This window comes from Miscanthus floridulus, chromosome 19 (assembly GCF_019320115.1).
Source record: "Miscanthus floridulus cultivar M001 chromosome 19, ASM1932011v1, whole genome shotgun sequence".
NCBI lineage: Eukaryota > Viridiplantae > Streptophyta > Magnoliopsida > Poales > Poaceae > Miscanthus > Miscanthus floridulus.
Window position 1 is genome coordinate 43,586,804 of NC_089598.1, and position 71,249 is coordinate 43,658,052.

A 71,249-nucleotide genomic window follows, 5' to 3' on the forward strand; every position below is an offset into this window, starting at 1 on the left:
GCACCGATAGAATGAATCCCTTCAATGAGAGGATGAGCGACCACATCACATGGACAGTGATCTTGACCATGTACAACATCCCAACATGGTTGTGTCAGAAGAGAAAGTACCTTCTCCTCACTATTCTTATTTCTGGCCCTAAATAACCAGGCATTGATATAGACGTGTTCCTCAAGCCTTTGATGCAAGAAATGGAGAGGCTATGGAGGCATGGGGAGCAGATGTATAATGCGTTCCGAAAGGAGGACTTCGTATGTAGAGCAATAATATTTGTTACTACCAATGATTACCCCGCGATGTTTGCTTTGTCTGGACAGATCAAAGGGAAGACGGGATGCTTGGTTTGCTTGGATGGTACTATATGGGTGTACCTGGATGCATCCAAGAAGATAGTTTATCTAAAGAACCGACGCTTCTTAAAGACAAGTCACAAGTACCGCAGCAAATTATTCTTTAGATTTTATGACAACGCCCCGAAGATTGAACCCCCTCCGGAGAGACGTCATAACGGAGAACACGTGTACAGAATGGTGAAAAACATACACGTCGTCTATGGAAAGAAGAATCCGGATGGGACGAACAGAGATAGAAGCACACCTCCTGTCGAAGGAGTACCTTTCAAGAAACAATCAATCTTCTTTCAGTATCTGCCTTATTAGCTAGACTTGGAGGTCCCCCATGCCATTGATGCTATGCACATGCAGAAGAATGTCTTTGAGAGTCTCATTGCTACCTTGATGGACACAGGCAAGTCAAAGGATGGTCTGAAAGCACGGAAAGACATGGTGCAGCTAAACATGATGCCACAGCTTCACCTAGTGCCTGAGGCTAATGGAAAATACACTCTGCCCGCGGCGTGCTTCAACCTAACACTAGACGAGAAGAGAGCTATATGCACTTTCCTAAGGGGGATCAAAGTCTCGACTGGGTTTTCAGCAAATGTGAAGAAGCTAGTGTCAATGAAGGACTTGTCAATAACACACTGCAAGGCTCACGATTGCCATGTGATGCTGATAGTGTTTCTACCTATTGCAATTAGGGCTATAAAGCCAGAGTTCTTGAAAATGGCCATCACTCGCATGTGCTACTTCTTTTCGAAGATCTCACAGAAGACGATTGGTAAGCAAGAGCTAAGTGACCTACATGAATTTATGGTGGAGACACAAAATCAACTGGAGATGTGTTTACCTCCTGCTTTTTTGATATAATGCCACATCTCATGATTCACATGGTTCATCAGATACAGGCGCTGGGCCCTTGCTACTTGCATGAAATATGGTCCTATGAGCGGTTCATGTCGGTTCTAAGTCGATACGTGCATAATCGAGCATACCCAGAGGGCTCCATGATAGAGGGTTACAGTACTGAAGAAGTCATCGAGTGCTGTCAAGAGTACCTAAAAGTACAAAAAGGAATTGGTAAACCCGATTCTCGTCACAAGGGTAGGCTGGCTGGGAAGGGCACCAGTGGTAGAAAAGTGTTCATCGACCATGATTACAAAGAGGTGAGTCGGGCGCATTACAGTGTCTTGCAGAGTACACAATTGATGCAATCGTACATTGATGAACACTTGGCTATCATTATGGTGGAGAGAAATAGCCATTCGGATGATTGGGTCATAAAACAACACAAGCAACGACTAACTACATGGTTGAAGGACCAAAACATACCGCCTAGAGAAACCATAGACTCTATTACCATCAGTAGGTTAACGGGGGGGCCATCGAGACAAGTGACATCTTGGAATGCTTATGACATCAATGGGTATACGTACTATACCCACGCAAAGGATAGTAAATATGTGAACCAAAACAACGGCGTTTGAATAGAGGCTGTCGATGGATTGGGGCGAAAGATCCAATACCTTGGCATCATTGAAGAGATATGGGAACTTGACTATGGAAGGGATATAACGGTGGCCCTGTTTCGATGCCGCTGGATCAAACAACACCAACTGAACGAGATCAGATTGAGAGTCCTGGACCTCGAGAATCTAGGCTACCAAGATGACCCTTGGGTGCTCGTTTCACGTGTCGCACAAGTTTTCTATATGTCTGACCCACAAAGTAACCTCCCCCCAAAGAAGAAGACAAAGCATGTGGTTGCCTCTGGAAAACAGCACATTATTGGAGTTCATGGCGTGGACGATGTTGAAGCTTACAATAACTACGATGAGATGCCATTATTCACAGACTTTCCTAAAAAGATCAGTGTTGTGGAAAAAAACCTCCACAAAGACATAATGCCATGGGAACGAAAAGGTGTCAAGGGGAAAGTCGTTACAGCGGGCTAGCTAGTTGTTGAACGTGTAGTGTTTGTGTAAGTGTGTGTTTGTAAGACTTCATTTATGCATGCGTGTGAGACTATATATTTATGTACGTGTTTGACTACACATTTTTATATGTGTATAAGACTACATTTTATGCATGTGTGTGAGACTACCCTTTGCAACATCCAGATGACTTTATTTGAACATCCACTCAATTACTACTAAAACTTTATGAAATCACTTAACACTTTATGAAATGAAGAAATGATCAAAATAAAAGTAGAAGATCTTGATGAGTTATACAACTTTTATATTCATCACCTTTACAGCTGAAATCATTTAGTGTTTGAAAATCAGGTTTGAAGCTGTCATTTTCTGAAATTTAAAATTTGAATTATTCAAAATTAGTGACAAAGATAGATGACTAGACTAAAATGATAGAGCATGATTTTAGAAAATTTTAGCGAAAAACCATCATATTTGGAGTTAGTATGAGGAAGAAAAACTAGTTACAAGTTTCAGCCATAGATTAAAAAGAGAAATCACACTTGTTCATCAATGATCATCATAAACAGCTGTAATTTTCTTTTTAATCTCTGGTTAAAATTTGTAACTAGTCTTTCTCCCTCATACTAACTCCAAATGTGATGATTTTTTTCCTAAAATTTTCTAAAATCTTGCCCTATTAAGTTAGTGTGTTGATTTGGTCATTCTTTTTATTTGACAAAGTTTGAGCACTTCCAATTTTTAAATTTAAAAAAATGATAAGTTCGAACGAGATTTTCAACTATTAAATGATTTCAGCTGAAAAAGTGATGAATACCAAAGTTGTATAACTCATCAAGATCTACAACTTTTTATTTTGATCATTTCTTCATCTAACAAAATGATAGTAAACATTGTTCACAAATCAACATGTTTCTCGTATAGTTCATGAAACTATGAGTCATATGTGAATTTATGAATAATGATTACTAATACTTTGTCAAATGAAGAAGTGACCAAAATAAAAGTTGTAGATAGTGAGGATTTCAACAACTTTTATGTTCATAACTTTTATTGTTGAAATCATTTAAGGTTTCAAAATCTTGTTTGAAGTTATCATTTAGTGAAATTCAAAATTTCAACTGTTCAAATTTGGTCAAATAAAAATATGATCAAAATAAAAGTTGTACATATTGATGAGTTCTACAACTTTGATATTCATGAGTTTTTCATCTGAAATCATTTACTCTTTCAAAATATTGTTTCAAGTTAAAATTGTTTGAATTTCAAAATTTAAATCGTTCAAACAAAGTCACATGACAAGATGACCAAAATAAAAGTTGTACATGTTGATGAGTTATACAACTTTTATGTTTACAACATTTTCATTTTATTTCATTTAATATCATAAAATTATAGTCGAAGTTTTAAAATTCATATTTTTAATTTTTGTTTTTTTTTTGTTTTCTATATTGTTTTGACTACAATTGTTTATATATATATTTCTTCATATATAGAATAATACAAAATATTATATTTGTGCATATACATAATTTTTTATATTACTTTGTGTTTTTATGATATCAAAAATATAGAATTTATAATTTAAAAAACAGAAAATATTTGTGGGGACGGCTGGATCAGGAACCGTCCCTACAAATGTATTTGTAGGGGCGGCTGGATCAGGAACCGCCCCTACAAATAGTACCGAGTATAAATAGAAAGAAGCGCACGGGAGTCATCGTTTGGGCGCTGTCTTCTTCCTCCGACACCGTCAGGCTGCCCGCGCCTAGGGTTTCCGCCGCTGGTCCCATGCCTGCCCACACCAGCCCCCGGCGCTCGGCGTCCCGCACCCGGCCCCCGGCGCCCGCCCCCGCGCGCCGACCCCCGGCATCCCGCCCCCACACGCCCTCGGCACCCGCGCCCGGCCCCCGGCGCCCGCCCCCGCACGCCAGTGCACATCGTCCATCTAGACCGGTAAGTGTCAAATCTCTGCTTGCTGATGTGTAGCTGAATAATGGAGGCATGGGCTGATAGATAGCTCTTGCTGATGTGTCTGCACTTGACCTAATTTTTTTATGGATGCATCTAATTTTTTGTGCTGCTTTTGGATAATCCCAGCCTGATAACAATATACCTGACACCCTGACCCAGTGGCCCATGCTTGAAGCATTTTTATTTTTGATGTATAGAAATGAAACAGAAGAAAATAGATGCTTTTATAAGTTGACTTGATTGATTGCATGGCTTACATAGGATGTTCTCCTCTTATGCTGATGTCGTTCATATACAGGAAGAAATAGCACTTACAGTGTTACCACTAGTACTTAATGCAGTTATTTGTGAGGCCACCTTCCCTGATTCCAAAGCTCTATCAATTTGTTTTGGTTCTTATCTGGTAATTTTTAGTTGATACATGCTAATATGAAGATGATGAATATTACGTGCTATGCATTGATGTTTCTTTTAGTCACTACTAAACTTCATTATGTGCTTATTATTGTTTATTCTGACTTCATTGAAGAGTTTGCATGCTTCTCAATGTTCTTTGCAACCACAAATCATTTCTCGTGCCATTGGTTGATTGAGGTGTGGCTTGTCTATATTTTTTTAACGCAGTGGCTTGTCTATATTCCTGCTTGCATTACGCTGTTACCAAGACATCCAGTTTTATTCCTCACTTTTTAGAAACTTCAGTTCCCAACAAATTGTCACTTGCCCCATGCCACAAGTCCCAGTTTTTGTTGTCACCAGTCTTGGCCAGGATAGCTTAAGCCATTTTTAACGGCTTGTTGTCTTCAATCCACTTGCACCAGCAGAGGGGCCTTCTCATCTCGCCTCCTCGCGTCCGATCGATCCCCATTTTCCATTGCGTGTTGGAGCCCGGCCGGCCTCCTCCGCTTTCTTTGGTGGTGTCATCCATGTCTCCTCCTCCTCTCCTCCTAGCTGCACACTGATTGAGCTCTCCATTCTTCTCTCTCTGTCCTACTGTTAGCTGCTACCTAGGGTTTGCTATGGCCATCTCCTTTTTTGAGCCATCACCTTTTGCTCTCTCTCATGACCCATGACACATCCATCCAGCCATCCCCACTAGTAGCTCTCTCTCTCTAGCTATCTCTCATGTCCTACATTTTGTTACGCTGTCGCTTGTTGTCCAGCTTTATGCAAGTAGGAGCTATGCACTGTTTGCATTTATATTATTCTTCTTACATTGTCATTTGTCAGTATTATGATGATCCTCAAGTTTTAGTAAAAAATAAAAATACACTACTACTACCACTCTACTGCTACACTTACTCTACTCTACTACTTTCTACTTACTACTACTACTTGCTACTCCTAAGTGGCTGCTGCTCTTACTCTACTACTACCACTCCTTCTCTGTTTTTATTTTGCTTATATATTACTGGTGTCTAGTGGCTGCTACTACTATTACTACTCCTACCACTACTACTACTACTACTCCTACTACTACTCCTCCTCTTACTACTCCTACTACTACTCCTCTTACTACTCCTACTACTCCTCTTACTACTCGCTACTCCTAAGTGGCTGTTGTTGGCTGCTGTTCTTACTCTACTACTACCACTCCTCTATTTTTATTTTGCTTATATACTACTGGTGTGTAGTGGCTGCTGCGGCTCTTACTCTACTACTACCACTCCTCTGTTTTTATTTTGCTTATATATTGCTGGTGTGTAGTGGTTGTTGCTACTACTACTACTACTACTACTCCTACTCCTACCACTACTCCTACTAGTACTCCTCCTGCTCCTACTACTACTCCTTCTCTATTTTTTTTGCTTATATACTGCTGGTGTGTAGTGGCTGTTGTTGCTACTGCTACTACTACTACTCCTCCTCCTACCACTCCTACTACTACTCCTCCTACTACTCCTCCTCTTACTACTCTTACTACTACTCCTCTTACTACTCCTATTACTCCTCCCTGTACTTGCTACTCCTACTGCTGCTCTTCTTTCAGTGATGCTCCTACTACTACTCCTAAGTGGCTGCTGCTCTTACTCTACTACTACCACTCTACTGCTACACTTACTCTACTCAACTACTTTCTACTTACTACTCCTAAGTGGCTACTTCTAGCTACTAACTATTGGCTGCTGTTGCTTTTTTTGCCAAATCTCCCAGGACTCACCCAGGACTTGTTGTCCTACCTTTTGCCATCAGCTGCTGCACTTTGTTTGCTAAGCAGCTGTTGGTTTTTTTGCCAAATCTCCCATTTCCTCTCCTCTCCTTTGTTTTGCCGATGATGAAATTGTCCAAGTCCATACATTATATGGAATATGAGCTGATGATCAAGAACTTGTGAGGAACTTGGCATCATTAGCAGCTGCCCCTACATTACCTTCTCCTCTCTTCTCTGTTATGATGCCTTGATGCTCAGATGATGATTGACATGTTTCTGAGGCCTCTACCACTGCTACTACTCTTTTTTTGATATATTGTTGTTTTATAGGACTACTTTGGTTTATAGCCCTTTTTGATTTCTTATACCTTCTCACGTACCTAAAGCACACTTTCTTGCATCTATTAGAACAAAGCATGAAATAATGTCGCGGACACCAGACAGTGCAGCCCGATGCCCCGAGCATGATGAGCACCCAACCAATGAGGAGCAAGCACTAGAGGACCAGCTAACTCAGGAGCAGTTCGATAATGAGTTAGAAAAGGATCTAGAAGTGATGCTTACTCAGGAGCAGTGTGACGAGGAGGAAGGGGGAGCAGAAGGAAGAGCACAAGAGGCTGCTGAAGGCGAAGAAGAAGAGGATGATGATGATGATGACTCAGAAGAGGGATATGAAAGTCCCGAGGATCCTTTCCCACGTGAAGCCAGAAGGAGGCCAACGGAGAAAGATTTGAACAAGGATTTTGACCCGAACGAGGAGGTAGGGAAAAAGCCTTAGCTTGTAAATTTTGCTAAAGCTTTGGCTGTGTTACCTCTGCTAACACTTTGACCTATCGTATATACAGGTCCCTCCTAAAACTTAGAAAAGACGACATCGATGTCCGCAACATCTCACTAGACAAGATGGAGTAGAGGAAAGGAGAGCAGAGGCAACAACCACAGAGACGGATCACGATGTCTCTGCTCCACAAACTCAAGACACAACCACAACTACCAAGCCTAAGAGGAAACGAGGGGATAGAAAAGGAAATCTATATCCAGATAAGGCATGCTATGTGATAACGGAGGTCGGGCCAGCAGGGGAGATCCTTGAGCCGAAGGAATTAACAGGAAAATTCCATAATGCGATCGGGGCCCTAGTAAGAGATAAATTGAACCCAGCAATCCCTAACTAGAAAGAGGTACCAGAGAATACAAAGAATGCACTATGGGATAGGCAGTTGAAGGTCAATTTTAGATTTCCAGAGGGTAAGCACGAATTGGTAAAAAAATGCTATTAGGATGATGGGAGAGTCATTCCAACGTTGGAGGTCGGAGCTCAACACGAAGTATATCCAAAAGGGGTTAACTCCCTTCAACGAGTTTGACAAAATAACTCCTAGTCAATGGGAGGAGCTCGTGGCTCAGAAGACTTCACCAGAGGCATTGGAGCTCAGTGCCCGTAACACCGAGCTGGCGAAGAGGAACAAACACCACCATCATCTAGGCCCCGGTGGCTACTATGCCAAGGAAGAACAATTTAAGAAGATGGATGAAGAGGCCGCAGCTGCTGGGAATATCGATGTGATGAATTTGAAGGTACACTCAAGGAACTGGATATATGCGAGGAGTATAGAATCATCCGGCAGTAATCTTAAGTTTGATAAGCCAGAGACCTAAGAGGCGGTATCAAGGATACTGAAATATGTTGCAAACTAGGAGAAGGGCTCATTCAATCCTTCCGAGGAGAGGGACAAGCTTAGCCTTGGCTTGGGAAATAAGGAGCACACAGGCCGCACCAGGGGGCTAGGGAAAAGGATGACCTAGAAGCAAGGATTCGAAGAGGACAGGCACATGTACAAGAAACATGGCCAAGGCCGGGAGACTAGTCTTGAGCTCCAAGTGAATGCTCTAGTTGTGAAGGCGCTGGAGGAGCAAGGACTGTCTATGGAGCCACGGATATTAGAGACGCCGCTAGGAGAACTGGCATTAGTTGGCAGCCCTCCGAAAGTTCCTAGCAGCCAAGGTTTCACTACAGCCACAACCCTAGTCGATCGCATACGGGAACCAACTAGTTGCACCTTGGTGTTTCTCAGCGGCCGGTAGAACACTATGATGGAGGTGGCGACGGGTGTGGCACATCCTCCCGGTGGCTTACACCACAATAATAAGATATCTCCAGACTACACTAGGGTCAAGGTGCATACAGTGAAGCCCAAGTTCATACAGTGGAGGATAGACTATGCAACTCCCGAGGGGCTGGTGTTACTCGGAGACGTTATGGGGCAGTTCATCCTCAGGCACAAATAGGACATTATATTGACTGCTTCTTCGCCGCCTCTCCCTCTCCCAAATTTGGAGCGAGTTGTTGAGGTCGGGGAGATATTTTCACCGTCTCGTGACCCCCACATTCCTGAGATGCCACATTCTTCCCCACCTCCTAGCGAGCATGTGCCTGATGAGATGCCACAACCTTCTCCAGCTCGTACCGAGCAAGTGCATCATGAGATACCACAGTCTTCTCAACCAGCACAGCCGATATATGAACAACGAGTGCCTCCTGAAGAAGCTATAGCATAAGAAGATGAGGACGTTCCTGAATAGGAACTTCGAAAGAAGCATCCAATCACCATAAGGCCAGTTTATGTTCCGATCAAAGACGTCTCATCGGTGTCCAAGTGGTATTCCCATGACTAGTTCAAGCCTGAGAACCAAGTTAAAAAAGTCCCATCACGGGGTTCTGAGGAGGCCGTCACTAGCAAACTCTACCAAATTGCAAAGTAGTATCCAAATGTTGATGCCATCAAATGGTCAAAGGATTGCCCAAAAAATATTAAAGAGGCAAGACCTTCCTACCAAACCGGGACATCCAGCGTCTACCACTTAGAATGAGAAGGTTCTATGATTGGTACTTGCATGTTCTCCCAACAAGCATAAATATCATACAAGCATGCTTTCCCACTGGCACATTTGGAAGCCCAGCCGAGAAAATTGTCTTTGACTTCAATGACATGCAAACATGCTTTCACCTGGGAGAAATGGAGATGAATCTAATTCGTACGTGGTGCCTGTAAGTCCTTGTCATCTTGATATGATATGAATGTAATCTTTGAATTTTGTTGTAACTAACCCACGCCGTGATTTGTAGAATGCAAGTGCACATTGTCAAACAAATGCCAAGTGTAAAAGTCAGGTATGTGGACCCTCAAGCTATAGCCCAAATAAATTTCAATTACCCTAAACGGTGGACACTTGATGCCAAAGAGCTAGCTGCTTCAAAGACTCTTCGGGAGAAAAAGCACATCCGTACGACGAAACTAAGGGAAGAGTCCCTTAAGGTTACAGCATACATTGCCCTGGCTTTTAAAAATCTCCAACAACACTCTACTATATGGCTACCATACAACTTCGAGTAAGCTCAACTCTATACTTAAAGCTTTGTTCGATATATTTTATTCGATGCAAAAGAGCTTATCTAGTTCTATGATTAAATCCATGCAGCAACCACTAGATTTGTATAGCCGTCGATGTCGAGAGGAGCATGGCATGGGTCTTTGATTCATTAGATAAGGACCCGGCGACATACAAAGACTTCATATCGATTCTCAAGACGTATACATATCGACAATCCATATTAGCTTATATGTTTGTATACATACTTGTAACGTTTACTTTTGGATACTAACAAGTTGTATTTGCTAAAATAATTCGAACAGGGCATTTAGGTTCTATGTCACTAATCATCATGGAAGGCATGATCCAGCAAGGAAGGAAAAGTTGGCTATAAAAATACTATGTGCGGTAAGTGTAACTTACTTCTTCAGTACTCCATTACATGGCTGTCAAAAGCATTGCTTAACATTTTCATATGCAAAACACACAGTACCCTAAGCAGAAGCCTGGGAGTGTACATTGTGGATACTATATATGTTCTATAATGAATAACACCGGTGCCTACAGGAGACACTCCTTAAGGGTAAGTTTGAACCTCTTCACCCGTAGTATAAAAACTTCGTAAATGGTATGAAATACTAAACCGAAACTTGTTCTCTTATAGTGGAGAGAAGAGAAAAGAATGAAAAGAGACCCATACAAGGATGATCAACTCTTAGAGCTCGTTGGCGACCTTTGCAACTTCATATTGGACCAGATTGTACACGTCAGAGGCGCCTACCATGACCGAGAGTCTGAGTTAGGTACAAATCCTCAGTACCAACACCTTCGTGAGACTGAAAGACTAGCTCTAGGACGTTGATAACAATGTGCATGGAATTTATATATTTAATGATGGATTGTATATATTCTTGTGAATTGGACTTGTAATTGTAGTTTATAGAATACTCTTGTGCTTGTAGTCGCGGTCGCGGGGCGTTCGGCAATGCGAACACTGGTCGCGGGGCGTTCGGCAACGCGAACACGGTTCGGAATGTTGGTCGCGGGGCGTTCGGCAACGCGAACGCGGTTCCGAATATTGGTCGTGGGACGTTCGGCAACACGATTTTGAATTATAAATTTGAATTTTTTTTTGCGGGAAAACATACTGTAGGTGCGGTTCTAGATTGAACCGCCCCTACAAATATCTGTTTGTAGGGGCGGCTGGTAATACGAGCCACCCCTACAAATCGATTTGTAGGGGCAGCTGGAAACACCAGCCGTCCCTACAAATCGATTTGTAGGGACAGCTTGGGAACCGCCCCTACAAATGTATGATTTGTAGATACCCTTGCGTAGCGGTGGCTGGGCAAACCGCCCCTACAAATGGTCTACAACCGCTCCTAAAAACCTTTTTTGACATATTGTTTAATACTCCATTTGCCAATAAATAAAATCCATCGGCAATTCCTTAACTAATAAGTATTTATATTTAAAAATATTTATACAAATAGTAAATGTATTTGTGATTAGGGTCGTTTATTCTTTTACTAGCAAAACATGTTGTGGGTTGCAACGAGAGACAACTACCATGCCAAACGACTATGAGAATGTAGTATGTCTATTTACATTTTATACTTTCTATAAAATTTAAATCTAATTTATTTTATGGTGATCATGACATCCATATATCTATCCTACTAAAACATTATCTTTTTCTATGCTAAGTCTACCCAAAAAAACACCTCCACTGAGATGGCCCTTTGCCACACATCCCATAAAGTGTACCTAGAAAAACAACATCGAACAAATGAACCATTCAGTTCTCTCATTACTTACTCAAATCTGATGGTCAAGATTGCGTGTATGGTACTCCTCAGCCCCTTGCCCTCCTCTCCGCAAGACGAAAATTCATGGGCGGTCCTTCAAGTTGGCAACATGTGTCATTTAGGCCCCCTACTATTTAATGCTATCCGTGGGTCATGAACTTGCTTCTGGTGTCATTTAGGTCCAAACGGTCTTAACCCGCTCTGCATACTAACGTGGCTGCTGACTCTGCATCTAACATGTGGGGGCTGTGGTCCACCTCATCTTCTTCCTGGCGCCGCCACCCATGAACTGCCCATAGGGCTTCCCAATGCTGTAAATCTCCTCCACGTACTTTTGCCTCGCGAAGAGCCCCATGAAGAGGACGCCCCAGGCGCGCACCCACCGTGCAAGAGTTTGTCGCCTCCAGCGGGTCGTCGAACTTGAGGCGCGCGGCGAGCTTATTTGCGCCGGTGAACACCCACGCGGACACGAACCCACAGATGACGGCCGCCTACGGCTCGACCATGCTGCACCCGGCCGTGATGGCCGCGAACCTGCCGAGGAGGTCGTTGCAGACCTTCCACCACGTTCCAGTGGCCCATCTAGAGCCACTTCCCTAACAGCTTGGTGAGCGCGGCGACACCGCCGACGACGGTGGTTGTGACGGCGTTGAACCCGTACGAGCCGAACCACAGCAGGAAGGTGCCGAGCACCACGAGCGACGCTCTGTGGCCATTGAGCGCCACGGAGCGGCCGGCGTGGTCGAAGCACCCGATGCGGGGGCCCTCGATGAGCGTGCCCAAGAGCCCACGATGCCGCCGACCATGTGGACGACGCGGGAGCCCGTGAAGTCGATGACGCCGGACCCAAAGAGCAGCGGGCCAGACTTGCGGCTGGCGGCGGCCCAGCCGTTGGCGGACCAGAACCAGTGGGACGCCACTAGGTAGACGAACCCTGTGAGGAACGCGGAGTAGATGAGGTAGGCGGCGAACTGGGTCCTCTCGGCGATGGAGCCCGACGTGATGCCCGCGGCGGCGATGGGCCCACTGGTACAGGAAGAAGTCATAAGCGAAGCCGGTCTTGGGGAGGTGCTGGCACCCGAAGACATGGGCGGATCTATATACACTCTACAGGGTGCCGACGCACCTACAAGAATATAAAAAAAACAGTGAATATGATCAATTTTTTATCATATTCGCATCCATACGGTAAAATTCTATGCACCCACTGGACAAGCGCACCCCCCTCATATTTACTCTAGCTCCACCACTACCCAAAGAACTACTTGCTGATGAAGCCATTGGAGGGCATGCCAAAGGCGAAGGCGAAGCCGAAGCCGAAGATGTAGTAGAAGAGCGCTCCGGCGGTGGCGGCGAGCACGTTGGTAAGCATGATGTACATAGTGTTCTTGGCACGGACGGAGCCGGCGCAGAGCATGGTGAAGACGAGTTAGGCCGAGAAGTGCGGGAACATGGCGTCCACCGTGTCCGCGAACTGGCCGCAGAGGTAGCTGTGGCGTTCGCCGCCGGCGAGCCAGGCAGTGGCACCAAGGAGAAGAGGTGGACCACACCCCCACACGTCAGATGTAGAGTCAACAGCCACGTCAACCTACGGAGCGGGTTAGAACCCATTCAGACTAGATGACACTCGAAGTAAAGTTCGTGGATCATTTCGATGGCAGAGGTCGCCCTGGGCAAATTTAACCGAAAACCGAAAACCGAACCGAAAGAACTGGAACCGAAACCGAAAAATTCGGTTCCTACTCTCGATTAACCGAATTACATGAATTATACTTCACTTACTTATATTTGTAAGATTATGTTTGGTTTATGTGTATTGTTTTATATTTGAACTGCTATATATTTGTGTTACTGTATTGCTATTGTTTTTTATGCATTATTATTATGAAAAATGAACATAGTGTTGCATAAATTTGCCTTACAACAGGTATATTTATTGTTGTTCTGAGATCTTCTGAAAAAATTCGGTTAGTTCGGTTAGAACCAGAACCGAACCAAAATAATCAAGAATCGAAATGCTCGGTTCCTAAAAAATTTTGAAACCCAATGGTTTCCATTTTTCAAAAACCAAATTTCATCAATAACCGAGAGAACCGAACCAAAACCGAACCGAGAACCGAACGACGACCCTTAGAGATAGGGATCTATATTGCCAACTTGTTGGACAGCCTATGAATTTTTCGCTCCCCGCAACCCCACGCGCGCGGCATCCACGTCCCCAGACGCGACGGACATGGTTCGATCCCTGATCCCTATACGACAAAAAAAACGAAAAAAAAAACTGGCCACGCCGTGTCGCCCGCGCTGTGGCTTCCCCGGCCGCTCCGATTGGCCGCCGGGGGCGTTGCCTGCCGACACCATGGCCGCATCTAACGGCGGCGGCAACGGGCGGGGTCGCGAGGCTGCGACACTGGCGCCAGCAGTGGGGCCAGGTCGCGAGGCCCCGACGCCTGCGCATCGGGTCGGAGCGGGTCGCGCGGCGGTGCATCGGAGCAGGGTGGGGTCGGCGGCTTGAGGCGGCTGACGAGGACGAGAAGGGACGTGCCCGACGAGGCGTTCGCGGACAAGATGCATTTGTGTTTTGTTCCTAATGCCTTTGATCTAAACCACCGAAGAGGGAGATGAACCGTGTCTCCAAGCAAATGAATGAATTGGTGCGTACCTTGTGTCACCATCTGTAGCAGTATTCTGTATTTCTGTGTTGAGCTGTGCATTTTTTATATATATTTGAATTTATATTGAGATGAGGTCTGATCTGCTAAACTGGTGTTGTTGACAAACTCTTTTTTGTCGACTAATGGGAATTGTTTTTAGCTAACTCGTATGATCAGCAAGTGTTGATTCCTTGTAATCTTGTTTGCAGAAAAATGAATGCACCGAGCTGATAAAGGACAGAACAAAGGAAGATCTTCAAATCAAAGCTAAAGAAGCGGAGAATTCAAAATCTGAAAAAAGCTAATGTGTAAGTACAACTGGTTTCAGCAACTCATTATTTCAATCACCATGATGCTCACTGTGAGTTAACATACTTGTCATCTATCTGTATCTGAGGAATTTGAACATGTCTAGCTCATTCTGAAAGAAGCAGCATTTTTGGGGGTGGGTTTTTTGAAATATTACTTGATTCACATATGTTGCTTTCTGTATCAGTTCCAAGACTGTTGACACTGGTTTCCCCTTTCTCATGTGCTAATTTGCTTACCAAGGTAGATAGCCTCTTTTAATTTGCTTTTTCTGCTTCTTTTGTTCAGACGCATTCAAATCAAGGCATGTGAGGTGTATAGTCAGCAGTTATGAGAATTCTTTTATGCATAATACTATAGGCTTCTTTTTTCAATAGTCTGTTCTTGCAAAGAATTTTCCAATATACATTAGTGTTACTCCTACTATTGTTAGTGAGCCAATATGTATCCAGGAGATGAGGTCCGGAAGCTACTTTTTTTTCTGGAGCCCAAGTAGTTCCAGAGTTCAGACATTGAGCCCTGAAAGTGGCATGATCTCAATTGCCTTTTCCAAATTTAATCACTGCCAACACATTAGAAAGCTACATTCTTTCTTAAATAGTAGCCGTCATAGGTTATATTTCATTTTTTTCAGGATTTGCCGGCATGCTTTCTTATGTGTCCTTTTTTATTTAAGAAAAAAAGTAATCTAGGTGAAATGGGATACTTGATGGGATGGGCTAATTAGCGTTGAGCAGAATTATAAGCTTGATGTTAGCTCTCTTTCCGTTGCATGTTTATGAATCTACATCTCAGGCTAGATTTATAGCAAAAGTCCCTAATCAAGGGGATATGTTGATCTTACCTTTTTTTTTGTCTTGGCAAGACTTATGAATCTGCAGCATTACTTACAGTCATTTGCTTTGTCTTCTCAGATACATATTTCATCTGGCTGGGACATCATGCAAGCCTGTGGGCTATTGCCAAGCAATTGCCGCTTCTGGTATGTGTTCCCTATGTCAATGATAATGCAAGCAATTAAATCATGTTGTGTTTTTTAATGGATCTCTTATTGTTTTCAAGCACTGCATGGAAGAAGAAACTATTCACCATTTCTTTGCTTGTGTTGTAGCTAAACAAATGTTGAGTTACCTGTGTTGTTCGGGTGGCATTACATAGATATTTTTTAGGCCATAGCAAAGTTTCATATTTATGAGAAAAAACATATTGTTTTCAATGCTTTAAGTTTTACTGCTCTATGGAGTTTGCGGTAACTTTAAAACCATTGGCATGTGGCAAGGTTTTCTTCAGCTTCACCGGCCCATGCTGTCCAAAATCTAGAATTGGGAGCAACTATGCCATATCAGATATCTGCAGCGGTAGAGAAGATGGTGCTTGACGTTTGAAGCTCTAATACCAAGGGTAGAGAGGATCTCGCTAACTGGTGCATATTGAGTCCACTAGATATCCAAATAAAGCACCAGCTAATTGGAAGCTCTAAGGGCACCTTCTGAAGATAGTGGAGCTTGAAGATCTGAAGCCATCTTGCTGCCTAGGCATGTGCTCCAGCAGGAGATGTATTTCTCTGTGCTCCAGCAGGAGATGTATTTCTCTGTGCTCCAGCAGGAGATGTATTTCTCTGTGCATATCTTTCTGGCTGTTGGTTTGCTGTTGAAGGTGCACTACTGAAGTAGTTTTGTTTTGGCTGTCAGCTTTCTATTGTTGGGCGCAATACTGGAGTGGTTTTGTTTTGGCTGCCGGCTTGTTGTTGCAGGCAGGTGTACTAAAGTAGTTAATTGGGTTTGGTAAGTAAAATTGTCGCCCGGACTTGCAATATCTTCATTGGGCCTTCTGTTTATAACTACACTGCAAGATTGCAGAGCTGCCTCTGTGACTGGGTGAAAGCAAGGCTTGCTTATGTGTTGTTTGCTGGAAAGTTTTAAATTGCTTTTTGCATGAATTATAAATATTTTCTCTTTCTCAATCTATGCTTGATTACTAAAAGATATTCGTTGGTTGGTTGTTGCATTGATAGATGCCACGCTACGGGCAATATACTAGTCAAAATAAAATCTTGATAGATTTTTTTCTCACGCTGCAAAGCATAAAAATATTTAGACATTAACATATCATAACTTTAATTTTCATAGTATGCATGTGGTGCTACACTTAAATATCAAGCTCTATGACTTTCTTTCAGAACCCATAAAAATATGTAAATTCTCATATCTGAATAAAATTGGCAAGAAGTTAAATGCGGAATGTCAAGGATTAGTCTGTTTGCCCACGATTATAACGGGAGATCTCTCTCGATTTTTGACATGGCAGCTCTTATCGAACATTGTAAAAATACATTTATTTAAACTAAATTAAACAAATTGTTCAAGATCTCCCCATTCACGGTTTGATTAGTTTGATCATCAACTATTCTAGATTTCAATAAGAATATAGGTTTTGTGTCCAATCAAAACTACATCAACCACTTGATGGTGAAAATCTTTATTTCTTGGAGATAGGGATAAAATAAATAAAATGTTCCCTAGCCAAATTTTGTCCTATGCAAAATAATAGCATTCGCTGAACTTTCTAAGATTTGATGATCTGTATATATGGTTGCCATCAGGATCATCTCCCTTTTAAATGAGTATCTAACCCAATAGTCTTCCATTGACTACTAAGTTAGATAATTCACTGGTCATCACGGTGCACCCCCATAAGATGTACTATGTCCGACCGTCGTCTAGGATCACGCAGGGGAATACATCAAACATCACAGTTAGGTCACATTACATTACCAAGTACTTAAGTTTACAAACCATTTTTCCACTTAGTTCATAACACATGAAGTTCAGTCAAGCAACTACAGCATCAGAATTACTAGCGGAAGTCTTTCATCAACATGGTTTTGGAAATAAACAAATGTATGGATGTGCCACGTCCACACATCTACGAGACTTGGTCTCTCTACCAATCATGGTCAGACATAGTACATCTTATGCAGGGTGTACCAGGATGACCAATTAAATAGTATGCCTCATGAAAGTTTTAGGCCTTGTCTTGGAGTTCCTGAATATGTATTTATTCACTATCATTGCTTTTGTATATTTAAAGAAACAAAAAAAAATTAAGAAACCCTACCGCTGTTAGCTAAAAATAGTGGTTGATGTTTTGCTTTGCACAATGGGTTGGAGTGTAGCGGTGCTTTACTTCTTGTTCATATATGCTTGTGTGGATGTTTGAACTGAGATCATATTGCTAAACAGGTGGCAATGCTCTGAAGTGTGCCTAGTGCTAAGCCTCATGGAGTATGCTTGTTTTTTTGGAAGATGCTTAAAGTGATTTGCTCAAAGCCATAGATGCTTTATAGTTTTCTTTGGTGTGTATTTGTTTTCATAGCCTTAAAGGCTTTCTTCTTGTATATTAAGTGGCTTTGGAGTTTGATAAATATAGTGCTTAATGGGTTTTAGAGGTAGTAGTTGTGTTAAGGTATTCTAGCACAATGCTCTTAGAGTGACACATTTCATAACGGCAATGCATCTTGTCATCTTGTGGGTGCATAAGAATGAAGCGTGTTGGGCTAAGTTAGGATGGTTGGTGGCGGTTTTTTGTGCTCATTTGCTGAGCTATCATATCCTAAACATGTTTGTTTGGAGATTGGTTCAAGACGTAGCCTGGTGCTCATTTGCTGAGCTGCTCCAAGTCCATGGTTGTGACAAAGGTTAATTAAACTAGGGAGTGTAATGTAGGTTGTTTCTATAGATTGGGTTGCTCTTCTTTATAATTGGCATGTTTACAGTTTTTTTTCTTGCCTCCTTGCAATGGGGATTTCCTTATTGATACCTTGAATTTCTGTTCAAGGTTCGATTGTTCACGGAATAGCTGGATTTGCATCTTGAGCCATTGAGCATAGATAGACGTTCTTCATGTTTGTCTTATGGTAAAATAGTGTAATTGTGCAGTCTTGGCATATCTGAGTTAGCAGAAAGCATGTTGCATTCTTTGGTTAACATTTCTTCGTGTTGTATTCTGTGCTGCTCTCCTAGGCTAATAAATACCTAGATTTATGCCTCTACATTTATCTTTTCGTTAATGTTTTTAAAGCGGCTGAATTCGAGGACGAATTCTTTTAAGGGTGGAAGAATGTAACATCCTAATTTATGTGTTTTTTGAGTTTTCTGGAAACCATTATTACGAAAGGCAGACATTTTAACACTTTTGTCTTTCTAAATGGTTTAATGACAAAGAGGTGTTCCTTATAGTTCGAAAATAGAGCGTCACTTGAGTGATTGATTTAATGACGAAGTCGTGTTCATTACGGTTCTAGAGCATCATATCATGTAGTGTTCAATGACAATATTTGTGATGATATCATAGTTTGTCATAAATAGCCAGCGTCCAAGGTCCATCACTGCCATGACCCAAAGTCGTTCTAACTAAAACCTTTCTCGTGATCCTCTTTTGATTACATTGCATAGTCCCTCAAGCACCCTAGAATTACCTTATCATTCTCTTTGAAGGATTCCTAGTGCTATCTACTAGGACAAGGACTCCAAATTCGTCAATCAACTTTATCAATTCTCTCAAGCCAACCGAAGACAACCTAGAGTCAACTATGGTCAAACTATGGTCAACTTTGAAAAGATACCTTGAGAAGGATACTAATCAACATCTCTAACCTCTCTACAAGTGATTACCAACCGTTAGGACATGATTATTGGCCCCGATGCCAAACCCCTCTCCCTAAATCAATTTTTCAAAATCAGTGTGTTGGTGGAACGTTCTGCGGCATCGGCATACCATCCGTCAATTCATTTATTCAGCAGAATCAGAATTTGGATGAGTTGTCCATCTCTCTCTCATGGGACCCACATGTCAGCACAAGTTAGGAATGAAGATCAACCTTCACTCTCTCTCTCTCTCTCACTCATTTCCATTCCCCTCCCTCTCTCTCTACAAAGGATGAACAAAGGAAGAATTAGAGAAAGTGAAGGAGAAGAAGAGAAGGAAGAGAAAGAAAAGAAAATAAAGGAAAGATCAACACCCATTTCATGCACCAAGAGCATCTCCATTTTCATCTCTATCCATGGTTAGCTCAAGAGCTCTCTCATTCCATTTCTTGAAATCATCTCTCTCAAACCCTAACTCTTGATTTCACTATGCATGGATGCAATGTGAAGCTTGGTAGTTGCTCCATCATCTCAAGAGTAAGCTCAAGATCATCCCTTCAATCATCTCATGGATCTCTTGGATTTCTCTCTAATGCATTTTGATCGATTTTTGCAAGAAAACTCATGAATGGCCAAATCCATCTCTTTTGCTTGGAAACAAGGTTGAGGAAGACTCCATCTCTGATCTTGGTGGCCTAGGGGTCACCCAATCTCAAAGATAAGTTGCAATGCCCAAATTTATGATGTAGTCTCTCATTTTCTCATGAATGAATTGATTTCCAAATCACTAGATGCACTTACTAACTAGAGCTCAAAACCTAGCAATCACTAGCCCAACATGTCACCTAAACCATCCTAGAGAGCCCTTGCACATGCATGGTAAACATCATCCACAATCTAGGCTTGCATCAGAAATGAGCACTATGAACACCGAAGAACATAGGTTATGTCGACTCATTGACGGAGCATCCATCACATCCACGTATCATCCATCAGCACAAACACTTAACCAAAATCATAGCCAACACTTAGTCTTCACTGTTAATGTTTTTCACGGATCATCTGTGAGAGATCCACGGATCGTCCATTAAGGACAAATATTAAATTTCTAGAGAATCCGGGAGCACCCCTTTCACCATGGAGCATCCAACAATTTCACGGATCATCCATGAACACAATCACCAAAATGGCTAAGTCCTTGCACCCATGGATCGTTCTGGGTAACGTTCTGTCATCACCATGGATCGTTCGACAATTCACCGGTACATTCCATCAACTCACTCAGAGCCCAAACCTAACTTTCCAACCTAAGGAGTTCACTCACAGATCATCCGTTAAATCCACGAGCCGTCCTTAGAATTAAATAAAATATCTCATGATTAACCCTTAACCCTAGGACTCAACCACCCTATTCTATAATCAAATAAACATCAATGAACCTCTAATCTATCAATGGTTGATCGTCTCTCATACACCACAAGTGTACCACTTTATCTCCCACTTTTCCCATTTTTCGATCTCCAACTCTTGCAATGCGCTAATTCTGCAGGTCTATATAATATGTGAGGAACCTGTGTGAGTAGTCATGGTCACCCTTGGTCATCGGGACTTCATGACAGATAGGCACCATTACTACTACCCCTATTTTGGATGCTTACATATTCATTCATTATGAGTTTGCATTTCATTTAAATGATGAACTATTTAACCATGTTTCACTAAGTTAGACCACTCACTTGAGTTAATCATAGCCTTGACATAAACAACAGGCTAGGATTGCTTAATTGCTTAGTTGGCTAGCTCCATTAGAAGTCAAGCATGAGCGGGCACTCACTCTCACGTGTGTAGGAGCTACACCGGGATAAGTAACTACATAAAACTTGCAAGGGTGTCAACTTGACTCAATTCGCTTAATGTGACTAAGGACTCACCTTTAACTTGAATTAGTAAGTGATGATCAATTTCGTAATCTCTACTCAAGTGAGGGGTAAGGTCACTATGAGTGTTGGACCTCAAGTGATGTCTCATGGAGTAGCTAATAAGCACCGTTCATGGGATAGCGAGTTTGAGTAACCACCTGTACTGACCACATATCGCTTATGGGGGCGGTAAGCCAAGTAATTGGTGGTGAGTCGCTTATCACGTGGATTCAGCGTGAGGGGTGACGTGTGGTTTAGACGAGATGTCGTTACATCGGTACCCCATCAAACTGTTTGTCAATCTGAGAGCCACATTGAGGAAAGGTCGGACCCATGAGGCAACCCTTATCCATGCATGGTATGGTGGTTCATCCTTGGTGTCCATGTGGGTACAGTTGTACACCTCTATAGAGATCTTTTCGTAAGCCTGAAGTCTTCGGACGGACTTATTGGTTGTTCTCTCTTCTAGACTCAGTAGTGCTAATGATGGAACTTGATGATGAGATGATTATAATATTGATCACTTAACTATGTTTCACCATTACTACTTGTTAATACAACTATACTAGTTACAAATTGAATTATGAATCATGAGCATATCATTCTCTAATAAACGCCATGCTTTTTATGCAAAAGTTACACATGCCTATTAATCCCTACATCCACCAAATACGTATGTTGGAATAAGCCTTCTGAGTACACGCAATGTACTCATGGTGCTGCTGATAAGTTGTTTTGCAAGTACTTTCGACTTGATGACCAAGCTCAATGAAGTCAAAGTGTAGCAGACTTCGAGACAGCGTCCCCCCAAATGAGTTGTAGTTATTCTGACAGTAGTAGAGAAGAGATTGAGAGTAAAACTTAGTTAGAACATGGGTTAATTAATGAACCATCTAGATGTCATATTTAAGATTGCACCTCACTTGTATTTTCTTTTATGATTAATGATGTAATTTGATAAATTATTCAATGTATGATGATTGTGATATGTGAGTGGCTTGATGATTGGTTCGTGTTGTGTAACTCAACCATAAAAGATCTTGAAGAGGAGGTGTGGATGGCACTCTCTTGGGATCCTTGGTGTCGTTTTAGGCTAAAGCGGGTCGGTGAAGGAGATGACACCTGGTTTAGTTAAATTGACGCATTGGAACCCCATAATCACCAATGATCCATGGTGAAACAAAAATGTATCATAATTATGCACTAGCCTATGGCATGATTTTGATTTGTCACTAAATTCGTCATAGATATGCGCATTTCTACTGTGATAAGTGTGCTTCCTTCTGATGAACCAAGGCTAGTATACCTTGAGTCTAAAGTAGTTTGGTTTTTTTGTTAAGCTGAGGAAACTTTTATGAATAAGTAGTTTTATGTGTCATATAGACACTAATTAAGAACATTCACATTTCAATCTATATATGCTATATTTAAGAATATCATTGCATGGACATATTCCTTTCAAAGATGAACATAACTATTCCACTTATTGTATTTCTACTATTGGTTTGTGAGCTCGTTGAACCCAAGGTGAAATGAAATTGCAAATATATGAGGATAAAATGGTTTTTGAATATTTAAGATACTAAGTTACTGAGGTTAACTCTAATTCTTGCTCTTTTGTGTCAACTAATTATTATGAGCACTTATAGCCTTTGATAGAAAGACTACTAGTGGTTTGCGACTGATCAACAAAGAGTCATGTGTGACGCAATCAAAAACATTTGTTACCAAATTGGTTAGTGAAATCCACCCTGCATGCATACATAAATCATGAAGGTATGAAGAAAACATGCAATTCATATCTTCTTGGATCATTCGAAATAACTTCTCAAGAAAACAGGTAAGACCAAACTAACCACACACTGACCTAGTTGTATACTCCCAATTAACAAAATTACTTACACTAACATTCATTTGGTAGATCTGTACCAAATAAAACTATTATGTACCATATCACAAGAAAAGATATGCAAATATTACAAGATTCAAAATGTTCATGATCATTTATGTTGTAGTAGCTCATCAAGATATTTGAATAGATAAATATTTATCACATGTGTGAGATGAAGCATTGCAATCATTAAACTTCCCCATTGACGATGTAGTCAACTAATAGTAGCTAAACCAGATGCTGGTATCATTCTATCTTGTGTGCCTAGGAATGACTTTTGTGGCGGTATGGCCATGCATGACCACACATGTCACCTGTCAATGGCAACATACATGGGCGCACATGGGTCTGCCTTGAAACCTCACCTCCACAACCAAACTAGACTGCACTAGTGTTTCTCTACCTTTTCTACTCTCAAGTTTGTGCTCTGCATAGGAAAACTGTTGGCGTTGGCAAGTTGACAATGTGTATATGGAGCTTATAGCAAACTTCTATCACTAAATATTAATGCATTTAAGAAAAATAGTCGCACAAGTAGAGATATACTATTTTGACTTTGTTATCGAAATCTCAATTTTTCCTTCATATCGAAGTCAATTGTCCAATTAATCAAAATTAGGACAAAAAGATTCACATGAGGCCTATAAATACCAGCCTTGGTGTTTGCCAATCTCGACAACCCAGCAACCCTCGTTCTTAGCCAAACTACCAATTGTTGCGTAGTACTCAACCACATGGATCCCAAGTTCAAGGGAGAGTGGAGTGCCTCTGAGATCAAGATGGTGAAATCTCTCATTGCAAGGGACAACGCCAACAACAATGGTGCTAGTGATATGAACAAGAAGCACAATCAAATTGTGGATGAGCTCTAGGTGATGTTCCATAGCAAGGAGAAGCATCAGGTAACCAACTTGTACATTGATGTCTTTTTTTTGCGAATCAACTTGTACGTTGATGTCATGGTAGAGATGATGCAAACATTACAGAGTGGCAACCAACATGTGGAAGCAAGTAGCAACCTCATTAATCAACCCTTTGGGGTGTTTGTGGGGGATCCATCCATGGGCAACAAGGAAGCATTTAATTGTTATCAACAAGTGGAGATGTTCGGCGTGAAGAATGTGAAGGATACTCCATGGAGGAAGCCCACTCCTCGGAAGGAGAGCCAACACACTAGGAGGTTTTGGACCACAGACGAGCATAGGTTAGTTATTTGCTAGATATCCTTAAACCATCTCATATAGATTTTTAATGCTATTCACATGAAGTTTTAGTGCCCTTATTAAGCATAGGTTGTGAGGTATTACTATGATGAGGTGTTTATATATTATTTTTCTTTTACTAATCTTGAATATGTATGGACATGGAATCTAAATTTCTATCTAATTAGTTTACTTCAAACTCTACCTCATTGTAGGCAATTCCTCCGTGGTCTACATGTGTACGGTCGTGGAAATTGGAAGAACATCTCCAGGCACTTTGTTACCACCAAGACCCCAGTGCAAGTTTCCAGCCATGCTCAAAAGTACTTCCTTAGGAAAGAAAATGGCACCAAGAAGCAACGTCATAGCATCAATGACGTTGGACTTTATGATTTTGAGCCCTTGTCGCAGACAAATGCTTCTACCTGGGAGGGGCCCACCTTTGGTGGAGGTGTCTACAAAACAAATCACTATAGCTTTGGTGGACATCCTACTTCCATGAACAATGCCCAGGCTTGGTCACCATTCCTATACCACACTGACCATGGAAGTAGCAGCAATAGCCAGATGGCCACCTTGGTTATTGGCCAGCAACAAGAGCAGATGGGAGCTAGTAATTCTTTAGTGGCTCCGACAATGGAGGCGGATGGGGGCCACTTGGACTGGACTAGTGATAAGATGGGAGATCTTCTTGATACTCGTGGATGATGAATGTGGGCATAAATTAGGTTTTATACACCATCTAGTATGCCAAGTTGCATGGTGGCCTATTAGTTCATCCTATATATGTGGGTTCAGCATCATAGTATTCTCTTATGCTAGAGTGTGAGCAACTTTGTTGTCATGAAATATTGTGTGGTACTTTCAAATGTATGTGTCTTGTTTCATTATTGCATTTTACTTAGTTTGGTGTATCGGCTGTGTTAGAATCAACATTGCATTGAGCTTATTTATTTATTCTCATTTATGCCCTGAATTTTATTACTTACCCAATTTTATATTATTTCATTATTTAATGGTTGGTTGGGGACTTTTACTCCTATACATATTGATCACTTATTCATTACACAAATTAGAGAAGTAGAAGATGGAAAATTTCATAGGCAGATATCTATCAGTAAGGAAACGTAAGACTCTCATGTACAAACTGATCCTAAACTATGCACACATGTATGCAACTTGTTCCTCTAGAGGGTGGCATGCCACACATTACATTGTTGTACTATTTCACTTTGAAGTATCCAATGGTTTTGGGATTTTCACATGGAATCAATTGAGATTAGGACATTAAATTTCAAGTATCTAAACATTACTAGCTAATCCAAACAAGGGATAAATTCATAACAAGATGAAACATGGAGGATACAAATAAATAATCAACACCGCAAAAGATATATTAATAGTAGAAATGGCGAGGAGGAACAAATCGAGTTTTAGGAATCCGCCGGGTTTGGTGGCAGGGTAGACTATCACTTGAATCGGTGTCCAAGGCTATTTCAGGTTTTGAGTTTAAGTTTCGGGTTTGGGTCCGCAGAGGTTCCACCCAACCCGAATTCGCCCCGTTGCCATACCTAGTCTAGTTGTGGTTAATGTGGAAGTTAGCAGAGGATCTGGCTATGTGTGTGTGTGTGTGGGGGGGGGGGGGAGTGAATGGCTGTCCAAACATTTTGGAAAAGATCATAAAAAAGCCATATTGACCCCAAAAGTTTTCAAATTTGAAGTAGAGATGAGCCTTGGCGGGTCCCTCTTGTTGAAGAGCACAGATGAGCAATGGTCAGATAATACCTCGGAAAACACTTGTACGACATGTATGCGAGGGGAAAGCTATATCCCTCTCTGTCTGTTGAGGTGGGCAGTGTCGGTTTTTCTTTTTTATTGCTCCAGGTGAAACTTATAATTTGGAGATGTAATTCTTTTAGTCGGTTGTAATTGAACACCGGTGATTGACCTTGTTGTTGTTCTTATTTTGGAGCAATAGACGAGGCTAAAATCTCCTAGGATGAGCCATTTTACTCCATGTAGAGGTCACAGCTACTTAAATTCTCCTATAAAATCCGCTTCTTGGCCATCGTCGGGAGGGCCACAGATAGTGCTAAGCAAGAAAGAGGTACTGCATTCTAGCATATTTTTAAAATTTTTACCCTTTTTAAATTTTTATTTTGAAAACAGCCGTGCTTGTTTTTAATTTTTATTTTTGACCTTTTTGTCGCGCCAACACACCTGGCGTGACAAAATCACGCTGTCGTGTTATATGCATGGGCACGGCAAGATATTTCGATGGCGACTTCTACGTAGTAACCCTTGTCACAACACTCCTGTTGACGCGACAGTAGTGTTTTGTCGCAACAATAAAGTGGCGTGATAAGGCTTAGCCTTACAAAAATTATATTTTTTTTCCATACCACATTGGATATGAATACGATTTTTATATGAAAATTGTAGAGTTTGATTAGATCTACAACTTTCTAGTTTTGAGTTTTTTCACTTAAGGTCGTTAAGATGCTCGAGAAAATAATATAAAGTTTCAGCAGCATAATAATCACATGAGGGCTTGTCGTCTTAGAAATAATATATTTCTTGTATGATATAAAATGAAGATATTTTTTTTAAAAAAATAAAGTAATATCTCTCAATGGGATATGCAAGAGTTTTTATATTTGAGGTTGTTAAGATACTAAAAAGTAATATAAAGTTTTATCAGCATATTAATGGCGCACTAAAATTATCTCTTTTCTTGTACGGTGTCAAATAAAAATAGTTTTTATATTAAAGTTATAGTTATTGAGAAGATCTACAAATTTTAAAATTTCAAAATTTGTATTTAAGATAGTTAAGATGCTCAAAAGATAATCTAAGTGGGTTTTTTTTAAATGAGAAATCGCCAAATCGCCGTGCCCCTCATGTTGTCAGGACGAGAGCAAATTGCATAGAAGTTGTTCTGGTGCGGGTGCGGCTGAAATCCCAGCATGTCAAGCCGCACAAACATAGAAACATTGGCGGATCCAGGGGGGGGCTGGGGGGGGGCTGCAGCCCCCCCGGGAGAGTGATTTTGCATTGATATTACTGTAGAATTACTGTAGAAAAATGTGATTTCATCATTAATCTTCGACATTTGTTCTAAATCTCTATTGATTAGCCCCCCTGAGATGCTCATCCTGGATCCGCCACTGCATAGAAACATATATATAACTCATTCAAAACGGGAACATGATGCTACCTTTTATTCGGAAAGCCTTGTAGTAGGGCCTCGTTTAGATTGCCTCAAAATTTCAAGTTTTTTCACTCTCTCTCCATCACATCAATTTTTGGACATATGTATGAAACATTAAATGTAGGTAAAAAAAATAACTAATTGCATAGTTTGGTTGTAAATCACGAGACGAATCTTTTGAGCCTAGTTAGTCCATGATCGAACAAAGTTTGTCAAATACAAACGAAACGTGCTACAGTGTCCAGATTGCAAAAATTTGCAATCTAAACCAGGCCTAGCTTGCAAAAAGTTACACAGGGATGACAGCGGTCGGGCTGTTCAATGCACGTGAGACTAAATCTAGGGCGCGTTTAGTTCCCCTCAAAGTTGGCGCCGCTAAAATTCCAAAGGCATTGTAGTGCAGTGTAGCATTTCGTTTGTATTTGGTAATAATTGTCTAATTGTTGACTAATTAGGCTCAAAACGTTCGTCTCGCAAAATACAACCAAACAGTGCAATTAGTTTTTGATTTCGTCAACATTTAGTACTCCATACATGTACCGCAAGTTTGATGTAATAGGGAATCTTCTTTTTGCATAGTGACAAAGTTTGGATTCTGGAGTAACTAAACAAGGGCCAAATCTAATGACATGCTGGGATATTCCCTCTGTCTGCTCCAACCAGTTACACGTGAGACCCACAAACACACAAACACATATTCCCTCTGTCTGCTCCAACCAGTTCACACGCCGCCGCCGCCGCCGCCGCCGCGTGCTCGCCGGAACCCTAGGACCCTGCGACCGTGGCGGGAGGCGCTGCCGCGGCCATGACAGGCTGCGCTCCCATCTCCGATTCGACCATCTTCTCTCGTCCCGCCGCGTTTCTCCGTAGGAAGGAACGTCATCTGTTTATGTCGGAAAAAGGGAGCGCCTTGGGCTGCGGGGGGCTACGGAGGATGCATCCTTTTGGCATTTGTGTTGGGGGAATTGATATCCGTTATCAGTCGGTGCTAATCTTTTGCAGTATGGGGTGGTTTGGGGGAATGCACGATTCCACTGGGCGCAGCAGTTGTGCTACAGTCAAAACTCAAAACAGATGACTTTGGTTGGGGGATCCTATGTGCGTTATTTTCTTTCACTGGTTTTGATCAAAAGGAGACGTCTTTTCATGTTATAAAGGTGTTAGGATCGCCATCCTTGTCAAAGATTTGTCGTGTTGGGGCTCGATTTGGTGAGTAAACAGTGTTGCGCCCTTCAGTTCAGCTGGATGGATGTGGCGACGACTTTTTTTTTTTGCAGTTGACGGCAGTCCTGGACAAATGATGAGGTTTCTTTACTTTGGTTTTAGTGATAAGGATGTGTTCTGCAGTACAAATGAAGTATACGTATATGTTCTATTACAGTTATAGTATGTCCACTTCTTCTGTTTGTAAGAGTGCAGTTATCACTCAAAGGGATATATGTTTGAATGTTTGTTTAAACAGTAGACTATGGCTACTAGCTTGATTTTTCTGGATTTTTGTCTTTAGTTCAAACTTAGGTTCCCTGATCGACCATCATTGATAGCTTGGGTATGGGCAACTTGGTAGCCCCCTTTGCAAGATAGTGAAGTCACTGGTTGACTCGTTTTCTTAAAGAAACCACTTCTCTCTTGGTAATATAGTGGGGAAAAGCCAGCTTGTTTATGTTCTGTACTGCTGTGATCAGCAGATCATGCAAACTGGACATGAACTGTTCGTGTTTGCTAGATTTGACTTCTACGGATGTCATGGACCCTTGTTTCATGGGTCAACAATATTGTTTTAGTTGGAAGTTTGGCTAGAATAGCTATACGTTCTGAACTTATCTTTAGGCATCTAGGCAATGGTAGTCAGTGGAGGCAAGTGTGGTTTTCAATGTTTGAAATAGGATGTTTGATCAATATTATTATGACAACAATTTTGAGGAACTGCAAGTTAATTTTGCTCCTAGCAATTGAATTGTTGTCTGTGCCAAAAAAGTAGCTCCACCTCCGTTGATTAGGTACATTTAATGTGTGGCCTTAATTTTTGTCTTTTTTATTGGTTAATGATCAATGACTATTTGTTAACAAATGACTGAAATTCTAGCGTTGCTGTTTGTGTTCTGCAGCAACCCCGCTTCATTTTTTTTCTTTCAATATTTTCTACAGGACAACTTGGATAATTGACAGCCAAAGATTTGCCACCAAAATAAAAAATGCTTCTGGGTCTTCAGATCCCAGTAAACAGAAATGGATCAGCAACCCAAGTAAAGAGTGTCCAAAGTGCAGCCATGTCATCGATAACAGTGATGTAAGAGTTGTGCAATGCTTTTATGTTGAAGTAGAATTGGGCTAGCTACAATATTTCCACTCCTCCATTAGATATGTCATTTCCATTTCGCTGTAATCAAGCATGGTTAGGAGTAAATAAAAATAATGATATATGAGCAATTGACAAAGATTAACAATTTCCATATCTTAAGGAGTTGGTCAACTTGTTTATAAAACTGGAATAAATATATATGGTTATAATTGTAATTGACACTTTAACTGCCTTTCTTTTGAGCCAGCTCATGACCAACTTATATGTTTAGTAGACCTATTATTTCTGAAATGCTTTGACTTTTGCATATACAGTATGAGGCTTTAGCTGTGAATATTCCTTTTACTACAAATCAGCATTAAGAAACAATGTCTGAAAGGTTCTATTAAAGTGTGATCAGCTCATGACTGTGTTCTTGCTGCAGGTTGTTCACCAGTGGCCCGGTTTGCCTAAAGGTGTAAAATTTAATCCGTCTGACCAGGAATTAATCTGGCACTTACGGGCAAAACATGGAAAATCTGGTATAAAACCTCATCCGTTCATTGATGAATTTATTCCAACAGTTGAGGAAGATGAAGGCATCTGCTACACTCATCCACAGAAACTTCCAGGTACTTCTTCTTTCTGAAAGATTATGGGATTTTCATGATTAAGGTTCTTAAAAACTTTTACTTTTACTTTCAGATAAGATCAAATGTGAAAATCTGCAGTTTACAGCTACTGTCAAATGCTTATCTTTGTTATTAATTTGTTGTCCTGTGGGACTCTTTTTTGTTGATCACACCCTATGCCCTGCATTTAGCCTAGGAAAACTGCAGATAGGGAAAAAAAGGCTTATTTTACTTTTCACTTAGTTTTTCACCTTGTCGCTATGCGACAATTAACAACCTGTACAACTCTTGAATTGTTACTGCCTTCTTTCAAACAGACATTTCACATTCTGGTTGGAACACTCTTGCTTTGATACTCCACTTGTTTTTCAACACTCAAAAGTCATCTATGTCCATTTCAGGTGTTAAGCAAAATGGAAGTAAATCACATTTCTTCCATAGAACATTTAAGGCCTACAACACTGGGACTAGGAAGCGTCGAAAGATAAACACTGATGATGCTGATGTCCGTTGGCACAAGACTGGCAAGACAAAGCCAGTATTAGTTGATGGAAAACAGCTTGGCTGTAAGAAAATAATGGTGCTTTATATGAGCCTGGCAAAGGGTGGGAAGGCTGAGAAGACCAATTGGGTGATGCACCAGTACCACCTAGGCACTGGAGAGGATGAGAGAGATGGTGAATATGTCGTCTCCAAATTATTTTTTCAGCAACAGTTTAAACCTGGGGACAAGAATGCTCAAGAGCTAACCACATCGGATGATCTGGAATCAATGGCTGCTGAAGCAGATCTCCCTGATTTTACTACTTTGCCCGCTGACAAACATGTTGGTACAATCCAAGTTGTCCATAATTCTGAGCATAATCTTGACCAGGTAACCACATCAGATGATCTGGAATCAATGGCTGCTGAAGCAGATCTCCCTGATTTTACTACATTGCCCGCTGACAAACATGTTGGTACAATCCAAGTTGTCCATAATTCTGAGCAGAATCTTTACCAGGTAACTGAATATTCTTGTGTACATTATCTATATTTTCTATGTCGCGCACATTTGTGGGTGATAGGTATGTTCAACCAGAAAATAGAACATATACTGCTAACTTGTTTTTTGATAATTGAAAATACATTTTTTCTGCCTAATGTGCAGGTTAACAGAAACTGTGAAATAAACATTGAAGAGACTGTTGTCCTCCCATCCTCTGAAAAAGCAGAGGATGGAGATAATCCCCAATCGCAAGATCCGAAGTTGTGTGAAGGTGATTCCCAATTTGAACCCATACCGTTCAATGCCTCGATCGTGCCCACACTGATATGCTCCCTTATTTTGTTCGTGCTTTTTCTCTGCTTTTTTCCTATTTCTTTGATGTTGGTTCATTCGTTCCGTAGGGGCTTGGGAGGTACTAGTCCCGGTCGCACCTTCCCAAGGGACCGGAGGGCCGGGCCCGGCAGGCCGCCTAGAAGGAGGTGGCAGACGCCCGGAAGAAGAAAAGAACCAAGGAGGTTCAGCGGAAGGAAGAGAAGGAGGTTACTCGGCGCGTGAGGGCCGGGGAACGTAGGAGCGACGTCGAGTCGGAACTCGCGTCGGATGATCCTACGGATTTGGACGACATGGTCTTCTTCGACGAGGAGAGTCGGGAGGTCGATGTGACCTCGGCGGAGCGCCGCGACCCTATGGCGACGTCCGCTGGTGAGGAGCAGGAGACCGCGCGGCGTGCGGAGGTTCCCGCGTCGAGGAAGCGTGCGGTAAGCGCGGACGCCGTTGGCGAGCGAGCGGCGAAGCGGACGCGGTCACCGCGCCACCAACAGCGTCGCTGGTTTCGTCCCTGCCCGTTGTGGACGTGGCGGAACAGGGCGAGCGGTCCGAGGAGCGGACTGGCACCCATTCGTCGCCGGGGTCGGTGACGGTGCGCGACTTGCAGCCAGGGACGGCCCTGCCCGCCGTGGACGCAGTCGAGCAAGCCGGTCGGTCCGAGGAGCAGACTGGTGCCCGTGCGCCGCGTGACTTGCAGTCGGCGAACGTTCTGCCTGTTGCTTCGGTCGGGGGTCGTGGCGACCCGCAGGTTGGGCAGGAGCCGATAGGAACGACTCTGCCCTCGGCTGAAGTAAGGGAGCGTGGGTCGCAGTCTGGGAGCGGTCCTCTCCGTACAGGCCCATCGGCGTCGGGGTCTGCCTTCAGAGTTGTGCCGCTCGCCTCCCGGTGCGTCTTCATTTCCTTTTGGTCTTTTGCTAGCTGAGTTTTTGTTGGAGTGTGACTTACCTGTGATTTCCGTCAGCGGCCGAGGGATGCTGGGGTTGAGCATCGCCCCGACCCCCGTGCAGGAGGTTTGGAGGCCCACCCTGCAGCGTGTTGCGGTGAGCGAAGGGGGCAGCAGGGTGGCGGCGATGGGCCCCCTGGGGCGGCTGCTGATAACGTGACAGCGGCGGCGACGTTGTTGGCGGCGATCCCGGTGTCGATGGCGGGGGTTGCGTCGGAGGTAACTCTCGCGGCCCCTCCTCCATCGGCCGCTGTGGAAGAGACGAGGGAGGGCGAGCTCCCTACCTTGCCGGGTGGAGGGCTGCACGACCTATCCTTGTCGTCGGAGCTGAAGGCGTCAGAGGGAAGTGTGGGCGGGACGGAGTTGGGACGCCCAGCGGCGTTCCACGCGAATGAGGTGGTGGAGATCCCGTCTGACGATGAGGCGGATACCGTGGCGGAGCCGTCGGTGTCGTCGCGGGAGCTGGCGGTGGTCCAATCGGAGGCTGGGCCCTCCGGCGGTTCGTCGGAGGGTGATCTAGAGTGGCCCTGCCCTGAAGACCCATCGAAGGTGCGGTTCGTCCTCCGGGATTCCCAGGAGCGTCAGCTCTGGGACATTTTTGGGGGGGCAAGGGTATGCCGCGGTGTCCGAGCTCACCAAGCTGTCCGCGAAGCTTAAGAACGCCTGGAAGCAGGCTCAGTTTGCTCAGCAGCTAGTTGAGGTCGACCTGTAGCTCGCCGCGGAGGTGAGTTTTTGGTACTTATCCTTGCCCTTTGAATCTTTCGTCGGTTGTTTTTAGCATGCTTGTTTTTCACAGGAAATAAGGAAGGTGTCGTCCCGCAAGTCTTACTTCCTCCGGATGGAACACGCCCAGATGGCTGAGCTTGAGCGTCGGGTGGAGTCCGCTTGCCGTGAGTCCTAGGTCCGGGCGGCCGAGGCGGCCACGGCGTGGGCGGAGGGGCAGCGTGCGGCGGAGCGGGCGACTGTTGCCGAGCAAGGGCTTGAGGCGGCGAAGGTCCGCCAGGAGGAGACCGAGACGGGGTTGCGGGCTTCCCTGGTGAACACCGAGGCGGCGCTTCAAGAGGCCTTGGCGGCCCTTGAGCCAGAGCGGGCCGCCCTGGAGTCGGCACAGAAGGCCCTGGAGGTGGAGCAGAGGGCCCGGTTGGAGGCGGATCAGGAGGTGCTCGCGCTTCGGGGCCGGGTGATGGGGACGGAGGACGCGAGTGCCCGGCTGCGCGAGCAGGTGGCTCGGCAGGCAGAGGATCTCTCCACCCTTGAGGCCTCTCGCATCGGTGTGTACCTTTTTTGTTTTCTCGTGGTGTTGATTTTTTCCTCAGCCTATTTCTGAGCTTGTCGCCCTTCTTCCAGAGCTGGGTGAAAAGGTGAAGGCACTGGAGCGAGACCTGGAGATGACCAAGGCGAACTTCAGTCGGAATGCCGAGGAGCTGGCCAAGTCCCGTGAAGAGCGACGTGCTCTTGAAGGGGATCTTGACTAGATCCGCAGCGTTGCCTGGCTCGTCGTCTCGGAAATCTTCGGGTCGGCGCCAAGTACTAGTGCGCCCGCGGTCCAGCTGGCGGAGGTCCTGGACGCGGTCAAGGACCTTATCAGGAGTGGGCTGTTTTATGGAGCGTCGGGGGTGCTGACCTCGGTGGCGACTGTTGACATCGTTTTTTGCACGTGTCAAAATAATCGGAGTGGACTAATCGGCAAGGGGAAAGTTATTGAATACTTTGATAGCCGATGAAAGCCAGCTTGTAAAGATGGTTGCCGATAGCTGGTGATGGTCGATGGAAAGGTTGATTTGGACTCGGGCGTTGCCGATGAGGTTGGAGGTGTTGTTGCCGATGAAACATGGAGTATGCCGATGAAGGGAGGCTTGAAGACTACTGCCGATGAAACAGGGAGTATGCCGATGAAGGAAGGCTTGAAGACTACTGCCGATGAAACATGGAGTATGCCGATGAAGGGAGGCTTGAAGACTACTGCCGATGAAACAGGGAGTATGCCGATGAAGGAAGACTTGAAGACTACTGCCGATGAAATAGGGAGTATGCCGATGGGAAGGAGGACGGTGAGATTTCCATCGTAATTGAGGCGGACAGGGAAATAGATAGGAGTTGATTTCCTTTTCTATATTAGTTAGAGTATGATTCATGTAAGAGTTACGTGTTTCCTTAGATATGGGATTGGTGTCCTAGTTGTGTTTGGTTGTATCTCTTTAGATCAGGGTATAAATATGGAGTAAGGGGCAATGTAATAGATATATCAATCAATATAAAAACCAATTTTTACTCCTATTTGCATCTACTTACTTTTCGGCGACTTCGTCAATTTGCATAATTTTTCCTTTTTTACGAGTTCTCATTGATTCGGCGAGCTGCATCGTTTCAGTACGACCTTCGGCGATTCTCGAGTTCCGCGTGAACACCTCTTGGCCGTGACTTCCGGGCGTATCGCTGTTGTCAGGACCAAAGTGTTCGTATCTTCATCCTTGTCGATTAGCAGGTCAAATCGACTGGCACGCTTTGGATATCGATTCGGGTATTAGCCCTTTGTGTTTGCAGATCCACTTTTGCATCAACACATCTTTTGGCACGCTCGGTGGGACCAATCAATCAATATGTTCAATCCCGAGATCGATTCAGGGAACATTATCGCAGTATCAGAAGAAGATCTCAAGGAAGAACAGAGGCAGGCTATGGAAAAGGCTGTAGAAGAATACAAGCAGCTTTGTCTGAGATCGTTTAGCTTGAACAAGAGTGGACAAGTCATCCAGAAGCAAGATTTGCCGTTGCCTCGGCAGGTTACCTTTGACTCCAATCCTGGTAAACTTCAAGAGATGGTTAATTCTGCAGTAAATCATGCTTTGATTAATCATTCCAATGTGCTGTCTAATACTGTTCATAATGCTATGGTTCGAACTCTCAAAGAAGGACAAGCGGCACCACATTACGTTGGGCCTGCCTATCATCAACCAGAGCCGGCATCTGTCAAAACTCCATCGGCTCCTTCGGCCGTTGTGGGTACAGAAGTTACTTCCCCTCCAGTATTGGCAGGCTCACCTAATATTCAATCTACACCGATACAATCAGATCAGGTACTACCAGGAGGGCGAGTTCAGCTTAATACAGATCTATCGGCATCAGCTATGTCAGGCCCTGTGTCTCAGAATAGCCAGATTCCTACTAATTGGTGGGGATATGGCATGCCTCCGGAGTCATCTGCTTTCAATCCTAGATTACCTCAAGGGTTTGATGCAGTAGGAAGAGCGCCTATACCATCGGCCGTTTCGCCGATGGCTCAAGTGCCTCAATATGCCGCAACTACTTCTGTGCAACCAACTCCAGGAGGTTTCCAGATGCCTATGGTTCAAACATTCAATTCAAGTCCATCGGCGAGCTTACTGCCGATGCAGCAGAAAGCCCCTGCTATGAGTCAAACTGGGGTTCAGTTCATGCCTCAAACCGGTTTTAATTATCCGACAATATCAGCAAATTACCAGCCATCGGTAAGTTTTGTACCGATGAGTTCTAATAATGATTGGTCAGGACAGTTACCTGTTCAACATACAGTTCAGCGAAATCAGCAGGTTGCAGGGATTCAACAAGGTCATATGCAAGCTGGTTTCCAGAATCAAGCATCGGCAGCCCAGCCGATGAATCCTTTCCAACAGGCTAATGGACCACAAGTAACGGCAAATATGCCGATTGCTGGAGATCGTGGGCCACAAAGATATGTGGAGGGATGTCAGCAGGCACCTCCTGTAGAAATTCAACCAGTTCGTCAGCAGGAGGCTGATGCTTTTTGGGCCGACAAGATAGCAGAAATTATGAAGGATCAGTTTGGGATAAAGCCCAAGGTCAATACTTATTCTTATCGGACTCCATACCCTCCTGCATACGATTTAATTCCTCTCCCAAATCGGTACAAGGTACCAGATTTCACTAAATTCTCTGGGCAAGATGATACATCAACAATGGAACATGTCAATCGCTTCATTATTCAATGTGGAGAAGCAGCTAACAGAGATGAATTAAGAGTTCGATTATTTTCATCATCTTTGTCTGGATCAGCATTTACATGGTTCATTTCATTACCACCAAATTCTATTATTACTTGGGTTGATCTAGAAAAACAATTCCATAAGTATTTCTTTGCTGGAATCCATGAAAAGAAGCTTACCGATTTAGTAAAATTGAGACAGCGTAATGATGAATCGGTAGAGAGCTTTGTACAAAGGCTACGAGATGTAAAAAATAAGTGCTACAGCCTGGTGCTGGATGATCGGCAGCTTGCCGATCTGGCTTTCCAAGGGTTATTGCCACATCTTAAAGACAGATATGCTTCTCAGGAGTTTGAAAGCCTCAGTCATCTTGTGCAAAGGATCTCTGATCAAGATACTAGGGTTTTTGAACCTAAAAAGAATTGGAGTAAAAAGGTATCATTTGTTGAAGTAGGAGATTCTGACTCTGATGAAGAACCAGTTATCGGCTTAGCTGAGTGGGTTAAGAATAAAAAGCCGATAGCATGTCCCTTTGGTCAAAAAGAGCCAGAAAAGTTTACCTTTGATATCACCAAGGCCGATAAAATATTTGATCTTCTGCTTCAAGAGGGCCAAATTAAGCTGTCACCTAATCATGTGATCCCATCGGCAGAAGAGTTGAAGAAGATCTTGTACTGCAAATGGCACAATGCAACTTCACACAGTACAAATGAGTGCAAGGTATTCAGGCAACAGTTACAATTGGCTATTGAATCTGGGAGAATTAAGTTTGGTACTTCCAAGACCCAGAAGCCGATGAAAATTGATCAACACCCTTTTCCAGCAAATATGTTGGATGCCAAAGGAAAGACCAAGGTATTGACGTCAGAGGCTGCTGAGAAAAACGCGTCAGTGGACCCCCAACATCGGATAACTACCGATGATGCAAAAAGTAAGGGTTTGCTAGGAGAAAGCAGTAGTTCCAAAAATCCTCCTCGACCTGGCATTGTGATTACTCATCGAAGGCAGCAGGAGGGTTGGCGTCAACGTAATGACCGATATCGACAACAGCAAGAAGTGAGACGTTAGGAAGAATGGAATCGACATAAAGATCATTGGAAATGTCCGTTTTTCATCCATTGCTGGGAAGAAGGTATTAAATTGCCAACTGTTGAAAATTGCCCTGAGTGTAATGGTTATTACGGGGTCAATCGCTCAGAAAGGAGGTTTCAACTTGGTAATCAGGGTTTGTCTATCAATGAGCCGATCAGAGGCAGAGCATCAGTGCATGATCGGCTGGGGGGCAGACTTAGTGTACATGAGAGGCTTGGTAAACGCGCTGGATATTTTCCAAGGAATCAAGAGGAGCTTGAGGAGATGGCAAACGCAAGAGTTCCCGATGAGAAAATATTCTACAGGGACCCTAATATACGTCGTGTAGAAACAACTAGGACTTGTTATCAGCCGGTTTGGAAAACCAAGTTTCCTCGATGGTGCCCAGAGGGTCTGACAAAGACGCAGAGAAGGAGGATGCAACGTGAGCGTCAGGAGGATTTATACCAAGAGGAAAATTCCTCCAATGAAAGGCCTGGTCATCAGCAATGGCGGGTAAAACACAAAAATAAGGGTCCATCGGCAGATGTTAATATGGTATTCATGTTGCCGATGGAGTTTTTGGCACTATCTGATAATGAGGAAGAAGTTGTTCTCTCTGATCAAGTAGCTCAGTTAACACTAGATCCAATGATGGCTGTTTTTGAGAAACCTACCGATGACGAGAGACAGCATCTTAAGGCTTTATTTGTGAAGGGCAGAGTTGATGGGCAGCCTGTGTCTAAGGTACTTATTGATGGAGGGGCTGCGATTAATATTATGCCTTACGTGATGTATCGGAAACTTGGTAAGGGAGATCAAGACTTGACCAAAACCGATATGATGTTGAAAGATTTTGAAGGCAATGTGTCACCGGCTAAAGAGGCAGTGTGCGTTGAATTGACCATCGGCAGCAAAACCTTGCCAACGACGTTCTTTGTTATCAACGGCAAGGGTGCATATAATCTGCTTCTAGGGAGGGATTGGATTCATGCTAATTGTTGTGTTCCTTCTACAATGCATCAATGCCTCGTACAGTGGATTGGGGATAAGATTGAGGTCGTCCCTGGTGATTCTTCTTATATCATTGCATCAGCAGAATCAGATACTTATGAGCGAACTAAATGCATATCAGGAGAAGCTTGGGAAAAAGAGTTCCTTAGAGTTGCTGATTATGAAATTCCACCGATCCAAGCAGTCGGTTCTGAAGAGGAGTTTTAATGGATAGGTTTGCCGATGATGGAAAATTAGGTCAAGGGTTCACATCGGCAGATGATTTAGTAGAAGTAGATATTGGTGATGGTGATAGGTCAAGACCTACTTTTATTAGTGCTAAGTTAGATTCCAAGTGTAAGCAGCGAATAACAGATTTGTTAAAAGAATATAAAGATTGTTTTGCTTGGGATTATACTGAGATGCCTGGATTAGACCGATCGATAGTTGAACATCGGTTACCTATCAAATCTGGATTTCGGCCACATCAGCAGCCAGCGCGCTGATGCAACCCTAATGTACTTCCTGACATTAAGGCCGAAATAACTAAATTAATTGAAGCAAAGTTTATTCGGCAATGTCGATACGCAGAGTGGATCTCTAATGTGGTTCCTGTTTATAAGAAAAATGGAAAACTTCGTGTCTGTATTGATTTCAGGAATCTCAACAAAGCCACACCGATGGATGGCTATCCAATGCCGATTGCTGATTTGTTGATTGATGCTGTGGCTGGACATCAAATTATCAGCTTCATGGATGGTAATGCAGGTTACAATCAAATATTCATGGCTGAGGAAGATATTCCCAAGACTGCTTTCAGATGTCCAGGTCATGTGGGGTTGTTCGAGTGGATAGTCATGACGTTTGGTTTAAAAAATGCCGGTGCTACTTATCAAAGAGCTATGAACTTTATTTTTCATGAATACATCGGCACATTAGTGGAGATCTACATTGATGATGTAGTGATTAAGTCTGGAGATATCACAGCACATTTAGCCGATCTGCGAAAGATACTGGAGTGCACAAGGAAGCATGGATTAAAGATGAATCCTAATAAATGTGCATTTGGTGTATCGGCAGGACAATTCTTGGGTTTTATGGTGCATCAGCGGGGCATTGAAATCAGTAGGAAGTCTATTGATGCAATTAACAAGGTGATTGCTCCTGCCAATAAGACTGAATTGCAATCTTTGGTCGGTAAGATTAATTTCATTAGAAGATTCATATCTAATCTGTCGGGTAAGATCAAGGCTTTCAGCCCACTACTTAAATTGAAAGCTGATCAGGAATTTGTATGGGGAGTTGAACAGCAATTAGCCCTTGATGAAATTAAGAAATATTTATCAAATCCTCCAGTGCTAGTTCCACCTCAACATGGGAAGCCTTTCAGGTTATATTTGTCAACTGATGATACAGTTATCGGTTCAGCTCTTATTCAAGAATTTGAAGGGAAAGAACGTGTTATTTATTATTTGAGCAGAAGATTAGTGGATGCTGAGACGAGGTATTCGGTCATCGAAAAATTGTGTCTGTGTTTATACTTTTCTTGTGTCAAATTAAGGCATTATTTGTTATCTACCGAATGTACGGTCATATGCAAAGACGATGTGGTCAAGTATATGTTGTCGATGCCGATATTAAGTGGTAGAATCGGCAAATGGATTTTAGCATTATCAGAATTTGAACTACGTTACGAATCAACTAAGGCAGTTAAAGGGCAAGTGATGGCTGATTTTGTCACTTAGCATTGTAATACAGTGGACTCTCTGGGGATTGCTCCCTGGACACTTTTCTTCGATGGGTCCACATGTGGTGAAGGAGCAGGTATCGGCATTGTGTTAATTTCACCTCAAGGAAGGAAGTATGAGTTTTCATTGCCGATTGTTGCTACAGCGACAAACAATCAAGCTGAATACCAAGCCTTGATAAAAGGGTTAGAATTGCTGAAGGAGATACGTGCCGATGTTGTTGAAATCTTTGGTGATTCTATGCTAGTTATAAATCAATTGGCTGGAATTTATGAATGCCGAAGTGAAGCTTTGATTTCGTATTATGAGAGATGTTTGCAATTGTTGAAAGGATTTAGAGGTTTTCGTCTTGAACATATCTCTCGATTGCATAATGAGGAAGCTAATCGACTAGCTCAGCATGCTTCAGGGTATCAGCCTATTCAGGAAGTGCTAACATCGGCAGTTGATACCGATGACTGGAGGAAAGAGATTGTCGATTATTTAAAGGATCCATATAGAAAGGTTGAGAGACGTATAAGGTTCCAAGCTACCAAATATGTGCTCCTCGATGATGAATTATATTATCGAACTATAGATGGAGTTTTACTTAGATGTGTTAGCAATGATGAATCAAAAAGCTTGATGGGTGAAATTCATGAAGGAGTATGTGGGGCACATCAATCGGCTTTCAAGATGAAATGGATGATCAGAAGGAATGGGTACTATTGGCCGACTATTCTTGAAGATTGTTTTAAATATTTTAAAGGATGCCAGGGGTGTCAAAAGTTTGGTAATATTCAAAGAGTGCCTGCATCGGCTATGAATCCTATAATCAAACCATGGCCGTTCCGGGGATGGGCTATTGATCTCATTGGTCAGATTTATCCGCCATCGAGTAAAGGACATAAATTTATTCTGGTTGCTACCGATTATTTCACAAAGTGGGTTGAGGCAATTCCTTTAAAAAAGGTGACATCGGTCAATATGATTGATTTTGTGAAAGAGCATATTGTTTACCGATTTGGTATTCCTCAGACTATCACTACCGATCAGGGCACTATGTTTACATCAGGAGAATTTGATGAGTTTGCTGTAGGTATGGGAATTAAAATTTTAAATTCTTCTCCATATTATGCTCAAGCTAATGGTCAAGCTGAGGCTTCTAACAAAGGGATCATCAAACTCATTAAGCGCAAAATTGAAGAAAATCCTAGGAGGTGGCATACGGTATTAAATGAAGCCTTGTGGTCATATCGAATGTCATGTCATGGTGCAACCAAAGTAACGCCTTATCAGTTAGTATATGGACACGATGCAGTATTGCCTTGGGAAATTAAGGTTGGCTCTAGACGAATACGTTCTCAAAATCAGCTGACAGCCGATGATTATAATACTCTTATGAAGGATGAGTTGGAAGATGTGGCGGGTCATCGGTTAAGGGCTTTAGTTAGTATCGAAGAAAATAAGAAAAGAGTAGCTAGATGGTATGACAAGAAGGTGAAAGTAAAAGAGTTTGCCGATGGAGATCTGGTCTGGAAATTGATTTTACCGATTGGGACTAAAAGTTCAAAGTTTGGAAAGTGGTCTCCTAATTGGGAAGGTCCATATCGGATAAATCAGTCTGTTCCTGGTAATGCATATATTTTAGAAACCCTCGAAGGGGTTGTGTTTCCCAGAGCGTTAAATGGAAAATATTTAAAGAAATATTACCCTAGTATCTGGATAGATGCATAAAAGTATAAGTGCCGATAACAGTACTATCGGCTAGAATTATGCAAGGATGTCAATGTCTCATAAAGTGCCGATACAATAAATAAGATTACACGTTCAACAAGGATTGGATAGCTAATATCGCACGCAGGCGAATCTGGTCAGCTTCCTCCATTTCTTTGATATCGTCATCGGCAGCACCCTCCACAGGCTTGAGTTTTTTCTTCATGGCCAAGGCTTTGTGAGCCTGGATGTCTCTTTCTTGCTGAAGGACCTTGATGGCATCGGGTAGCTGGCTTTCTTCTTGTTGGGCATGAGTTAAGGCTACCTCGACTTCTTTCAATTCAGCCAATAGAGCCATCTTCCTTGCTGATAAATCTAAGATTTTCTGCTTAAGTTCAGCGCCCGAAGTCTGCAAGTTGCCGATGCCCTTGTGCTTCTCATCGGCAATCTGTTTCAGTTGTAGCATTTCTTCTTTGAGTTGAGCCTGAGCTGCTCTATCGGCAATGCGCTGAGCAGCCCGTTGATATTGCAGTTGGCGGCTTTCTAAGTGAGCTGCTGGGAAAAGTACTTCTTCAACATCGGCAGGGACCTGGCCACGAATTGTTTTGAAAATTGCCTTTGCGGGGTCCGAGTCATCTACCAGTTGGGCGGTACCTTGTTGTAGCAAGTTCAGGAGGGTTTCCAACTTGGATTTAGTCTCTGCCGATATTGTTCCCAGTGCAAGGGAAGAACTTGTCTCCTCTCCATCGTCGTCAGAAATGTCAATGGCAAAGGAAAATAGGCTGTTCGGGGAATCTTGTTCCTGAGAGAGAGAAAAGGAGATCAGTTAGGGGTAAGTATGAGTATTGTAAATCAGCTAGGTTGATCGGTTTACCTGTTTCAAGGCAATTTCCTGTGCTTGACTGGAGGAAGCAACCTGGAGTATGTCATGTGGAGGATCGGCTGAGCTTGTCGATGGGATATCCTCTGTGACTTCATCGGTGGTGGGCTCTTGAGGTATGATGGCCAATGACATTGGGGCGGATGTAGGGATCGGCATAGACCTTTGTCGTTTTGGCTATGCTTCAGTATATGTTAAAGCTTTGCGCTTTGCTTGGGCATCGGCAACGATTGGCTGGGGGGCATCGACACTTGTTGGTTGTGAAGCTTGGACATCTGGTACGTTTACCGATGTACCCAATTGTTGCTGCAAAACAAGTGTAAGAGATGATATTTAACCGATAAAATGTAAAGTCAAGAAGCTACCTCTGAAGGTTCATCGAAAGAAGTGGTGCTTGATATCGGCGGAATTGCCGATGACGATCCAGTAGCAGCTCTTACCCCCTGATGATTAAGGTTAATACAGTTTGTGATCGGCATAAGTAAAAATAAACAAGATTGTTACCTTAAATGCTTTGACCAAGGTTGTAGCAGCAGCCGATGGAGTAGCCCTGGATGTAGCCAATTTGGACTTGGAAGTGATGGTCTTGGTACGAATCTTCTGGTGGGTCAAAGCGGCTAAGGTGGGAGCGTTGTAGCCGATCGGCGATGTTGGGGAAACAGGCCGGAGATTGAAGGGTTTCCCACTTTTGCTCACCGATGGTGCTGGGTTGTTAACCTGTTACAAGAAAATCAGTTACTGATATATGAAGGGAAAAGCAGAAGGGAGTTAAAGGAAACTTACCGCGTCGTCAGGGATGGCATATTCAGGGTCGATCATGTGCCGATATGTGTGAGCAGAAGTTGCGAACAGTTGTTCTTTCCACTCTCGCCACCATTGCTTATATGACTCGGTGATGAAAGATATTGGTGTCCAGGTGGATATATCAACATCTGTAGTATCGGCATCGGGGGAGAGTTGTACTACCTTGTTTCAATCTGTTCCGCAGGTTATTGTTTCCCTGGGTTTGATCACATCGGCAAAGCAGAGTTTGATTGGCAGTTGCCCAAAGGCCAATTGGCGGGATACTGCCGATGGGTTGTAAAATTCATACGTAATGTTGGTGTTTTTCCCGCTGCCGAATGTGTTTACTGGAATTGCCCTGGGAGTGATGATAGCCATCATGAGCTCATTATCTTGATTCAGAGTGTCATCGGCAAAGTTGAAAAGAAGGGGGAATCTGTTTTCTTCGTCAATATAAGGCACCCAGGCCCTATGATCACGAGAAAGACCATTGTAGAAGCTTTGAAAGAATCTGCCGATTTGGTCTTCGTTGGCTTCTGTTCCAGGAAGGACAATTATGGCTTCACCAAAATTGAGGGGTGAGCGTGTTGCCGATTCATCATCCCCAAGCACATAGTCTTCAGCAATTTCTCGTGGGAATTGTTGAGCAAAAAAGTCCCATTGCAAACGTTTGTGCATATGGGCATTCAGCCACATGTTGATAAACCACCACGGGCCTCCCAGGTTGCCGATGGGTTCGCCAAGCAAAAGTTTCTGAGACACTTGATGAAGAAGATGATAAGTGGAGCTCAGAAGGTATCGGCCAAGAGGAAACCTTACGCCATTAGCCAAAAGTTCAGCTGCAGGGAGGAAGGCGTTGGTTGGTCCTACTGATCGACCACAGAAGATAAATTTTTCTAACCACATATTCAGGAAAGTGGCATGTTCCCTCTGGTTAAGTGTCCCGGTCTTCTGGTATTCTTGAATATATCCTGTCCAACCGCCGATGTTGCGGGTATTCACCCTATATTCAGACTTTCTACCATAAATGGGGCCTTCATCGGCAGTTGAGATGTCCAAGCCAGTAAGCATGTGGATATCGGCAAGGGTAGGGGTAGCTGGGCCATGTCCAAACATAAAAGTGTTGGTCGTGTCTGACCAGAAATAAGCAGCTGCAATTATCATTGATTCATTTTTCTGCATATCGGCAATAGAGAGCCTAATGCATTGGTCTAACCTTCGTTCTGCCCAGTATACTTGCATCGATCTATTAACCCTCAAGTACCAATCTTTCCACCCTTTGGTGGTTTTGGGCCAAGATCGGAATGTGTCTTTCCACAAATTCAGAGAGAAATTTTGGGCTCTAAAGGGGATTCTGTTAACCTCTGCATTGATCAGATCGGTTGGATCTGGGTTGCCCATTGGTCCAAGGCATTGGACGTGCGGCTGATCGGTTGGGATAACTAATTTGTTGCGCAGTTCCTAAGGTTATAGAATCCAGAGAACAGAAGAAAGGAAAAATCACCAACTGAATGAATTTGCGAAAAGATCAAAGTAAAGGGTAATGGAAGTGGAGCGAACCGCGGGGACATCGAAGTTGATGGCCATTGTCTTGAGGAAGGTGGAGGTACGAGCCGGAAACTTGAAGTTAGCGCCGGAGAAGGGTTCTTGTTGGTTGGGGTCGCGCGGTTGTTCGTCGGAGTCGCCGCCGGAGAGAGAGAATGCCAAGGATTGGAGGCTGAAGGTAGAAAATGAGGGTTCCGGAGAAATCTATTTATAAGCCGCCCGGAATAAGGGTATTTTGGACTTATCTCTATGTCGCGCGCATATAGGTCAAGGCGGTTCAGAGGGATATGGTAACTGTTCGCGCGATAATCAGGGGATTGTACAGATGAGTTGATGACAAGTAATCATGACTTGGAAGGGATATCGATACAGGATATTTTAATTCTGAAAATGGCAGCATTATCATGTTAAGATCTTGCCGATGGGTTATTGTTTCGGTATTTTAACCATAATCAAGGCAAGAGTGGTTGGCGATTGTGTGATATTTACTGAAGTGCGTGAATCAAGATTAGATTTGATTGGATTTGATAACAAATCAAGTTTTGGCTTGGAGAATGAGTTACGGTAATCGGGCGAAGGCAAGCGTTATCTGGAGTAAATTTTGGAGCATTAATGGTTTTATACTCCGAAATTGGAGGGCATGTGTTGACACCGTTTTTTGCACGTGTCAAAATAATCGGAGTGGACTAATCGGCAAGGGGAAAGTTATTGAATACTTTGATAGCCGATGAAAGCCAGCTTGTAAAGATGGTTGCCGATAGCTGGTGATGGTCGATGGAAAGGTTGATTTGGACTCGGGCGTTGCCGATGAGGTTGGAGGTGTTGTTGCCGATGAAACATGGAGTATGCCGATGAAGGGAGGCTTGAAGACTACTGCCGATGAAACAGGGAGTATGCCGATGAAGGAAGGCTTGAAGACTACTGCCGATGAAACATGGAGTATGCCGATGAAGGGAGGCTTGAAGACTACTGCCGATGAAACAGGGAGTATGCCGATGAAGGAAGACTTGAAGACTACTGCCGATGAAATAGGGAGTATGCCGATGGGAAGGAGGACGGTGAGATTTCCATCGTAATTGAGGCGGACAGGGAAATAGATAGGAGTTGATTTCCTTTTCTATATTAGTTAGAGTATGATTCATGTAAGAGTTACGTGTTTCCTTAGATATGGGATTGGTGTCCTAGTTGTGTTTGGTTGTGTCTCTTTAGATCAGGGTATAAATATGGAGTAAGGGGCAATGTAATAGATATATCAATCAATATAAAAACCAATTTTTACTCCTATTTGCATCTACTTACTTTTCGGCGACTTCGTCAATTTGCATAATTTTTCCTTTTTTACGAGTTCTCATTGATTCGGCGAGCTGCATCGTTTCAGTACGACCTTCGGCGATTCTCGAGTTCCGCGTGAACACCTCTTGGCCGTGACTTCCGGGCGTATCGCTGTTGTCAGGACCAAAGTGTTCGTATCTTCATCCTTGTCGATTAGCAGGTCAAATCGACTGGCACGCTTTGGATATCGATTCGGGTATTAGCCCTTTGTGTTTGCAGATCCACTTTTGCATCAACAGCGACGTACCACCCGAATCTGGACTTCGCCACTATCTGCAGCGGGTATGCTGAAGGCCTGAGCATGGGGGACATCCAATCGATCGGGGAGAGCTTGCTGCCGCACGCACGGTCGGTGTCAGAGCAAGTCTCCGCCGAGTGGGTGATGGATGTTCGCCGTGAGGACATGGCCCGAAGCATGCGTGGGGATGACGCTTCCGAGCCTGCGGATAGCACGGAGCCTGGTTCGGGGGGGGGGGGGGACATTGCCCTGGCTCCGGTCGAGCCGAACGTCGTGCCGCCGGGGAGTGAGCAGCCTACGTCTTCGTCGGTCGTGCTGCCAGCAGATGCCGCCGGGCCAGTTTAATAGCTTGCAGAATGTAAGTAGTTTAGTAAACGTAAAGAGTTTAAGTTCATGGGGGAGCCTCTGTGTAAAACGTTCGTGTGTGTGTTTTAATGACTGCAATCGGTTTTTGTTTTTGCGATGGAGTTGCTCCATTTGGGGAAGCTTGTTCCCTTTCGTTCCTTAGTTTTCCCTTAGCATAATTTTGTTTTTTATTCCTTACTTTTTCGTACTTGCTCGTTTGTCCCGTCGATTGCAACCTTGTGAGCCCGGGGCGTGGCCCGCGAGGCTCGGCCGCTCGTAACTGTAGAAAAAGACGGGGTGCGATCAGTCAGAATGTTTTAAAGCAAAGCTGTGTAAGGCAAATTAAAGGAACGATTTGCCCTTTCGTTCGGGTAGGAAGGAGTTTCTCCATATGAAAGTAAAAGACAAAAACAGAGGGGTAATAGTGCCCCCTAGTGGAGCCGCCGAGCGCCCCGAGCCGAAAAGTGTTCAGGTCGGGGTGCTTTTATAGGAGCGTTCGCTAAGTAAACAATGGTAAAACTGAAAACTTAGGGAAAGGAGAAAAGGACATAGCTGTTCCAAGCGTTTGGAGAGAACGTCGTCGTCGTTGTCTTTCAGTCGGTGGGCGTCCGGTCGGATCACTTTAGCCTTCAGTCGTCTAGATCCTCGCCCGCTGTGCCCCATTCTTCTGTTGCTGCTTCTTCGCCTTTTTCTTTCCTTGGCCTGCCAGTCTACCTCAGCAGGCGCTTGAGGAGCTAGCAGTCCTTGTAGAGATGGTTGACGGGATAGTTGTGGTTGGTGCACGGGCTCTCCATGAGCTCGTGGAAGTGTCCCGATCGGTCCTGCTGGGGCTGTGTGCCCAGGTGATCGACCGCGGCGACCGACGCGGAGTTGGCTGGTTGGTGACGATCCTCTCTGTTATTTTCCCCTCTGCGTGGAGGGGCCCTCGTCTTGATCCTCGCGCTTGGCCTTACCTTTGCCGTGGCCTCCGTTGAAGCGTGGTGAGAACGGCGCTTGCTAGGGGAGTTGGGCAAAGGTCGGTGATCCTAGGCCGTCAGTGCTGGGACTCTGGTCGACGCTGTATGTGCCTCGCTTTGGTCCAAGCCGCGCGTAGATAGGCGGTTGGTACGGAGTGGTCGTCAGGTCAAGATGAGGTGTCGTTGTAGCCTCATGTGCCGCACTCAGCGGTTGTTGTGGTGACAGGGTGTAGTGCCCCATCTGTTGCATCCCTGTTCCCTAGAAGGGGAGCGAGGTCGCGGGTCGGCGTCGCGATACGGAGCACTCCGCTTGCTGAACGGTGGCGGTCTCCACCAGTGCCCGGAGGTTTCGGTGGGTCGCCCGTTCGCGAGGGTCGTTCAGCTCGGATAGGCCGCGTAGGAGCATTGCCGCGGCGGCAATGTTCTGACTGGCCCGAGCGAACTACGGGGGATAGGTCCCCTTATCCGGGGTGTTGCGCTGGACCTGACGGGCGTGACCCCGAGCGCCGTTCGCCGGTCCACGCGCATGGGGCGCGCTGGCGCAGTCGGTGGCTGATGGGGCCACTGTCATCATAGTTCCTCCCCATGCTCACGTGTGAGCTCGGGGGTCTTCGTATGAGGGCCCGGAGGGGCGTGAGTCCATGAGGACTCCGTTGCCCCTGGCGGCTGTTCCGAAGCGTTCGTCATAGCACACTCTCAGGACGGACGGTGGCTGGGTGCCACGTCGTCGATGCTGGAGCTGTCACTCCCGATGTCGTCGTCCATGATGTCGAGGAAACAGGTGGGAACGTAGCTCGCCATCCCCATGAACTTAGACGTGAGAGGAGGTGGCGCCATAATCTTTTGGAGCCCCCGGGCGTAGGCGTCCACGGGAGACACGAGGCCGTAGGGGAACCGGTCGTATGGTGGCCGTGACGGGGACAACGGCAGCCCTCCGGGTATTCGACGGAAGATAGAATGTAGTAAGTAAAGAACGGCATGTATATTACTCACAGCGGGGTTTGAGCAGAGAGTTTGCTCGGAACAAAGCGCAGATGCCGCGCCACTGAGGTCGCGCATCCCAGAGTCGATGGAGGACGTCTCTCCGACGGGTGCCGGGTCGCGAGTCTCCTCGCAGAGGTGGAGTATGCCGAGCCGGTTGGCGACGAAGTCTAGGCTTTCAAAGAGGAAGGCCTGGGATGGCTTGAGAACGGGTGGAACCCGCATCCCCACAGGCGAGAGTGCGGGATACTCCAGCAAGCCGAAGTGAATCGTGTCGCCCGAGCCCGCCACGGCGGGGGTGGTGGAAAATGGGTCATCCGTTGACCAAAAAGTGTTGAATGTACAATGTCCTCCCCACGGACGGCGCCAATTGTCGGTACAGAAAGTGACCAACTAGTGAATATTTGTAGTTTTGCTGTACGTTGTGATCAGAGGTGGTATAGCACTCAATGACATATGATTTATACTGGTTTAGGCAACGTGCCCTACGTCTAGTTTGGGTCGGTCGGTGACTTTATTCCTGAGCATAGGTGCTTGAAGTCTGTGGTGGGGTTACAAACGAGAATGAGAAAGGTGGGGTGTACGAGAGGCCCGGTCGGGTCCGACCGGAAGGGACGAGGGCGACCAGATCTCCGCTATGAGCTAGGTGTTCAAGCGTGTGCTTGAGGGGCTGTGAGCTATCGATCTAGTGAATCTCAACTTGAAGGAAGTCGACCTCCTCCGTTGGAGGGAGCACATCCCCTTTTATAGATAAAGGGGATGGCTTTACAGGTGAGAGGGAGAGAGTACGGATGTTTCTAAGCCTTGTTGCCCACGCCGACGAGGATAGCGATGATGGTAGGCGCCCACAATACTGTTGATGTCACTGTAGAATGTCAGGTGCACATGGGAGATTGCGTTGGCTTCTTCAGGAAGGGTGGATGTTGGTACCTGCAAAATACTGTTGGTATGTGAGGAGCCCTACCACGTGTACCAGGTATGGTGAATCCTGGCGCCCACAGTACTATCGGTGCCTAGTGGCATGTGGGGGGCTTTTTGCCGTACGGGAGTCCAACGGCGCCTACAATACTGTAGATACAAATGTCGGCGCCTACAATACTGTTTGTGTCAGGGCGGTTGTGGAGCATTGTTCCCGCAGGCGTACAGGGTATGGTCCCTGGTATCGTGGTTTGACTTGTGCGCTGCTTTCTCCGTTTGCCCCTGGTCCCTTCCGAGCAGGCGTCCCCGGTCGGATGGCTCTAGTCGGCCCTGGCCGCGCCAGTCGGAGAAGAACGGTAAGCAGGCTTCCTATGGGGTCCCCGGTTGGAGACACGGGGTCAGAGTAGGAAGCAGCGTTTTGGGCCAGGCCTTCCAATCAGAGAGACCGCCCGGAGGCGGCTGGTGCCCGAAGCGAGTGCTCCGGTCGGAGAGGTGGGCTGAAGAAGTTGACGAGCAGGCGCTCGTTCTTTTGGGTAGACCTTCCGGTCGGCGACCGGACTGTCCTTTCGGCCCGTTGTGTTTTAGACTCTTAGGTCGGCCCATGAACTACATGCCATTTTCTTGGGCCGAGCCCTGGCGTGGAAGCCGGTCCCCGAGGGACCCCGGGTTTATGAACCCGACAGATCACTTAACTATGTTTCACCATTACTACTTGTTAGTGCAACTATACTAGTTACGAATTGAATTATGAATCATGAGCATATCATTCTCTAATAAATGTCATCCTTTTTATGCGAAAGTTACACATGCCTATTAATCCCTACATCCACCAAATACATATGTTGGAATAAGCCTTCTGAGTACACGCAATGTACTCATGGTGCTGCTGATAAGTTGTTTTGCAAGTACTTTTGACTTGATGACCAAGCTCAATGAAGTCGAAGTGTAGCAGACTTCGAGACAGTGTCCCCCCAAATGAGCTATAGTTATTCTGACAGTAGTAGAGAAGAGATTGAGAGTAAAACTTAGTTAGAACATGGGTTAATTAATGAACCATCTAGATGTCATGTTTAAGATTGCACCTCACTTGTATTTTCTTTTATGATTAATGATGTAATTTGATAAATTATTCAATGTATGATGATTGTGATATGTGAGTGGCTTGATGATTGGTTCGTGTTGTGTAACTCAACCATAAAAGATCCTGAAGAGGAGGTGCGGATGGCACTCTCCTGGGATCCTTGGTGTCAGTTTAGGCTAAAGCGGGTCGGTCAAGGAGATGACACCTGGTTTAGTTAAATTGACGCGTCGGAACCCCATAATCACCAATGATCCGTGGTGAAACAAAAATGTATCATAATTATGCACTAGCCTATGGCATGATTTTGATTTGTCACTAAATTCGTCATAGATATGCGCATTTCTACTGTGATAAGTGTGCTTCCTTCTAATAAACCAAGGCTAGTATACCTTGAGTCTAAAGTAGTTTGGTTTTTTTGTTAAGCTGAGGAAACTATTATGAATAAGTAGTTTTATGTGTCATATAGGCACTAATTAAGAATATTCACATTTTAATCTATATTTAAGAATATCATTGCATGGACATATTCCTTTCGAAGATGAACATAACTATTCCACTTATTGTATTTCTACTATTGGTTTGTGAGCTCGTTGAACCCAAGGTGAAATGAAAGTGCAAATATATGAGGATAAAATGGTTTTTGAATATTTAAGATACTAAGTTACTGAGGTTAACTCTAATTCTTGCTCTTTTGTGTCAACTAATTATTATGAGCACTTATAGCCTTTGATAGAAAGACCACTAGTGGTTTGTGACTGATCAACAAAGAGTCATGTGTGACGCAAACAAAAACATTTGTTACCAAATTGGTTAGTGAAATCCACCTTGCATGCATACATAAATCATGAAGGTATGAAGAAAACATGCAATTCATATCTTCTCGGATCATTCGAAATAACACTTGTACGACATGTATGCGAGGGGAAAGGTATATCCCTCTCTGTCTGTTGAGGTGGGCTAGTGTTGGTTTTTCTTTTTTATTGCTCCAGGTGAAACTTATAATTTGGCGATGTAATTCTTTTAGTCAGTTGTAATTGAGCACCGGTGATTGACCTTATTGTTGTTCTTGTCCTTGGAGAAATAGACGAGGCTAAAATCTCCTAGGATGAGCCATTTTACTCCATGTAGAGGTCACAGCTACTTAAATTCTCCTATAAAATCCGCTTCTTGGCCATCGTGGGGAGGGCCACAGATAGTGCTAAGCAAGAAAGAGGTACTGCATTCTAGCAATTTTTTTTAAAAATTTTACCCTTTTTAAATTTTTATTTTGAAAACAGCCGTGCTTGTTTTTAATTTTTATTTTTGACCTTTTTGTCACGCCAACACACCTGGGGTGACAAAATCACGCTGTCGCGTTATATGCATTGGCACGGCAAGATATTTCACGTTGGATGGCGACTTCTACGTAGTAAACCTTGTCACGACACTCATTCATGTTGGCGCGACAGTAGTGTTTTGCCGCAGCAACAAAGTGGCGTGACAAAGCTTAGCCTTACAAAAATTATATTTTTTTTCCATGCGACATTGGATATGAATATGATTTTTATATGAAAATTGTAGAGTTCGATTACGGGACGGCGACAGACGGACGCCGTGGGGCTGGACAGGGTGACAAGGTCGAGTAGGGGTGGCGTGGTCGAAGCAACCGCCGGCGATGAAGAAGACCGTCGACGCTGGGCGGCAGGAAGATCGGCGGCGGCCTCTGTGCGGGCGGTTCGCTAGCGCAGCGATGGGTGCACGGTGAAAACAACCGAAGAGAATTTTTGGATAGTCTATCGGTTGGCCCAACCAGGGCACTGACAATCTAGACCCCTCGTCATTCTCAACACTCTACCTAGTTAAGCTATTGTTGGCGGTCACTAACGATCAAATCCGACCGCCAAATAAAGTCCAAAATAGGAGAAATAAACAATCTTTTGACACATATACCTTTACTATTGTCATAGTTCTACTTGTATTGGAGAAAACATGTTTTGCAGGACACACATTCGAATACAAGTGGAAAAACCAAGCAAAAGGCGCAAGAAAGAAATCGTAAAGCAGAAATTCGCAACGAGAGAAATGGAGAAGCCCACCTTCACGCAACGACCTGGGCCGAGCACCACCGGGGGAAGGGTCCAGGCCTACCTAGGCCCCCCACCGCCGCCTCTCGGGGCCCACGCTCCTCCGGCGGTTGCATGCCTCCATGCATCCGCGGTTTTGGCCGGTTTTCTATTTTGTTGGCGCCAAACCGACCACACTCCACTATAAAAAAAGGGTGGAGCTACAACTTTCTATTTTTGAGTTTTTTTCACTTAAGGTCGTTAAGATGCTCGAGAAAATAATATAAAGTTTCAGCAGCATAATAATCACACGAGGGCTTGTCGTCTTAGAAATAATATATTTCTTGTATGATATAAAATGAAGATACTTTTTAAAAATAAAGTAATATCTCTCAATGGGATATGCAAGAGTTTTTACATTTGAGGTTGTTAAGATACTTAAAAAGTAATATAAAGCTTTATCAGCATATTAACGGCGCACTAAAATTATATCTTTTTGTACGGTGTCAAATAAAAATAGTTTTTATATTAAAGTTATAGTTATTGATAAGATCTACAAATTTTAAATTTTGAAATTTTGTATTTGAGATAGTTAAGAGGCTCAAAAGATAATCTAAGTGGTTTTTTTAAACGAGAAATCACCAAATCGCCGTGCCCCTCATGTTGTCAGGACGAGAGCAAATTGCATAGAAGTTGTTCTGGTGCGGGTGCGGCTGAAATCTCAGCACGTCAAGCCGCACAAACATAGAAACATATATATAGCTCATTCAAAACGGGAACATGCTGCTACCTTTTATTCGGAAAGCCATGTACTAGCTTGCAAAAAGTTACACGGGGATGACAGCGGTCGGGCTGTTCAATGCACGTGAGACTAAATCTAATCTAATGACATGCATGCGCGCGACTAGGAACCTGCGTACATGGACGAGACGTGAGACGAGTTCCTTTTCCCTAATCCACGCTGGTTGTGATCACACTGTCTGTCAAACGGGAGGGCTCATGGGCGGATGGCACTCCTTCTTGCACATGGCTTCAGTGTCCCAGCACATCGTCGGCGTGTACTGGCTCCAGCAGCAGAAGTCGCAGCGCCCGTTGCCACACGCCTTGTAGCAAAAGGGTCGCGGCAACGTCAACTCCTCCGCCCCGCGCTCTCCGCCGGTGACATCTCTAGGCACTCGACCACCTATATATATGGATCACAGCATTGCATTGCATCAGAATATACATAGACATCCGGGATCTGGCCTGAGAAATCACTCTCTTGGTATATATATACTTACAATGCACGGAGGTTGCAAGACATCCGAGAAGGACGGCGATCAGGATCGTCGTCGCCGCTGCATTACCGTTCGTCGTCATTTTGAAGATTGACGTAAGCACGCTGCCTTTCTCGGGTCCGGGCTTTGTTTCTTATTTCTTATCGTGGCTACGGCGGAGGCCATCCGTTGATTTTATACTCCTATCTGGAGCACGAGTTATGGAATAAAATTTTCCCCCAGCCTAATTTTCTCTTTTTTAGAAAATAGCCTGCATTAGACTTTCTAAGATTTGATCATCTGCATATATGGCAGCGTTGCTTAAAATAATGGAAATTGTGCTTCGAGATTTGTCTCTCCTTACAAAGCATGACCGGATATATAGTATGTACAAACTAGCATATCTGGATATGCCGTATGTACATCCCAGTGCATATCTAATTATTATTTCCATATACTCATTTAATACTCCATTTGCCAACAAATAAAATCCATCGCCAGCATTTCCTTAATTAATAATAAGGCCGATTAAAGAAGGCCCGGCCATATTTCACACTACTATAGAAAAGGAAAGCCCACCCCACGCCAGGCCCATCTTTTATCAATCCTAGCCCAATCTGCAGCTTCGACGCTCTAATGGCCTAGCACGTTCATAGCTGCGCCCATGGATTACAAAACTGCACGATGACCCCACATGGCACAGGGAGAGGCGGTCAAATCATCGAGAGGCAAATCACCTGGGCCCACTTCACAATATTGATGAATCATGACCGACCATTATCCATCCGACGGCTAAGAATTGTCTGATCGTGTCAACCCGTGATTCGGCGAGGGCGCGCACTAGACTCACCCAGTCGGTGACGGTGTCTCCACTAGTCAAGTCAACCCGCGTTCAAAAAAACAAAGACAGTCTGACCCCCCCTCCCACACACACACACAAACACATATTCCCTCTGTCTGCTCCAACCAGTTCACACGCCGCCGCCGCCGCCGCGTGCTCGCCGGAACCCTAGGACCCTGCGACCGTGGCGGGAGGCGCTGCCGCAGCCATGACAGGGTGCGCCCCCATCTCCGATTCGACCATCTTCTCTCGTCCCGCCGCGTTTCTCCATAGGAAGGAACGTCATCTGTTTATGTTGGAAAAAGGGAGCGCCTTGGGCTGCGGGGGGCTACGGAGGATGCATCCTTTTGGCATTTGTGTTGGGGGAATTGATATCCGTTATCAGTCGGTGCTAATCTTTTGCAGTATGGGGTGGTTTGGGGGAATGCACGATTCCACTGGGCGCAGCAGTTGTGCTACAGTCAAAACTCAAAACAGATGATTTTGGTTGGGGGATCCTATGTGCGTTGTTTTCTTTCATTGGTTTTGATCAAAAGGAGACGTCTTTTCATGTTATAAAGGTGTTAGGATCGCCATTCTTGTCAAAGATTTGTCGTGTTGGGGCTCGATTTGGTGAGTAAACAGTGTTGCGCCCTTCAGTTCAGCTGGATGGATGCGGCGACGATTTTTTTTTTTTTTTTTTTTTTTTTTTGCAGTTGACGGCAGTCCTGGACAAATGATGAGGTTTCTTTACTTTGGTTTTAGTGATAAGGATGTGTTCTGCAGTACAAATGAAGTATATGTATCTGTTCTATTACAGTTACAGTATGTCCACTTCTGTTTGTAAGAGTGCAGTTATCACTCAAAGGGATATATGTTTGAATGTTTGTTTCAACAGTAGACTATGGCTACTAGCTTGATTTTTCTGGATTTTTGTCTTTAGTTCAAACTTAGGTTCCCTGATCGACCATCATTGATAGCTTGGGTATGGGCAACTTGGTAGCCCCCTTTGCAAGATAGTGAAGTCACTGGTTGACTCGTTTTCTTAAAGAAACCACTTCTCTCTTGGTAATATAGTGGGGAAAAACCAGCTTGTTTATGTTCTGTACTGCTGTGATCAGCAGATCATGCAAACTGGACATGAACTGTTCGTGTTTGCTAGGTTTGACTTCTACGGATGTCATGGACCCTTGTTTCATGGGTCAACAATATTGTTTTAGTTGGAAGTTTGGCTAGAATAGCTATACGTTCTGAACTTATCTTTAGGCATCTAGGCAATGGTAGTCAGTGGAGGCAAGTGTGGTTTTCAATGTTTGAAATAGGATGTTTGATCAATATTATTATGACAACAATTTTGAGGAACTGCAAGTTAATTTTGCTCCTAGCAATTGAATTGTTGTCTGTGCCAAAAAAGTAGCTCCACCTCCGTTGCTTAGGTACATTTAATGTGTGGCCTTGATTTTTGTCTTTTTTATTGGTTAATGATCAATGACTATTTGTTAACAAATGACTGAAATTCTAGCGTTGCTGTTTGTGTTCTGCAGCAACCCCGCTTCATTTTTTTTTCTTTCAATATTTTCTACAGGACAACTTGGATAATTGACAGCCAAAGATTTGCCACCAAAATAAAAAATGCTTCTGGGTCTTCAGATCCCAGTAAACAGAAATGGATCAGCAACCCAAGTAAAGAGTGCCCAAAGTGCAGCCATGTCATTGATAACAGTGATGTAAGAGTTGTGCAATGCTATTATGTTGAAGTAGAATTGGGCTAGCTACAATATTTCCACTCCTCCATTAGATATGCCATTTCCATTTCGCTGTAATCAAGCATGGTTAGGAGTAAATAAAAATAATGATATATGAGCAATTGACAAAGATTAACAATTTCCATATCTTAAGGAATTGGTCAACTTGTTTATAAAACTGGAATAATTATATATGGTTATAATTGTATTTGACACTTTAACTGCCTTTTTTTTGAGCCAGCTCATGACCAACTTATATCTTTAGTAGACCTATTATTTCTGAAATGCTTTGACTTTTGCATATACAGTATGAGGCTTTAGCTGTGAATATTCCCTTTACTACAAATCAACATTAAGAAACAATGTCTGAAAGGTTCTATTAAAGTGTGATCAGCTCATGACTGTGTTCTTGCTGCAGGTTGTTCACCAGTGGCCCGGTTTGCCTAAAGGTGTAAAATTTGATCCGTCTGACCAGGAATTAATCTGGCACTTACGGGCAAAACATGGAAAATCTGGTATAAAACCTCATCCGTTCATTGACGAATTTATTCCAACAGTTGAGGAAGATGAAGGCATCTGCTACACTCATCCACAGAAACTTCCAGGTACTTCTTTCTGAAAGATTATGGGATTTTCATGATTAAGGTTCTTAAAAACTTTTACTTTTACTTTCAGATAAGATCAAATGTGAAAATCTGCAGTTTATAGCTACTGTCAAATGCTTATCTTTGTTATTAATTTGTTGTCCTGTGGGACTCTTTTTTGTTGATCACACCCTATGGCCTGCATTTAGCCTAGGAAAACTGCAGATAGGGAAAAAAGGCTTATTTTACTTTTCATTTAGTTTTTCACCATGTCGCTATGCGACAATTAACAACCTGTACAACTCTTGAATTGTTACTGCCTTCTTTCAAACAGACATTTCACATTCTGGTTGGAACAATACTCCACTTGTTTTTCAACACTCAAAAGTCATCTCTGTCCATTTCAGGTGTTAAGCAAAATGGACGTAAATCACATTTCTTCCACAGAACATTTAAGGCCTACAACACTGGGACTAGGAAGCGTCGAAAGATAAACACTGATGATGCTGATGTCCGTTGGCACAAGACAGGCAAGACAAAGCCAGTATTAGTTGATGGAAAACAGCTTGGCTGTAAGAAAATAATGGTGCTTTATATGAGCCTGGCAAAGGGTGGGAAGGCTGAGAAGACCAATTGGGTGATGCACCAGTACCACCTAGGCACTGGAGAGGATGAGAGAGATGGTGAATATGTCGTCTCCAAATTATTTTTTCAGCAACAGTTTAAACCTGGGGACAAGAATGCTCAAGAGCTAACCACATCGGATGATCTGGAATCAATGGCTGCTGAAGCAGATCTCCCTGATTTTACTACTTTGCCCGCTGACAAACATGTTGGTACAATCCAAGTTGTCCATAATTCTGAGCATAATCTTGACCAGGTAACCACATCGGATGATCTGGAATCAATGGCTGCTGAAGCAGATCTCCCTGATTTTACTACATTGCCCGCTGACAAACATGTTGGTACAATCCAAGTTGTCCATAATTCTGAGCAGAATCTTTACCAGGTAACTGAATATTCTTGTGTACATTATCTATATTTTATATGTCGCGCACATTTGTGGGTGATAGGTATGTTCAACCAGAAAATAGAACATATACTGCTAACTTGTTTTTTGATAATTGAAAATACATTTTTTCTGCCTAATGTGCAGGTTAACCGAAACTGTGAAATAAACATTGAAGAGACTGTTGTCCTCCCACCCTCTGAAAAAGCAGAGGATGGAGATAATCCCCAATCGCAAGATCCGAAGTTGTGGGAAGGTGATTCCCAATTTGAACTGTTAGACTCTCAGCAGCTGGCAGAAGGACTCGCTCTCTGGGGGGATGAGTTCCTCCTGAGTCAGTCTCAGACCTCCTGTGGCGGTGGAGATGGACCTAGAGTGACCAAGCCTTGCCTGGCTGCTTATGCCCACCTGTCAGCAGAGGACTTCAAGAAGGATTTAGAAGAGTGCCAGCGGTTGGAGCCCACAGATAACACAAACCTTGAGCTTGACAACACTAATGAGTTTCGACTGAGCCAAATTGTATGGTTCCGGTACCATCAGTTACATGATCAGTTCTCCATTTCTCCCCGTACTTGCTAAACTTGACCTCTGCCTGCAGGATTTTTCACAGGATAGCTTTACAACATGGGCAGGTGCCAAGATGACTGACGACTGACGCTGCTCTGCTGCACTCTCGGCACCGCTTGGTACATGAAGAAACAGCTGATCTGTTTTTTGTGAGACTGCAGTGAAATCTGCACCAACAGTGGTCTCCCTTTTGCATTGAGTTGCTCCGGTGCACATGAACCGATTTATATGAAATATGAAAGGCTGAGGAATCATGCTTTACCAACTGTTCAGTACTGTTCAGTGTGAGATTGGCCTTTCTTGGTTGCATCAGCTTGTACATTTTGTAATAAACACCCTCATTTTAGTTGGCAGACCAATTGCCTGTTTGGAATGGGTATTGCTCTACTAATTTTAGGATATCTGAGGGATTGGCATTTCAGTCTCTTCTTTCCACGCAGGTCCTGGTTCAACCAACGGAAGCATAGATGTAGTGAGTTGGAAAAATGCTCTAAGTTTTCAATTACAAACAGTGGCACGCCTTCTCTTCAGCTCTTGTATAGCGAGGCTGGGCAACAAATCTATCCTAGAGCATCTCTAGCAATGCTACCTACAATATATTATCTACTTGTTTGGGTAGTCACATATTTTAATACTACTCTTTTTTTTTTCTCTAGCAACATTGCCTAAAACAGGCCTTCTATATCCATCCTTGTAGAGAATGACATGTTGGGCATACATATCATCTTCCTCCTTATCTTGTTGCCAATGATGAACTTGGCCATGTCGCTCGCGTGTTGGATGGCCGCCCGCAGGGGAGATCAAGCTCGCGCCGGTGGAGGGCCGCCCACGACAGGCGCCGGTGAGCTCGGGCGGGACGGCGACAGACGGACACCGTGGGGCCGGACAGGGTGACAAGGTCGAGTAGGGGTGGCGTGGTCGAAGCAACCGCCGGCGATGAAGAAGACCGTCGACGCTGGGCGGGAGGAAGGCCGGCGGCAACCTCTGTGCGGGCGGTTCGCTAGCGCAGCGATGGGTGCATGGTGAAAACTACCGAAGAAAATTTTTGGATAGTGTATCGGTTGGCCCAATCAGGGCACTGACAATCTAGACCCACTCGTCATTCTCAACACTCTACCTAGATAAGCTATTGTTGGCGGTCACTAACGATCAAATCCGACCGCCAAATAAAGTCCAAAACAGGAGAAATAAACCACCTTTTGACACATATACCTTTACTATTGGCATAGTTCTACTTGTATTGGAGAAAACATGTTTTGCAGGACACATATTCGAATACAAGTGGAAAACCAAGCAAAAGGCGCAAAATAGAAAGCGTAAAGCAGAAATGCGCAACGAGAGAAATAGAGAAGCCCACCTTCACGCAACGACCTGGGCCGAGCACCACCGGGGGAAGGGTCCAGGCTTAGGCCCCCACCGCCGCCTCTCGGGCCCACGCTCCTCCGGCGGTTGCATGCCTCCATGCATAGGCGGTTTTGGCCGGTTTCCTATTTTGTTGGTGCCAAACCGACCACACTCCACTATAAAAAAAGGGGGTGGAGCTCTCCTTCAACGCACACAACATTTGGAGCTACACACCTCACCTCTCTACTTGTAATCTTTAGTTCTTAGTAGTAGTTTGGAGCTAGCAAGAGCTAGCAAGGAGGGCTTGGCTCCTTGGAAGAAAAGAGAGAAAGCTTGGTATGAATACAAAGAGAATTTCTTCCAAAGTCATGCTCTCATATCTTCAATATAGTAGTGCATATGAACTAGAGTATAGTTGTCTTGTTATTATCATGATATATGAACTAGCATATAGTTTGCGTGTTATGATCTTAACATGTTCAAATTTATGCTTAACCATTCATATGACTTATATGAGTAGAAGTAGAGCTAGGGATGAGGTGGCGGTTTGTCGTTCCTTCGGGTTTGCCCATATTCTTGCTTGTCGATCCGTAGGGTCGGAGTCCCGGGGGATATGGGTAGTGTCCTTGTACACGGGCGTGGTGCTCGGGTGCACAGGAACCGAACCTTCGGATATTGACGGTGTCCCCGGTTGAGGGGTAGGCGGCAGGTGCTGATAGCCCTATCCTTCCCTTGTAATCTTCCATGTTCGGATACTGTGTAGGAGTCTTAAAGTCTCCCATGCGCTGGCAGACCAGTTCCAGGAGATCTTCCCGTTCATCTTAAACTTAGTTCTAACTCTAGTCATATAACTTGTATGATCATTAACTGTTCTTTATATAGCTATATTAGAACATGCGGGCTACATGTAGGAACATTTTTTTATTCTTTGTTTTCCTTTTGTCCTTGAGGTTGGCCTGGATGTGTGTCCACTATCATTGATATACCATTTTTGCCCCTGTCATGAACTATTGGTTTGCTAATGTAAGTATGTAACCTTGTTCATGCTCATGCTAGACTCTTACACCTTGCCCTCCTTTGGGAAAATATAAATAACAATACCCTGAATACTTTCGGGAGAAATGCTACAAGTGCGCTTGCGGATATTTTTGGTAATCGTTAAGAACTGTCATAGTTGGTGTTTCTTGGCGGCGTCGCTAAGGTTAACTCAATCTTAGTGATGGTGTTAAGAAATACCAATAGGCATTTCTGGCGCCGTTGCCGAGGATGGACTTAAAACCTCCACACTTGGTGATTGCGCTAAGAAATATCAACAAGCATTTCTAACGCTATTGTCGGGGAAGGCATAGGTGAAAAGAATCTAGTAAGACATGATCATGAGCATGTGCATGTAATGGTAGCCATAGTTTATGTAGGCTAATTCTGCTTGTTTTCTCCCTATTGTGGATGAAAACAGGATAGTGTATGAGTAGTTTTGATCTGCCGAACAACTACACCGATAATCCGAAGGCACTCCTAAGGAAGAGTCGGTCCCATACCGCTTCTTCTTCTGCTACTCCGTCGGCAGTTGAACCAGTCACCCCCATACCATCCGCTACTACCGCTATGGCCAAGACACTCTACGACTACTCCACCCCCGTTGTTGCCAACATGCCCATTGGGCCCGCTGTCAACACGGGTACCAGAAACTTCAAGCTACGCACTGGCCTGATCACGACGGTGCAAGCAAACCAATTCTGTGGTTTGCCAAGCGAGGACGCAAGTGCACACTTGCAACACATCCTGGAGCTGTGCGACACCATCGTCATCAAAGATGTTGCACCAGCTAGCATAAGGCTATGTCTGTTTCCCTTCTCCCTCGCGAGGAAGGCGAAACATTGGTTTTATAAGGAAAAGGAAGATGTCAGTACGTGGGACAAATGTTCTGCGGCGTTTCTCGTGAAATTTTACCCCATGGGTAAAACCAATGCCCTGAGGGGGAAAAATTCAAACTTTCGGCAGACTTCAATGGAATCCATCCCCAAGGCGTGGGAGAGGCTGCAGGATTATATCCAAGCCTGCCCACACCACAGAATGGAAAACTGGTTTGTGCTCTAGAACTTCTACATGGAGCTTATGCCCATGTCGAAGGGGCACGTGGATGCCGCGCTGGAGGAGAGTTCCTTTCCCTAACCATCGAAGGAGCTATGGCTCTCATTGAGAAGATGGTGGCCAATCAAAGTGTTGACGGTCACTAACATCAATTATAAACCGTCAACATACCTTGTATTTATACTTTAATTCTATCACCAAACATAGGTATAGGGGTTTAAACTAATAAATTTCATGAGTTTTGGTGAATCTGTGTTTTCAGCATGGTTTATCCAGACAACCGTCAAGGGGGACCTATTCGTCAATGGAAATTATGGAATTCCGCCGCCAAACCGACGCGGGAAGACTCTAGAACACTCCCGAAGGCAAATCACCAGGTGGGGCTTGGCGGCCCCACCTATTAGCCTCCACGTCGCAATGTCGGTTCTCCACTGCCTCCTAGGTTGCATCTACGCCATCCTTTAAGTCGGTTTGATCCAAGGGCTCACGTTGGACGCTTTGGCCTATATATACCAGCCCCTGCCACCTTCCCAGGAGTCATCCTAAAACCCTAATTCATATTCTCCTTGTCAGGATCAGAGCCAGCTGTCAAGAGAAGATTAGTCCTCCATAGGATCTAGTCTTATAAATAATAGTGAGATAGAGAGTGAGGGAAGAGTTTGGAGGTGCCGGCCTGTCGATGCTCACTCTATGGCTTGTACCTTGGTGGATTCAAGTTCTATCTGAGTTTGTGTCTGAGATTTCTTTAGTAATCAATGTCTGATTCAAGTAAGCATCTTGTTTATATTGTTCTTCAGGTTCACGACTCTCTTTTGAGTGCTTATTTCTCTTCCTAGGGGGAGTAGAGTATTAATCATAAGTGTAAGCGTGGTGCTTAGACTTAGGTTAATCATGGATGCACCCTATATTCCGGAAGGTGGTAGATCGCGTGAGTGACATAAGTTCTATATAGCCTATACTATATAGCTTCGTCGATCCTTTGTAGTCCACCTCCCATCTTTAGGCGCACGTAGGACACGGTTGCGAAGGAAAGCATCCTCTGTTGGTGTCTTTCTCTAGTAATGTCCCTAGTTGAATAGTAGAAGACATAAGCTTACCCAAGTTAGAACTAAATAACTTTGGTTATCCTCTCTACGCTCCTATTTATCCTTAGCCTTGTTGCTACTCCTAGTTAAGTTAAACCTTAACCTAATCGCTACCCCTTGTTAAGTTAGACCATAGTTAGTCTCACACGTTTCCCTATAGATACGATACTTGGAATACTTCTGGGTGAAAGCTACAGCGGTAACCGTGCGCTTACGGATTTATCTGTGTGCATTAAATATACCAACAAGCTTTCTGGCACCATTGCCGGGGAAACGGTTGCTAAATTAACTACAAACCTAGCTTAACCCTTTATCTTTTATTCTTTCTTTTACTTTTTCATTTAGCATGGATTCCACTCCTATCTATCAATATGCTAAACCCACGAGCGCAAGCCTAGAGCCACCAAAATCTTCAGAGCCCATCCTAACACCTGGCTATGAGCTACGCCCATGTTTTATAAAATTGATATGGGATAAATCCTTCTTGGGAGAAGGCAACGAAAACCCATACTCACTCCTACAAGAGTTTGAATAGACATTGCATGCTTGTGTATCGTTGGCATGTCTGACAAAAACATAAGATGAAAGTTGTTTCCGTTCTCTTTGACAGGAAGAGCGAAACAGTGGTACAGTCAAACCATAGGAAGTATGCAAGGAGATTGGGAAACATTATGCTCTAAATTTTGTTTACATTTCTTTCCCATCTCTAAAGTGGTTAGCCTTCAAAAAGAAGTTCTAAATTTTAGACAACTAGAAGAAGAATCTCTTGGTACATCGTGGGATCGTTTTAATGAACTCATCATCACTGGCCTAGACCTTTCCATTCAAGACCCTGTACTTCTTCAACATTTTTTTGTGGGTCCTAGCAAGGATTCCATGGAATCCCTAGATACAGCCTCTAGAGGAGCTTTCCTTCATCTGTCTGCTAGTGAAGCAAGGGCTATGCTTGATAGAATTAATGGAAAGACTCCCTGCACTAGCATTCATAATGAACTCCCCGAGAAAGAGAAGAAATCATCTTCTGATCAAGAAGAGAAAGTTCTTATAGCCAAGTCACAACTACTTCAATCCCAAGATTTAGCTATCAATCATGAGCCACCAATACCCTAAAATCCCCCAAGAGAAGAATGAATTCCACCTTTGGAAATCCTTGTTGAAATTAAGGATGACCTTTTTTATGCTGATTTTGGGAAAAGCTTAAACTTCTAGTTCAACAAGAGACCTTCGAGCGAATATAATTCAAATCCCCTCAAGAAGGGATCTCTTAGAAAGCATTCTTATTCCCATATAGGACATTGGGAAGAACACAAGGGTGGCATGTCTAGTGAAACCATAGAAGGAGAGCCAAGCTATCTAGAAGCCATTCCTATCCTCTCTCCTTCTATGTCCACATTAGATGTCTCATATGAACCCATCTTTCAACCCATCCTTGACCTCGATGATCCCTTTTATGCTCTCTCTCCTAAGTGTCATGATGACCCTAGAAATTCGCTAAGACAACCAAAGCATAGGAATCATGAAGGCCACAAGGATGACCAAAAAGAGCAACGACAATGGCTAGAATGTATTAAGAACTTGTATGCCATTGCTAAAGAATGGATGGACAAGGACGAAGCCTTATGGGTAGAATCCAAACTTGGCCTAGATTCAAACAGTGAGCTTAAATCAATCTCTTTAATAAACATGACCCATCCAAGTTTGGAGGAGGCCTTAGACGAGATCAACCCGAGAGCCACCAATCCATGGGAAATCTTGGACAATAAAACGTCCAATGAATGTCATAGGCATGGAATGATGGAAACAATGTTTCTGCATATAGACATTCATGAAGAAACACCCCTAGAGCTTGAAAAGGATGATAACATCAATGAGCATGGAAGTTATTTTATGAACATTGTCGGTGTTTTTGGACCACCGACGAGTAAATTTGTATTTACGTGTCTGGCCCGGATGGTGTGCTCGGAGGACACAAGGGTTTATACTAGTTCGGGCGGAACATCCCTACGTCCAGTTCGATGCTTCTCATATTACCGACACTTGGTTTGCAGTAGGGGTTACAAATAGGCGAGAGAGCGAAAGGATCCCAAGTCTCTGGTGGAGGGAGTGAACGGGTGCTGAGAGCTCGATTGCTACTCAGCCGTGTGCTCATGTCATGCTCTTGTATTTTTATCTTGTAGTCAGCCCCTGGTAGGGGCACCCTACTTCCCTTTTTATAGGTGAAGGGAAAGCATGGGTTACATAGGAGGAGGAGAAGAACAAGAGAGAGAGAGAGAGAAAGGCTTTTAGGATCGTCGGGTCCTTCTTCTCCTTCATGCGGGTCCTGCCGATTCTATAGATGTCAATAGGGACAGCTCCATGTTGTGGCCCTGTTCGTCACTGGCACCATGCACAAGCGTCATCTACCAGTCATGATGTTCCACTCTGTCCTGGTGGATGTCGTGGTGAACTGATGCGTCTATCAGCGTTCGTACGAGGGTTAGGCAGAACAACACCGGCATGCCTGACACTGTTCTTGATGTGAATCCTCAGGTATGGCCCATCATGGCCACGGGTTACATCGAGGCATTCCAATCTCCTCCCTAGTGTCAGAGTTTTGACCTAGGCCCATATGCTTGGACCTAGAGTGGTTGACGGCGGTATGGATCCCCGTCAGATGACATGGAGCCTGTGCCCAAGAGGTCGAGCGAGACAGAGCCCATGCCCAAGGGGTCAGGCGAGACGGAGCCTGCACCTAAGGGGTCGAGCGAGACGGAGCCTGCACCCAAGGGGTTGGGGGAGACAGAGCACGCACCCAAGGGGTCGAGTGAGATGGAGCTCATGGCCTCGGACGAGATGGAAATCACGTCCTTGGGGTCGGGCGAGATGGATCCCATGGGCTTGTGCGAGATGCCCGCGGCCTCAAGGTCGGGTGAGATGGGAACCACATCCTTGGGGTCAGGAGAGACAGAGCCCACACCCATGGGGTCGAGCGAGATGGTGCCCCGTAGTCTTAGGCGAGATCCTGTGGCCTTGGGGTCGGCGAGATGAAAACCGCGTCCTTGGGGTCAGGCGAGACGGAGCCCGTACCAAGGGGTCAGGCAAGACGGAGCCCCATGGCCTTGGGCAAGACCTCGTGGCCTTGGGGTTAGGTGAGGCCTTTTAATACATCTTGCTCCATCTAGGAAAGTCAGCGTGGGCGCTAACTTCCTTGCGTTGGGTATCCCTACTATCGATAACCGATAGTAGCCCCCGAGCCTATGGAGGAGTAGAATACTCCTTTGGAGGCTTTTCTAGACGGGAAGACTCTAAGGGCCTTGGCCTTATTTTTGTAGCCCATGGCGTGTCCAGGTAGGATGGTGGTTCCCTTTTGTCATGGTCGGTCTTCTTGGGGGCATGTAATCATAGGATTTGGGAGGTCGGAAAGATTTTTCTTGATTCCGGTCCCCTAGGATCCGATCGGTCCGTCGTCGTACTATGACCGTGCATTTGGTCTCCTTGTAAGTCCAACTTTCCTCGAGCCCCCGTGTGTAGCAGGGGTCCAGTTGAGGGTCCTCTCATCTTTGTGATCATTATCCCTTAAGCGTTTTTTCGATAAAATGGAGGGGCTGAGCCATGCCATGTTTTTCCTCGATGGATGAAACATGGTGCTTGGTGAGCAGTTAACGGGCTAGTCCGAGTGGGGCCCTGGCTCCCCGTTCATGGGGGTCCATCATGGGTCAGCTAGTGACCGACTCTAGATTCTTAGTGGCCAATCCATATACTTCTTGGGTCCGTTTGACTGGTCCCAAGGGTTCATTACCTTTCCTCAAGGAAAGACCATGGACTAGGAACCAACTAAGGCCCTGTTTGGCATAGCTCCAACTCTGGGTGGAGCTGCTCCACTCTAGAACTCCAGGTGGAGCCAGCTCTAGGTGGAGTTGGAGCTGTCTGATTGAGGTGTTTGGCTGAGAGGATGTCCCCAGCTCTAGAAAAGAGGAGTTTGAATGTGAATTGTCATTCTTGCCCCCAACTCATGGTCCCACCTGTCATCCTCTTATTCTCCTCTTTTCTTCCTCAGGGACAGCAAAGTAGTAGGATGGGGTGGTGGTGGTTGTTTCTTAGGGAATGGGCGAGCGGGGAGGGAATGGCCAAGTCCAGCGACAACTGCGGAGGCACCAAGGGCAGCGGGGGAGGGCTGGCTAGTGGGCTCGGTTGCCGAGGAAGCGGAGGCAGCTGAGGACGCGTTGACACGAGCGCGTAGTCGGTAGGAGAGGTCAATGGCGTCGCGGTGGTCAGGGTCGAGCGCGAGGAGCGCCAGCGTCTCGGCGAGGGCGAGCTCGTGGAGGCCGAGCGCCTCGAGCGCATGGGCGCGGCGGAGTAGAGCGCGCAGGAAACGCGGCTCGGCCTGGAGCGCGTGGGAGCACTCCTGGGTGATGGCCTCGTGGTCCATGGGGCGGAGCTGGAGGAGGCAGGCCACGCGGTTGCTGTGGAAGACGGCGCAATCGGGGTGGCCGCACGGAGCGCCAGCTCGTACTGGCGTAGTCGCGTGACTGGAACAGGCGGTTGCCCTCCTCCTTGAGCTCATGCGCGCACGGCGGCCACGGTGGCTGGATCTAGGCGGGCATGACGGCCGAAGTTGGGCGAGAACGGGGGCCAGAGCTAGGCGAGCGGGCGATGGAGATGCTCGAAGACCTTCACGAATCTAGTCGGATGGGGAGGGAGTCACGGCGCGGGGGCTCGGAAAAATAGAATCGAATCGTTTTTTTTCTGTAATCAGTGGCATTGGTGGGTAATTACCCACCAACTCCACGAGGAGGTTCAAAAGAGAGGGTTCTGGAGTAGCAAATGAGGTGCTCCAAAACTCCACCCCCATTTGCACTATAGCTCCATGGAGTTGGCAGCTCTATGGAGTTTTGGAACTGGGGTGTTTGGCTGAATTTTTTGCTGGAGTTGCTGGAGTTCTGGAGTGGAGCCATGCCAAACAGGCCCTAAGACTCAAACATGGGCTGAGATGCCCGTGGTGCTCGTGTGCCTAGGTACTGGCTGCTAGTGGGCCCATCCCTTTCCACCCCTCACTCTTAGGGTGACCCAGAGTGGCTGTGAACCCGTCAGTGGGCCGGCCTTCGAACTCCTAGGCCTAAATGGGCCATAGGAGCATTTTTAGCTCTATATCCCTCCTTACCTGTGATGGTTCTTGGTCCATCGACTAGGCGAACTATCATCTGGCGTGTCCTTTGAGGGCACGGATAGAGATTGCATGCGCATAATCTTTGGAGGGAGATGACGTGACATGGTGCAGTGGGCGCGTGAATCTAGGCAGATAGTTTGTCTTCTCGCCCTGCTCCGACTTATAAATAGCGGCCTCCCCTTCATGTTTCTGCACACCAAAACCACAGCCTTACCTTCTCAATTTCTCCACCGCCGCTGTTCGGATCTACTATGCTTGCTAGTCCATCGTCGGAGACCTAGATCTGTAGCCTCTGCTCCTCCACCGCCGCCTTTGCTTCTCTGTAGCCACCTCCATCCTCCATGGATTCATGGCATCGCTCCAATGTTACCTTTGCACGCATGGACGGCCTCGTCAAGCGTGGTCTTCTTTGTGGGAGTACTGATGCAGCGAAGTGGCTTGTGCCCGGCTATGAGGAAGCATTGGCGCCGCCTGATGGCTATGTCATCTCCTTCACGCTCTTCCACGAACGTGGACTTGTGGTTCCTCCTCATCCGTTCTTTCAGGGTCTGCTACACCATTATCAGATAGAGTTGCAGCACTTGAACCCTAATAGGATCTAGCATATCACGGCCTTCATCGCGATGTGCGAGGGGTACCTAGGGATCGAGCCCCACTTCAAGCTCTAGAGATATTTCTTCTCCATCTCCTTGATGAAGAAGGAGAGAGGGTAGGAGACCCTGGTGCCAATGGGATGCGCGGGCATCCACCTTTGGAGGCAGTGGGTGGCCGAGTACATGCCCTGCCAGCTCTCTAGATCCAACAAGGGGTGGCACTCGTATTAGTTTTACCTAAAGGACGACCCTACCGTACCCTTGCATGTCTTCTCTAGGCGTTTGATCGAAGAGGTTCCGCCGTCACGACCGTGGGGGCCACCCATCAAGGAGAAGAAGACAATGCGTGACCTCCTCGAGGCCATCGCGTTCCTGAAGACTCACGGCCTCCATGGGGCCAGCATCATCGAGGGGTATCACGTGAGGAGGGTGGCGCCCCTGATGGCTCTCATCCTCCCGCTATACGGGATGACGCCCGGCGTGCAGCTCATCGGGACGATGCTCGCCTAGGGGTTGCTCCATGACAGTGAGGTCATGCAGCACATCAAGAAGGCCATGAGGGAGGCCAACGCCGTGTTCCCAATCCTAGGGCATCCCGTGATGCGTCCGAACACGGGCTTCGTCGAGCTGTCGGTGAGGTTAGTCTTCTAGGACTCCATCGCATCGCTGCCAGAGCACGTGGCAATGAGGGCGGTGAATTGTGCCATGGATGAACAATGGAAGAAGAAGAAGGATGACGAGGAGAAGAAGCGAGCGAAGTTGCATCGAGGGAAGCAGCGTCAAGGCTCATCAGAAGAAGAGGAGGAAGAAGAAGAGGAGGAGGAGGAGGATGACGGCTCCAGGCCACCCATCCTGTGGGATGATCTGGCCACCGGGGGCAAGGACCCACCTTCACCATAGGCGGGGGCCCTCCCATGGCATGTTATGAGGCAGGACGGGGAGGATGTGCCCCTAGAGCCAGCAGAAATGAACCACCCCACCGTGTCCAGACCTTCGACGGTGGCCTTGGAACTGATGGAGCCAGGCCACCTCACCTCGTCAAGGTCTTCGACGGTGGCCCTAGAGCCAGTGGAAATAGGTCGCCCTGCTCCGTCCAAGCCCTTGGCAGTGCCTTCAGGGTTGGCTGGAGGCGACTGTTTTGATTCATCCGAGCCCTCCGAGCTGAGGGAGGGCTCGAAGCGGCAACATACCGATGAGGAGTAGCCGGGGTCGGGCAAGCCAGCCCCAAAACATCCTCAATGATGGCATCAAGGTGAGTCAAGAGTTTTTGTCATCCTTTTGTCCTAGTGAATTTTTGTCATGAACTTGCCGCCATGTCCCTTGCAGCGTTAGAGGATGTGGGACTCTCCTACGGTTTGCTTCGAAAAAGATCCTCCTCTGGCAAATGTGCCAGGAGCTGGCTAGCGCTGCGCCAAATGGTGAGCGTGAGTGGCATTGGGGCGGCCATGGCATTGACCGTGGAGGCATAGCTGATGGCTGCGTCAGGGGAGGGTGCATCTGGGGTGCCTGTGGTAGGCATGGCGTGGCCAGTCGTGTCCTTGACATCATAGGTGGAGGTGGCATAGCTAGAGTCATTATCTGTGCAGTTGTTCATGTCCGTGGTGGGGCAAACGGAAGGGGGTGCACCTAAGTCATCCTTCATGGATGTGGCGATAGGGCAGGTGTCCGTGTCCACGTCACACGCCCCCTCCATCGCTAGAGGAGCCACTCTAGAGGAGCTGCCACCGCCAGAGAGGTCGGCACCATTTGAGGTCAGCATGGGGATGTCTCGGTCTCTGGTCCGAGAGGCTACCCTTGATGAAATGATAGAGGAGAGGGAATGGGGGAGCATCCA

The 71,249-nt window shown here is 44.9% G+C and overlaps 4 protein-coding genes, 1 long non-coding RNA gene and 2 pseudogenes across 5 annotated transcripts; 6 read left to right on the forward strand and 1 right to left on the reverse strand.

Annotated features, from left to right (window-relative positions):
* Positions 1–11,813: 11,813 nt before the first annotated feature.
* On the reverse strand, positions 11,814–12,998 carry LOC136525943 (ammonium transporter 1 member 1-like; annotated as a pseudogene).
* Positions 12,999–13,930: 932 nt separating this feature from the next.
* Positions 13,931–16,267, forward strand: LOC136529332 (uncharacterized). Its single transcript, XR_010777260.1, has 5 exons — positions 13,931–14,235; positions 14,445–14,543; positions 14,732–14,787; positions 15,459–15,526; positions 15,824–16,267. It is a non-coding gene; the product is annotated as an uncharacterized lncRNA (long non-coding RNA).
* A 7,467-nt stretch (positions 16,268–23,734) lies between these two features.
* On the forward strand, positions 23,735–24,930 carry LOC136527081 (transcription factor DIVARICATA-like; annotated as a pseudogene).
* Positions 24,931–29,254: 4,324 nt separating this feature from the next.
* LOC136525944 (SUPPRESSOR OF GAMMA RESPONSE 1-like) lies at positions 29,255–32,610 on the forward strand. The gene is made up of 6 exons (XM_066518760.1): positions 29,255–29,270; positions 29,522–29,703; positions 30,140–30,326; positions 30,728–31,329; positions 31,477–31,585; positions 31,716–32,610. Exons 1-6 carry the CDS (start codon positions 29,255–29,257, stop codon positions 31,883–31,885), a joined length of 1,266 nt encoding a protein of 421 aa, XP_066374857.1. The 3' UTR covers positions 31,886–32,610.
* On the forward strand, positions 31,938–33,241 carry LOC136525945 (uncharacterized). The gene is made up of 4 exons (XM_066518761.1): positions 31,938–32,072; positions 32,180–32,389; positions 32,437–32,526; positions 32,603–33,241. Exons 1-4 carry the CDS (start codon positions 31,938–31,940, stop codon positions 33,239–33,241), a joined length of 1,074 nt encoding a protein of 357 aa, XP_066374858.1.
* A 122-nt stretch (positions 33,242–33,363) lies between these two features.
* LOC136525946 (uncharacterized) lies at positions 33,364–34,059 on the forward strand. Its single transcript, XM_066518762.1, has 3 exons — positions 33,364–33,369; positions 33,486–33,806; positions 33,901–34,059. The coding sequence occupies exons 1-3, from the start codon at positions 33,364–33,366 to the stop codon at positions 34,057–34,059; spliced, it is 486 nt and encodes a 161-aa protein (XP_066374859.1).
* Positions 34,060–55,346: 21,287 nt separating this feature from the next.
* Positions 55,347–59,529, forward strand: LOC136527705 (SUPPRESSOR OF GAMMA RESPONSE 1-like). The gene is made up of 6 exons (XM_066520514.1): positions 55,347–55,488; positions 56,837–56,978; positions 57,415–57,601; positions 57,988–58,589; positions 58,737–59,108; positions 59,188–59,529. Exons 1-6 carry the CDS (start codon positions 55,481–55,483, stop codon positions 59,242–59,244), a joined length of 1,368 nt encoding a protein of 455 aa, XP_066376611.1. The 5' UTR covers positions 55,347–55,480; the 3' UTR covers positions 59,245–59,529.
* The last annotated feature ends 11,720 nt before the right edge of the window (positions 59,530–71,249 follow it).

Bases quoted from the DNA above. Each gene is read 5' to 3' on its own strand.
- LOC136525945 (XM_066518761.1), top strand. From the start codon at position 31,938: ATGGTCTTCTTCGACGAGGAGAGTCGGGAGGTCGATGTGACCTCGGCG. The intron at 32,073-32,179 runs GTAAGCGCGGAC...GTGGCGGAACAG, and splicing joins CCGCGTCGAGGAAGCGTGCG to GGCGAGCGGTCCGAGGAGCG. The intron at 32,390-32,436 runs GTTGGGCAGGAG...GGCTGAAGTAAG, and splicing joins GGGGTCGTGGCGACCCGCAG to GGAGCGTGGGTCGCAGTCTG.
- LOC136527705 (XM_066520514.1), top strand. The intron at 56,979-57,414 runs GTAAGAGTTGTG...TTCTTGCTGCAG, and splicing joins ATGTCATTGATAACAGTGAT to GTTGTTCACCAGTGGCCCGG. The intron at 58,590-58,736 runs GTAACTGAATAT...CCTAATGTGCAG, and splicing joins CTGAGCAGAATCTTTACCAG to GTTAACCGAAACTGTGAAAT.
- LOC136525944 (XM_066518760.1), top strand. The intron at 29,704-30,139 runs GTAAGAGTTGTG...TTCTTGCTGCAG, and splicing joins ATGTCATCGATAACAGTGAT to GTTGTTCACCAGTGGCCCGG. The intron at 31,330-31,476 runs GTAACTGAATAT...CCTAATGTGCAG, and splicing joins CTGAGCAGAATCTTTACCAG to GTTAACAGAAACTGTGAAAT.
- LOC136525946 (XM_066518762.1), top strand. The intron at 33,807-33,900 runs GTGGCTCGGCAG...TTTTTTCCTCAG, and splicing joins GTGCCCGGCTGCGCGAGCAG to CCTATTTCTGAGCTTGTCGC.